Genomic DNA, 59,913 nt, shown 5'->3' with positions numbered 1-59,913 from the left:
GAGAGAGAGGGGGGGGGGGGTCAAAGCTTATTGTCAAATTCTTATTCTCGTTCTCGGCCCACGAAGATCCCGGTCTTGCATCGACGGAGAGTTGCGCTACGGGGTGGTGTTTCGTCAGCTCCACGCCACCGATTCCGTCCGGTTGGCGCGGAGGGAAACAGGTCGGCCTGCCCGTCACACGTGACCCCTCCCTCCCCCCCCCCCCCCTCCGGGCCTCGGGCAATGCGCCGCGGTGGGTAATAACCATTCGCCGGCACATTACAAGGGCGGCAGTTTGAGCGGCGACCTCGGTGGGGAGGAAGGGGCCAGCGACAAACGGAAGGTAAAGGCCGAATCGCGCGCCGTCTCTTCGCACTCTCTCCGCTAATGAAAACAACAATCACGGCGGCAAGCGCACCGGCTGCCTTCTCAGTTTCCAACTGCCCTCGATCGTGATGGCGTCCCTCGGTGTGCACATCGCGGATTATGTCCTCTTCGTCGGACTAACAGCAAGCAGCTTGGGTGAGTCAGGGAGTTCCACATGCTTTGACAGGTCTGTCAATCTTCATCATTACATGGCTCCGACATCCGTTCATCATCGCTCGGAGTGCCAAATTTTGCACTAAGAGAAATCTTAGAACTCATGTCTAATTAGGCGAGTTATGTATTTGTGTATTGCGAGGGTGTCTAAGGAAGGCAGTAGTTTTTTTTCTTTTCGTCCCTGGTCGACTTCTTGAAAATTTCTACCGTTTATTGTGTTCTAATAACCACCCTCACTGAAGGCCGTTTACGGAATGAAAACAACGGTATCTAAGGTTCGTTATTACCTCAAATTGTTCATCGCCACAGCAGGTCGATTACGTCAACAACAAATCATTACAGAAACTAGGTTATGTAATACGCATGTTTAGATGCGGTGTGAAGGTCTGAATGGTTGACGTACGATGCATTGATTCGACCTGTAATGTAGCATTCCCGAAGTATGGACCATCTACGAACAAAATAACATCCATAAAATGAAACATTTTTAAGGAAGTAGCCGTCCGATCAGTTTGAATAACAGTAAAATACCGCCTTCTTCAACCTTGTACGTAGAGTATTATTAATCATGCCTGTCGCTCTTCCCAGGGTTGTCTTACAACCTTCCACGGAATCATTCACTTATAGAAGGCACTCTCCTATACGGATCAGAGTGCAGGTCCTTTTCTGCGCTCTATAGGAGACAGGAAATTCTCTCCCCGAGTCTATCCTTTCTATTGGCTTCCTTCGGCTAGACTTCTATCTGCTCTGCACACTCCTTATTCTATTGTCTTTCTGCTACGTAGACTCATGTTACACTCCGCTGTATATAATTCGAGTTATTTTGTTTCATTTTTTTCCCATCGTGTATAAATGCACAAGGTAAATACGCGTGAAGGGCTCTTGCGCTCTTTATCCGGAAGTATATTTGGCATTTTTTACTATTTAGTGACTGTGCCTACACAATGGGAAAGCTCCATGGCAGAAAGCTCCGCAAATCGACAAGAGAGCCAGCCAAACAGAAGAGAAGCGCGCAGCCAGCGGTGATGCTATGAGCAGGCAATGACAAAGAAAACCATAAAAAAGAACCCGAAGATGCTCTAGCAGAAAATACGAATGTCCATCTTTAAACTGTTGATACATTTCCGAAGCCAAACGCGGCAACATAGGAGTGCCTAATCGTTCTCCAGAGCTTCTGACATCCCTTGGAGGTCTTGACAAAAGTTCCTGTGCTGTCGCGGTTCACAAGTGGGGCAGACACCACGTCGGGGTATGAATCCCAGTCGAAAAGCACAACAAAAATTTCTCTCCCGCAACAAAATTTTCTGTTGTACAACAGGGACATCTGTCGTAGAACAGAGATATCTGTTGGTATACTACAGGATAGTCTCTTGTACAACAGTGTCGTAGAACTACACAATGTCTGTACCACAACAGATATTTCTGTAGTACAAATGGCAGAATGTCCAATTCCCTTACAGGATCATGCTGTCGTATTTACTGTTGTGTTTTTCGGCGGCGATCTTCGTTGTGCACGCGGGAAACTTCCCACCAACAAGTCTGCAACTAATTTCAAGCGAACAGCTCTTCTTCCAGCGCACAAAAATGCATGACGTAGGAGCGTACCCGACGGCTTCCTTTGATCTATACTGGTCTCAAGAAATCAACTGCGCTCAAGAGAGGGGGAGAAGCATGTAGCGATCCTCGGGAAGTGAAGGGAGACACCTGCTCGACTGGTTTACACAGGAGCCGCGGAGCGATGACACACCGTCGTATTGGTTGGTTCGCCGACCGCCGCGCGTGTAGAATCCAAAATAGTTCAATGACTTGCACGACAATGTCGCGGACTCCTCCACAGGACGCGTTTGCGTCATTTGTGTGTCCCGGTGATACCAATGCTACTATCCCTTGCCAGGAGGGTTTGATCTGCAGAACCGTACTTCTTCAGCGTTCCGTGGTTTCTCTTCCTTGCCTTTGAAACAGCCCGTCGTTGTCTGAGCACTGGCTAATGGTTCTACAGTTCTACAGTGTGAGATAAACAGGTTCCTGCTTGCGGCGCAGTCTGCTTAGATTCAAGAGGGAGGTCTTTGCACAATGCGAAGCAAGAAAAGATTTTTTTTTGGCTCAACAGTTTCCATGGACAGCTCTCCAGTCTTATTCCATTCTTTCTCAGAAAGAGTGGCTTACCCACCGCGGTGGCTCAGTGACTAAGGCGTTCTGCTGCTGAGCACGAGGTCGCGGGTTCGATTCCCGGCCGCGGTGGCCGCTTTTCTGATGGAAGTGAAAAGCAAAAACGGCCGTGTGTACGAGATGTCGGCGCACCTTAAAGATCCCCAGGTGGTCAAAATCAATCCGGAGCCCTCCACTACGGCGCGCCTCATCGCCTGCGTTGCGTCGGCGCGTTAAACCCTACAATCAATCAGAAAGAGTGGGTTAAGATTGGAGAGCTGCGTGCTGAGAAGTGCACTTTCCGGCACTATGGAGGACCCACGCCGTTACTTGTAGAAGTTTAGTGGGACTGGTGAACCATTCCAGATAAATCAGTGACGGCACGGATGGTTTTCTACTGACGGCGTTTGTATAGATTTCGAGCTCCATTTCCGTTCCGTAGCGTTTTACATTTTCGGGGTGTGGCTTTCCGCTTACACCGGTACACTATCCCGGTACGTGCCACAACTGTGTGTGACGGTTTGTGCGCTGGCAGGCCCCCTTAGAGTAAGTCTTCGGGTTCTGTTTGCCAGGACAAAATCGCCATTTCAACTTCGGATTTCATGTGTACGGTTTCCCACAAACACCTTCAGGTATTTCAAACTGAATATCAATCAAGGAGTTATCTGGGAATCTCAACAAAGTGTTGTTTAAGCAATACCAAGAGGTCGCCATCCTTGACGACTTGGTCACTCACGCGGAACGCAGGCAAGGCCGGCATCGATTCCAGACACGCAAGGAAGACCATCGTTAACAGCCCAACTCTCATCTTCACTAGCAGTCAAATTGTGCCAACGTCGTCACGGGCATTAGGCTACAGCTCCGGAGGCCGACTCACTTGCGTTTAAAAATATCTATACTGCCGGCCTTCCCTTTCTTTTTTCTTCTTCTGTCTGTCTTAAAAATATGTAAAGGTCTGATTGCTGGTAACAGAATTGGAATCGGCTGCTACGAACGTACGAATATTGAAGTATGAAAGCATTGCTATCTCCTTGATCTACGAGAGGACATTCCTGTCGATGTTTCTTTTGCAAAGGTTTTGCAAGATTTTCCGCGCACGTCCATATGGACATCGATAGGTACTTCTTCCCCTATTTCTTACCTCGAGGTTCCCCCGAATCGTCAAAGCGTTTCAGGAGCCTGGGTCTTTGCCCAGATTCAAACTGTGCGGCCCCTGGATTGCAACTGCGTCAGCCAGGTCAACGCCCTTCTTCCATGGTAGCACCACTTCGTCCCGCCAGTTCATCTTCGTGTTGTTGTCCTCGAACTTTGCCGGCACTAAATCACTTTCAGTCACTCGCTTGTCTCCAGCCTTGATGCCAATACTTTTCAGATTCCGGAAAGAAGTGAAGAGTCTCTAGATCTCTTTATCTTCAACCAAACCCTAACGACGTCGACACTGACACGCAGTATGACGCCGAATCGTTTAGGCCATGGGTCGGCTACTTGTGTCCTGCGGGGCATTATTATGGGGCCCCCATCACGTCGTCAGAGCCCTCATCTCCTGTCACTTCCTATCTGAAGGCCGACAAGACAGTTGTGACCTCAAATGGGGACCTAGACCGGATATAAGAACAGAGAATTGATCCCTTCCACTTGGCATTGTCCCTCATCTTGACACTTAGCCGGATAATGTTCAGTTATTGTCAAATATTGTCAATTCGATGAAATTTATCTTGATTGACTGCAAAGCTCCCCCCCCCCCCCCCCCCCCCGATTTGCCGTCCGACCCTCCGCCGTGTCGGCTTCATGCAACTCGGCCCTCCACCTCGAACGGTTGCCGACCCCTGCTTTAGGAAATAGGTATTGTGCAGCCGCCGTAATGTCATCTCCACAGCTTTATCTTTTTGTACATTCTTCACAGTACTGGTGAACAGCTCCGAACAATAGTCAAATGAAATAAGAACCACAGCATGGTTGTACTCAGCTGTTTACACAAAGGGGGCCAGCTTGATCTTCTCAATCATCTTTATAAATAGTTCTTCTTGGGGAATGAATACGGCGCATACCGCGTCAGTTCCAGCGCTTCAATGGAAACCAAACGTTTTTTGTTTGCAACGAAAATGAAGACTCGAACATTCTTCATGGATTTTCGCCTGTGTTGATCTCAACACACCTACGGTCAATGGCTCCTCTTCCACTTATTCGTCCCCCAGTCTTTGACGAACTATAGTAATAGAGCTCCGCTGACTTCTGCCACCGAAAGGAGCTCGGGGGCGAGAGTATTTGGCACTTAGGGCCTGCGGAAGTATGACGGGCGCCTACTTATTTGGAGACTCGGATGGCGGGTGAGCAGGACAGATTTTCCTCGTGTCGTTATTAGTGCTGTCTGAGTGGAACGCGGGTGACTCACGCCTTACGCACTTGTGGCATTTTAATCGGCTTGTGAAATCTCTCGCCAAGTGACCCTGCCTGAGGCAGCGCAACAATTATCCGGCTTTGGCGAGAAAATCATTCTTTAGCGAGTTGCTGAGTTTTTCTGCGTCGCAGATTTCACCTAGCTACTTTCGTGAATCCAAACCAATCACAGACGTAGCGATTGACTCACGCAGGAGATTTTGTTAGGCGCTGGAAAATTATAGGGTAAAAGTACGCCTCCGGTCACATTACCGTGATCGATGACCATAACGCTTCGTTAACGTTGACAACTCTCACCGTAACTCAGACAGAACGCTGAAAGTTTGAAGGTCGCGTTCGATTAGCTATTAGATTGCTCATTCTCTTTAATGAAAGGTGTGACTCAGCGGAATGCTATGTCGCGAAAAAAACAGCTGGTACGGTTTAGTTCATCGTGATATAAGAAAAGGTGAATGCAGGCGCAGGATACACGTTGTTCGAATGTTTCACTGACAAGGTTTATAAACAGGATGATGAGGGAAGTCAAGCAGTTTCTTTTTTTTTTTTCTTGAAGAGACAACAATAGAACACTGAACACGTATTAAAAATATACTTGACGTTTCAGAACCCTGGGTTCCAGTGAACAAGAAACCCGTACACGGTTCCGAAGCCTCGAAAGTATTTTTCTTTTCGTATCTTCATTCCTATGCCTGACCAGACGACATTTCGTCGAGCCCAAAATTCCTTTTTGCTTATGTTTATTAACTTTGCGTGTGATTCCCAACTGCACCCGTGTCAATGGTGTAATGATAAGGCGTTGTACCGCCGTATAACTCCATTACAGCCCATGGAGGCTGAGTTTTTGATGAAGTTGAAATGCAAGAACACCTGCGCCTGCAGGACCCAGATATAGGTAACGAACACCAGGCACTACTAATTTCTTCTTAGCCGTATGCGGCTCTCCTGGTACATGAAGTCTAATTTCGACGCGTAAAGCTATTATTTTGATCCCTGACCGCGAACGAATGTCATTTATTAAATCCAGAATGTGAAGAGGCCCACAACTTTATAGTCGCTGCCAGCGGCTGTCGAAGGGGTTGAAATCTGTTTAATCCACCCACGTACACGCCGTATCCGATCTTCTGCTGCTCGCGGGCATACCTATTCTTTACGGGGTCGTAGATGTACTTTGCACGTGATTCAAACGCGAAAAGTTTGTTCGAAAAGTTTGAGTTCAAAATGTTTGTTCGAAATGTTTGAATTCGAAAGAGTTCAAAAATATGAGAAATTTTTGTCAAATAGCCCTGATTTTGCTGCACTGGAGCAAGAATGGGTGACACCTTTGCGTTGTGCTCTGCAGGGGCTGGCCTGTACCTGTCGCTGCGCAGACGAAGCCACAGCCAGGATGAGGCGTTCCTGGGAAGTCGCAGCATCCCATCGTTTCCGCTTGCGGTGTCTGCCGTGGCGTCCAGCGTCACGGCGATGAGCATTATCGCCTTCGTGGCTCACTACTACGTCTACGGCTTCCACACCCTCTGGGCCATACCGGCCTTCGTCCCCGCGGGGCTCGTCGTCACCTACCTCTTCCTCCCTGTCTTGTACGAGCTGAAAGTGACGTCCATCTTTGAGGTAAGCTCTCTCGGAATTTTTCTTTTTTATCTTTAATCGTAGAGGTAGTTCTCATCAAAAGTACTAGCGTAGTCACAGACGATAAAAAGGCTAGGAGCCGCATTAATAATACTAACCGTTAGCGAGTTAGCGAGTTTGTGTCAAGCTTTTTAAGGCTGACTCTTGTTTTATTGTTTTACTCTTGTTTACTGTTGCCTTGTTTTGTCTTGTCTTGCTTACGCTTGTTTACTCTATTCTTGTTGTACGTGTTTACTCGTGTTTAGCTTGTGTTTTTAACTTACTCCAGTTTTCACCACCAACAAAAGGGGCTGTTCTTACGGAGAATGGCCTTGTCCTTTGTTAAATCTTTGCTTTGTCGTAACCACTAATTAGAACGTAGAATATTTTCCGCATAAAAATGAGCTGCCAAAAGCAGAAATAGACCGCATTATTTACTATTGAGGGAATAGCCAGTGTTTTTAAACGCGCACCTTTTGGAGGCTCTGAAAGTTAATGGCCTCGTGATTTTGTGATGTCACAGTATTGCGAAACATTTACAGGGACACTGACATTCCTCTGAGTCATTTTTAAGTTTTTGACACAGCGGCTGTTGCTGGGTGCCATAAAATTGTGAACGGATCGGTTCCCATTACGGTGTCGGTGCACAGTCCTGTGTTGCCGCTTCAGAAAAAATCATTGACGTATTGAAGGCAAGCCTAGGTCAGAACACAAGGCATTAAACGACTGACATTTTTGCCACATAACTTTCCAAGCACGGTAACTTCCTAATGGTGTGGATGAACTCATTTGGGTAGCGAAAATTCTCCCTTTCAATAATGTGACCATATACAACTATATATGTTTGTAGTTACTTTCTGTAAACTCTTGAAACTTTAGATGCACTTTGTTGTCTCTTCACTCACTAAAGCAAGTGGTATTGGGAGAAATACATATAATAATTCGAATTTAATTTGGAATTACTTACAAGTAATTTGAATCGTCGATTGTTGATTTGTTTTTATGTTGCAAGTACCTTCGGATGCGCTACGGAAACAGCGTTGGAATTACAGCATCCCTGATATACTTCGTTTTAAGCGTAAGTACGAGGCCGAAGCTTCTTTCAATTTCATGTGTTTCTGTTTATCAATGGCGGAGGCTGCGATGAAAAAAAAAACGTTTCAAGCTTAGACGCTACTCGTTCAAACTCACTTTTATAATTTGAAGAGTACTAACATTTAAAGTTCTGGTTGTATGTTCATTTTTGTGGTTCTCCGCAATGCGAGGTGACCTTCACCGAGCTGCGCTGCAGGATTCCAAGGGTTAATATCTATCTGTTCAGATCAGGATTTTCACCTACCGAACTATGTGTGCGGTGGCAGTTCCCTGAAACAATCGAACATTTTTTTCTCGACTGCTGCCCTTTCTCAACAGCTAGACAACTGCTTTTGAAGGGCCCAATTGAGCGTTTGGGGTTGACTTTTTCGGTTCCACCTATATTATCTATTGGCGTATCAAATTTGGGGTTTGCAAACAGGGATATATATATAATGGCATTAAAAATTTTCATTCTGCTTCAGGTCAATTGAAATGCTGAAGGGTGCTAATTAATGAGTAGCTCGGGTTTTATTCATAACTAAGTTTCTCTTTACAGCCTATTTCCGGAAATAATTTAGCATTTTGAAGTCCCCACGTATTTAACAACCGATTTAGCCCTCGCCAATCCCCCCTTGTGGGTACGTCACCCACAAGGGGGATTGGCGACATCATCATCATCATCACAATCATCACCATTTTTGGGGACATCATCATCATCATCACCATCGTACCCCCACACGTGGCATGCAGCAAAACCGCACAGCCTTTAAGGGGAAGCTGCGATGATTGCTTTACTTCTTTGTGTTGTGCCGACAAATTGGAGTTTGCAATTTTCCGATGGCTGCACAATAATAGAAGTGTTCTGTACCACGACAACAAAAACACAGGTCTTTGTGGAAGAAATTAGCTCTCCCTTTTAAAGTCCAGCTGGTAACGTTGCTTCATTCGGTATTTTTCGTGAAAATGATCGCCTCTGCCACTTTTGCACTACCGTACACTCGACATAATTTAAACTCGGGTAATTCAAACTTTCGGTTAATTCCTACCAATTTCAAAGTTTCGGTTGGCCAGCTATATTTTCAATGTATTTTAAAGCCGCTTCATTGAAACTGCTCCACTGGGTAAGTTCGATTAATTCGCACTTTGGCGTGTCCTTGCCGGTAATATCGGCGGCATTTGCCGCTTATAGATGCCCGTTTGTATTTTTATATCCCTAGGAAGAAAGAAAGAACACTAGAAAATAGAAAGACAATATCACTAGGAAGAAAGAACGACAACTCTCTTTTGCACTTTTTTTTTAATTTGGGAAGTTCGCCCTGTGGAATGTTAGATGAATGCATTTGTTTTGAACTCTCATGCAAAGGCAAAACAGTCATTCATTCCTGATTTTTTTTTCAAAGAGTGAATAGCCCTTCAGTATTGTAAGGCTGTATTATTACCTCGTGTTACGGTTTCTTTACAACTTCAAGTTGGTATGTTACCCCTAGTCAACTTTATACGAACTTGTCATAAATCAAACTTCTGATAATTAATACCAAACTCCCACGGTCCCGCTGAAGTTGCGAGTTCGTACAAAATTCGAAACTACGCGGCTCTTTGAATTTCGCTATGCGAATTGACGACTGCTCTTCTGAACAATAAGCTGACATTTCGTCGCAATTTCACTTTGCATTGCGTTAATATAGTGTCTTGATTTCGCTTGCTCAACCGTTTAAATTACGTTGTTATTGTATTTTTAGCAATCTCGAGAGAACGTCTGTCATGCGATTTTGGCTTTTTACTTTTTTCGGGCCACCTAATGCCGGTTCACCTGTTTCTGTTACCTTTGTCTCGCCATCCTTTACTTTTGTATACAAAAACCGTCTGCGGCGCTTACTGCAGATCTGACGATACAGTCGACCATAAAAGTAGGCCGGTAATATCGGTTTTTTTATTTATTTATTTATTTATTTATTTATTTATTTAATTTATTTATTTATTTATTTATTTATTTATTTATTTATTTATTTATTTATTTATTTATTTATTTAAACATAGAGTGAGCGCTGACGATGTCGATTCCCATCCCTATCCGCCATCGCCTGTCATTTTTATTTTGCGGTATTTCATGCCTAGCAGAAATGCATCCTTGTTGCATTGTCTTCGTTTGTACGCTTTGCCGCATTACACGGTTGTGCAGGGTGGAGACCACTTGTAAGTTGACCGCCACGTCACCGTGAAATTGGGAAAACCCACCTGACAAAGCTGAAGTCGTAAAAACACAGAAGTCCCTTTCTCACATAAAGCTGCAGAATAATAAATAATTTCACCGAAAGAACGACCCTTGTTGCACGCGGCTTTTACATGTTTGTATACACGCAATGATCCAAGAATACTGTGCAACCAAACGCAAAACCGATCCTAGAAGCCTAAGAACTTTTCAATTTTTCCCACCAAACACCCGCATTTTGGACTCGCTCTATGCAGGACATTCTGCGTAACTTTGACGAAATAATAAATTACAATATCAAAATTTCTGACAGCAAGGTGATTAATTAACATTAGGCGGGCGTGGCCTATATCCCAGACTAATTATTTCACTGATTATTTAAAATGAAGAAATAACATTACAGTCAGAAAATTTAATCAGAAATTATATATTGCATGACAGAAAAATGTCGAAAGTAGAGCCAACTGCAGCAGTAGTATTTGGCAGAAATGTTGGGAATGTAGAAAATTTGTGAACTCTGAACAAAACTCAGCAGAGTCAAAATAAAGGATTGAGAAGCGCTTTATACGAGCCTAGTGAGGCTCACCACGCGCAAGCTAGACGTCACAATTGGGTACTTTGTTTTCGCAAAATTAAATGTTAAAATTTCAATTATTGGTCCTACACGAAACGTCGGGCCTACATATCAAAGTTGACGTTGTAGCACCATAAAAAAATGAAAACTGCTTTCTTCAAGAAAGAAGGCTAAAACGCGAAGCTTTCTCCATGGCAACCTGAATAAATGCCAAAGTCCAAAATCAACTCTCCTATATTCCAGAACCTGAACTCTCAAAAGCCAAAGCCGGAGTCCACTTCAGCTCAGCCAAAGTTTAAAGCCAACGTCCAACCCCACACCACCAAAGTCTAAAGCCAAAGTCCAACCGTGCTTAGAGACTGTATTTTCTCCTCACCATCATCGGTCACCGCGTTTACTGTCAAACTAGAGAGAGAGAGAGAGAGAAATAATCATTTTTTGGAGAGTTTAGCTCCAACCCAAACACGAGCTGGATAGCTCCATGCATTGTAGTACACAAAAGGTACATTACTTGCCCTAAGGTGGCGCAAGGTTAGATTAAGTACATTGAGACAGAAGTGGCTGAAAGATCGCATGCGCCCTCAGTAACTACTTGCTCTATATTCTGCGTATTACGAGACGTCCGTTAGGTGCGCAAAGACGTCCCACTGTTGCATAGTGTATGATTGATGTATCCTTTGTTAGACTCTTTGTGGAAAGCTGGCTTTACATCCTGCAATGTGTTTTAGTCGACGTCGACGCCATCAGGGATGTATAGAAGGCCTCGCTTTAAAAACATAAAATTGGGGATGCTTCGTCTTTGGAATAAATTTCGGAAGAACATACGATGTACTGGAAGGAGAATACACGCACGGTTATTCCTGTTTCTCCCCTTTTTAAGCGAAGAACAAACGACAAGCCATTTTCTGATCCCTCGAAGACACGGATATCGTCATACAGCTCCACTAAAATAGGAAAAAAATGACGGCGTGCTATTACCCCCACTCATCCGCCAAAGTTTCACACAAGCGTCGTGATAGCGCTCGGTGCGGATCGTCTTTTCACACCTAGTCGTTACGACATGGGAGACGCCGTTACGCTCGTAACTATTTTAACTTGGCACCAGATGGTGCCAAGTTAAATCGACTCCGCATCCTTGGCACCAGATGGTGCCAAGGATGCGGGGACGATTCCGGCCGCCGTGGCCGTTTTTCCGGTAGATGGGAAAAACAAAAAAAAAGGACCGTTTGTCGAGATTTTGGCACACGTAAAGATCGCCAGGTGGTCGAAATCATTCTGCCTGCAGTCACCCACTATACGCGTTACATCCAAGGATTAGCTTGTGAGTGTTAAGCCCCTACCCCAGAAAAAAAAGGATGCTTCGTGCCAGGTGCAGATTTCACTCTGGAATAAAAAAAAATGATGGTTCGTGCTTTGTAGACAAGCCTGGGAGATGACCAAAGGCGGCACTTCGTAATACAGAGGTTGCTGAATATTTATGAACATCGGAAGCGCAGCCAAGTGATTCGAAAAAAAAAATGCTCTCACGAGTTTCCTCGAGCCGTAATATATTCTGGGCACGCGTCTCACATTAAGTAACTTGTCGACAGGGTAAATTGCTCGGATAGAGGCACAGCGGGTGGTGCGACTAGCCTATGTCAACATATTCCGCGATCCCGGGCTAACCCTGCAGTCTTTCGCACCTATACTAGCATGCCAGCTGTAACGAACTTAAGCTCGAACGTCCGTCGCATTTTTGCCCAAGGTACAAAACGCGTCGACAAGTTGGAAGTGATTCAAAAGGGCGGAGGCTCGCATTTTGACGCATGCCAATGGTCGAATTTAAACGAATGCTAATTGGGACGAGGATAGTGCAGAGATTTGTATCTCACGCAAGATTAGTGTGCGTACGCCGCTATGCACGAGGCAGATCATTGCATGCCAAGTTTATTGTTATTAGGAGGCTGCATTTTGCTTCGCTCTTATATCTTCACAATTTCATGCCAAGTTTATTGTTATTAGGAGGCTGCATTTTGCTTCGCTCTTATATCTTCACAATTTATATCCTGAGGTTAAAGGGACCCTGCAGCACTTATAATCGACTACTAGGAATGTATTATGGGCTAAAGTATATTGTCCCAGCCATCTCCTCCCGCAAGAATTACGAAAATCCGTTCACTATCACCGAAACTACGGGTGGTGAGAAACCACGCATAATTGTTCCCTCTCAACTCGACCGCGTACAACTGGGACAACGCGACGAAAGCTGCGTGCTCTCTCCCGGAGAGGGGGGCAGCTCGCGGCGTTCTCTTCGGCGGCCTTCTATATATCACAGGCCGGAGAGTTTTCTCCTTTTTCTCCACAACGTGGAGGGTCTGTTTCCCGCCTGGTGCAACAAAAAAGCAGGCATAGCTGCCGGGTACCAAACGAGCGCTCAGGCTGGTAGGGTGTTTTTGAAGCAATAAACGTTTGTTGTTGAGTGGACTTCCTTAAAGGGGAGTATTGAGTCCGTCACTCAAATTCCACGCGCACTCAAAACACAAAATGAACGCCGAAACTGTACGTACGTGTTCAGGCATAGACGAGGTTGGTGCACAGCGCCAACGACGGCGGATCGTCTCAAGAAATGCGAGAAATAAGCCGCGAAGTTGACTAGCGACGTCCAATAAGACGGCTATGGTCTCAACGACATCGTTTAGGGCATGCCAGGGGTGCATAATGAGGAAAATTGAAGAGAGCGGTTGGTGGTTCCGCGTCTTTAACAGCGATTTTCGCACTCACCGCTTCACGTGAACGGCTAATATTTGGCTCAGGTATTCCTGGCAGTGTAATCTAAACGTCGCGCAGGTTTACTTGAACTGCTCGAAAAGTGTTGCAGGGTCCCTTTAAGAAAGTCATCGCCATGAAGTCATCCCGCCTGCACGTCGAGTTTTACTATAGTGGGGCGCAAAAGCATTAATTAGTCAAAAAATTAGGGGGTTTATAAAAAAAACAGCGAATATTTATGATGGCCGAGTTGAGTAATAACATGGCTGCGCGAAGTATGGGTTCGTTTTGTGGAACGACCGTGTAGTGCTTCGGGTGTGTGTCATGATTATGGTTTAGATCCATCGCATTATTTTATACGCGTGGAGAAGCATACGCCAACAAAACGAACCTTGGCGCCGGAAACAGACCAGACAGCTCTAAGATTGGCTAAACTGCGCGATACGAGCGCACAGTTTGTACAATTCGCTACAAATAATTATATAATTATTCTTTGTAGGTCAACTACATGGTATGCACAAATATTCTCTTCCTGTTGTGACAGTTCTTGAGTTAGATGGTTGACTAATCATTAATTGCATTTTTTTTGCAGCAAGCGCTTGGTGCCGTGGCTATCTACAGCGCAGCCCTTGCAGTCTCGACAAGTAAGACGCAATGCCTTTGATATGGCTTCTCGACAAACTTCAGAAGGAGTTGATGGGGGGCGTTGTTTCATTCAACTCAAAGTGGCCACTGATCTAATATAACAAAATAGATATTTAAAGTACATTGCCCTCTGCGACTCCTCCAGGTAGCGCTACGCCCGATGATGTGTGTCGCACGATAATGTGTAGTTCTCACTTGCGACCAGCGCTATGACGAATGCCTTTCGCCGGGTTATTTTACGTTGACGCCTCGGCTTTCTCCAGCCTTCCAACAAACGTGCGCGTGCAATGAGGAAAGTAAGCAAGGTGACCGTTTCAAAAGCAGGTCGAAAGATCTGTAAGCCATGTGTTCCCGACTAGACACATTGCGTAAGCAGTGCGGGTTTCCGGAGGAAGACCCGGATATAACATCAAGAGTGCTCTCCTCAACATATTTGTGTGCAGTCATATTGACGCGTTTACATTCCCATCCCAACAATCCTGCCACGAACGGCACGGCTGCAATTTTTCTCATCGTATCTCATCGACTTTCCGCCGATCGATTGAAGGAAAAACTAGGAAGACCGTTTGAAGTCAAGCCATTCACTTTGCTCTGTATAAAGGTTCCTTGCGTGCACATTGTTGCGCTTTTCTGCGCACTGATGTTAATACGCTGTTCAGTGGTGCGATCGCGTACGGACTACGCAACCACCAAATTGCGTGCACTGCAGGCCGTCTGGCCGGCTAGGCTCTTGTGGACCAGCGGCCAGTGCAGTGCCGGAATTAAACAAACCTAAAGTTTTTGGTTAAAGGGTCCATGAAGGAAAAATACAACTTTGTTTAACTTCAAAGAGTTAGGCCTTAGTAGCTCACTCAGCTTCATTCCGTCCACGAAAGACGTTTTTTAACCGATGAAAACGCAAGAAATAATTAAGGACTTTCAAATTTCGCGCCACAGGGACGTGTTATCGGCGTGAATGACGTCATATGGGCCAGCACTAAAAGCATAATTTTCAGTGGGTTAGGTGCACGTTAGCATTCAAGTCGTTCGATCAAACGGAACTAGCGGTCCCACTACAATCGTCCAGTTCCTGGCGATTGATTAGTTCGACCGCCGTCAATCACCCAAATAATATTCTGTGACGTCATAGAAACGTTGCCGAAAACAGGATAGCGAATCACCACAGCTCCACACGTTTTTTTAATATCTCCGTTATTTTTTGGAAGTCTGAGATGAAATTGGTATCATTTTTATCAGGACAAAGCAGCCTTTCTAATGAACCAAACTTGTATTTTGTCTTCATGACTCCTTTAATGCGCTACGTCAGTAGATCCTGCAGCCATGATTGGCTGACCGGTTTACAATGGCCATCGCATGTCGAGGAAATGGGTCAGCGAGCGACGAGCTGCAATGCCGAAAAGCGACAACAAACTACGCTGTGCTCGTGGCTTTGCTACATTCGCGATTCGGAAGTAAAAACGTGCCTTTAAACTTGTCAGGTGCAGAACTGTTACCGCATGTTTATTACAACTCATTATATTTGTCCGTAATTCCTCTCTTATCTATATAATAATACAGTTGCCACTATACCCGTCACTATAACAGTGTCATTGTTGCGCCTACTTCCAAAATGAATAATGTTTGAGCGTAAGGGCAATTCAGGTGATTTAGTTATATCAACATCAAAATATAAGAAAAAACTAAACCCAAACTAAGGCGAAAATAGATATTCTGCGGCCGTTGAAAGTGTCCAGGTTTATATTGCTCGAGCGATTTTGAGGGCGTATCGTGTTGTGTGTGAAACTAGCTGCTTCAGTCCATGTAGAGTTGTTTAAGGCAAACTGATTGGGTTTTTAATTTGTCTTCTGTACTTGTAAAAATCGAAAATGTGAATGCTTGTCAAAACCGGCCGCTTGCCAATTTCATCGGCAAAGGCGAAACTTGGATTTTTGAATAGACAGTAAACATGCAAACCCACATTCAAGAAGGTCTTTATTTTTACAGCATCAATTGTTCCCTAAGAACTTTCTTGTCAATTAAAAAAAGAAATTAGCACGCAGCCCATTTCGATTTCTAATGGAATGCTATGCTCGGCTGTAATATGCCGTCCGGCGGACATCGGCGGGTTTTAAAGAAACGACCTATGTTATTGTTATGAACTACATAAGAAGGTTGAAATGGAACGCTGGACGATTTGGTTGCTCATCTCGGGGTTAAACGGCGCAGAAAGGCGTTAAATGACTACAGTCGGCATTTATATTCGAATACTATGCATTGATAACTAAAGCGAATTAAAGCGAAATTGATGAGAGAAGTTTTCAGCTGGGAAATTGTAACTAATTTGGTAGGAAAGTGTGAAGTATAATCATTTAGGGGCTACGGGAAATACCCAAAAGCTGTCACAATATATGTAATTTTATTTTAAATCTATTTGCCTTTGTTCCAGTGTTTGGTCTGTCTTCGGTGATAGCAGCCATCCTCCTCGGCATAGCCGGGACAATATATACGGCACTGGTGAGCTCTCACTCTATGAATATTTTTTTTTGTTTTATATCTACGCAGCGTGCGCCCGTACCAGTGTGAAGAGAACGTTTATGTTGTGTAGGCATCATTATCTGAATCATGTCATCCTATTCCAGTGACCACGTAATGACCTGTTTTTCATTTTGTAGTATGGCGTGCGAAAAGAAACTGCGGGACAATGGAATTGTACTCTTGTGCTCTTCATCATATTATTAGATAGTTAAATCTGAAATCATTGCGAAAGAGCACGTATGTTGAGTTGTTCGTCCTGAATTCGACAGCGGGCAGAATGCCAGTGTTTGTTGAGATATCAACGTACACCCGGATGCAAACAAAATAAGCTGGGGCACGCGAGTGCGCGGCAAAATTCATCGCCGGGCTATCTGCCACTGCACTTCTGGTGTCGAGACATCGATGTACGCGTGCGCGTCCAACCACGCTCGATATCCTGTCTTTTTGTTCACTTCAAGAGGCAAAGGTGATCACAGCCACCATTTGGCGGTAGAGGTCACTTTCCTTGATAGCATGCCTCGCTCGCACATGCTTCGGTGGCAAAACGTGAGGGTGAAGTGTGCGTTGTTCACTGTCCTCCAATACGACAGATCTTGCCCGTCTGGGTGTCGAACTTGTGCCCCAGATATTCCATCGCGTCGGGGCTGCGGTAGAGGATCTGGACGCCCCGACCTCTAAATCTGAAAGATGGGAGGTCCTCCTCGAGCTCAACGGACGCTCTGCCCCGGGACCATACGGTATCTACAAAAAGCGTTTACGTAATCTGGATGACAAGTCGATCGGTAAGCTCACTGAGGAGATCAACAAAATCTGGGAAACGGGACTCGTTCCCGAATCCTGGAAGACCGCCTCGGTGGTGCTCATCCCAAAACCGGGCAAGGCCCTTGCGCCCGAGAATTTGAGGCCGATCTCGCTCACGTCCGGCGTGGGCGAGGCGGCCGAGCACGCTATTCACGATCGGGTGTCGTGGTACATTGAAGAAAAAGAACTGTTTCCCCACAACATGGTGGGCTTTAGGCCTCCATTGTCCACGCAGGATGCAATGCTCCTAATCAAACGTCAAATCATACATGACTATACCAGGGAGATTTTGGGTATCCTAGCCCTGGATCTCGCCAAAGCGTTTGACAACATTTCGCACAAGTTCATACTCGAGGCCGTTTCGGACATGGGACTGGGCCATCGTTTCCACGCATATGTGAGCTCCTTCCTTAAGGATCGCAGAGCTACAATTAAAATTGGTCAGATTAAATCCGGAAACTACAACTTGGGCGCGAGGGGCACCCCACAAGGGGCTGTTATCTCTCCTCTCCTGTTTAATGTCGCCATGAAGGGCCTCTCGGAGCGCCTTGCCACCTTGCGCGGCACCACCCATGCGCTATGCGCGGACGACATTACCGTGTGGTGTATGGGTGTATCTGACACCGGGGTGGAGCAGGGAACCTTGGACATCACAGAAGACTTTTTAGCTCAATCGGGCCTCACCCTTTCACCAGCCACATCTTAGCTTTTTCTTTACAGGCCAATTCGGAGGGGAGTTAGGGGCCTTACTCCTTTGGAGCGGGTCCTTATCACCTTGCACACACGGGACGGCCGAAAGATACCTCGGGTCGATTCCATCAGGGTGCTCGGATTTCTGTTAGAACCCAAGGGTCGTAATACACAGACTATAGCCCGCATCACCTCCAAGACGGAGAGCATGATCAGGCTTATCCTCAGGGTCTCCAACCGCAAATGAGGGTTGAGCGAGAGGAATCTCCTTCGGCTCTATCATGCGTTTCTCATGAGCCACATCAATTATGACGCATCGGCGCTCGAGTGGTCCGAATCTGAGGAGGCCAAAATTAACACACTCATACGTAAGAGCATTAAGCGTGTGCTAGGTTTGCCTGTCAGCACCAGCACAGAAAAGCTCATGCAACAGGGCATTCACAACACCCTCTCGGAGGTAATAGAGGCTCAACAGACGGCCCAGGTGGTGCGCCTGTCGTCGTCACGGGGCGGCAAGCGCATCCTGGAATCAATTGGATGTGACCCAATGGCGGTAAATAAACGTAGAGTGTCGATTTCACCGTCCGTAAGGGATACATTTAGGGTAGACCCCTTTTCTTGGCTTCTTGGCGTGCCTTGTTGTAGATAGGGTGCATATTTCTAGGAATGGGTGCGACTTTGATGTACTGCCGGACGTCTAGAGGGATGCGTTGCCTCTGTTCGCATTTTGGGGGAGGCCTGTAGCCGAGCCGGGTAAGTGTAGCCATGCCAGTTAGGGGAGATATAGTTTATTTGAATAAAGTGTAATGAGAAATCACGTTGCACTAGTACTAAAGCAGGTACAGACGAAAAAAAAACACAACGAGAAATTGGCGTGGTCGTGGGTTCGACAAAAATAAAAAAAGATACATGTTTTCAGACGCGTTGACTCAGACACAGAGCAAGATTTCCCTTTTAGATGGTCAAATAAACGATATCCGAATTAAAACTAATATATCAAAATCTCGTTGCAATGCGATTTTTTGTCAGAGCCAGGCAGACAGAGCAAAGCCCGCTTCACCCTCGCCGCCGCTGCCGAAGGGTGTGCCAGCGAAATGCGTTGGGCACAAAAAGTTGCCCCTAGTGCAAAGCGCTCAATGCTAGAAGCTTTGTCGCTTCAAGCCAAGGAAAAGATAGGGTAGTATACGGGGTTGGACGCGCACGCGCACATCGGTGTCTCGACTCGAGAAGTGCAGCTTCAGATGGCGCGGCGATGCATTTACGCGCTCACGTGCCCGGGCTTATTTCGCCGCCGGGTGTACGTAGAAAACCTTACTGTAAACAATCATGCCTCTTGGCTACAACGGTTTTCCACGTTTTTCACAATAGGTTTGCTTTCAGTTATTGTTAAATTGATTGTTAATACCGGTCAGGTCGAGAGTATTGCATGGAACACCTAACGAGACCCCTCCCCTTTCTTTAGGTTTAAAAAAAAATAAGGAGTTTAAAGGGCATGGACAAAAAAACGAAAAAAAAAATGATGAAATTTTTGAAGCCGTGAACCAACTGCGCCAACAAAACAAGAAACACGAGAAAAAATTTTCAAGCCATGAACCAACTGGGCCAACAGAGCATTTTATTAAGGTCTTTTTTCTCTTGCTCTCAGGGTGGCCTAAGGAGCGTCGTCTGGGCCGACTGCATCCAGGGCCTTATTATGACCGCCTCACCGCTTATAATCATCGGAAAAATAATCTACGACGCCGTTCACAGTGAGGTGCCGCCCGACCCCTGACTGAATTCAACTCGACATTCTACTTCGTTCAGTGAGTTACATGGATTGCACGCCTTGTCTTTTGGTTGCTCTACATGCTCGGGAAGAGGTCGATGAGTGCGACGAAGTCTGTGAAGCTTGCGTCCCTTTTTACTTTGTCTTTAGATTGCGGATACAACAACCTTCCATACTATTATCTAGGATTCGAGCATGCGTTCACCTGAAACTACTCTTCTTTTCTTGCCTCAAGCGACTGAAATAATTGTGCTATATCTGCACAACGCCTATGAGATGAATAAATGATGCAAAAGCTTAAGAATTAAAAGCTGGAATTTCAGCGCAAAGACACCGTCTTGCTTTTCTCTGTGGTATCTTATCAAAATTGTGCAGGCAGTGTGTACAACTAATAGTTTTAGCAATGCGAGGACAAAGCAAACAAACAAAAAAAATGAACGCGACAGTGGAGGGTGCTTCAATTCACGCGCGTCTCCCGTACACGAAGGCGCTGGCATCGAGGCGCCAACTGTCGGTGCTTATTATCGTCATGATGCGCTACGTTCCTTGGCCTCTTCTAGATGGCAGCACCGTTTGAATGAGTCATAGGGAAGGACATAAGGCGCGTTCGTACAGCTGCTCACGTCTCTGTTCAACGCGCAGTGGGCAGAGCGCCACGTACATCCCATTGTGGTGAGAAGCGAGAGTGTTCGTGAGCTCGAATCCAAGCGTCACCGCGTAAATAGAACTTTTTCTAGTGACGTCACTTCCGTGACGGATATGATGTCACTGAGATCTTGGTGTACCCGGGCACAAAACACTGTCGTGTTAAAAAGTGATTTTCGAGTAACAGGGTTTTACCTCGTGAGCATTGGTTTAAATACGATTGTTTTCCCAACAAGTTTATTAGGGATAGGAAAGCTCAGAGGGGCGATACATACTGCTGTATCATTGATGCGACTACAGGAACTTTAGCTGCGCAATAGTTGACTGTTGCTTATTCCAGGTTTCTATTCCTGCACGTGGATTCATTCGTACGAAAACACAAACCAAACGACAAAGAATATCTTAGTCTGTTTCGTAAAGCGAAGATGATTGCGAAGCTTTTTCCTCTCAGGCATAACCATGGCAAAACAACATTTTCCCCCTTAGTATCATAAAAGTGTGGCATTTAAAGCCATTGTGTGATTATAGACTGGAAACTTTCCCCGCTTCGTAGGAATTACTATACACCTTGCGAGACAACAATTAGGCTTCGTGTCGTACGAGCAATGTTTTGTAGCTGAAAATAAAACAGTGCTCATATTACATCTAGGAGTGGGAACCGCTTTGCTTTATTCTCTGCTCATCAAGGCAGAATACTTAAAGGCGCCTTACATCCGCTGCGATACCCGTGAAAAATATCTCAGGGTGCAGAATAATCCTCAAGGCTTTCCTAATCATCCAACTGCACATCAAAATCGCGGCACTGTTTGGATAAACAGTTATTTTAATTGGGCTTCACAGAGGAAATTTGTGTGGTTACTGTCACAGGTAACCTTGCTTGTTTCACTTTCTGTTCGTAGAACCAGCATGGACCTGACGACGGACGAGACGATATGGGCGGCAGCGATCGGAGCCTTCCCTTTCCACGTTGTGCGACTGGGCTTAGACCAGATGATTACGCAGAGATTTCTCGCGGCAAAATCTCTGAGAGATGCAAAAGTGTAAGTTCCTATATGTAAAGTCCTTCAAGCGAAACGCGCCCAATGAAACAAAACGCGAACCCCGAAGGCGAAAGAAAGCGCGAAAACAGAAATAACCGAAAGGCAAACTGCTGCATTAAAACCGACAAAAAAATTGCCCGATGAGAACGATCCTTCCTGGCGCAAAAATTTAACGAAGTTATTAAGATGTCTTGATTATGCGATGTGGCAAAGAAAATTAATTAAGAAACACGTGCAAGTGTGGAGAGTTACAGACCTATGCATCTGGCTCCGTCCTTTAGTCGCCGCAGACAGACCTCAGCTCACGAAACGCTGTTTCCAATCATTCTATCGATGGACACATTCACCACGTGCCTTGCCGATGAAATCATTGGGTGAATGGACTATGGGCTACAGCGCGATGCTCTGGCACCATGACTTACCGGATCACCGTTGGGGAGCACGTCTTCTGCTGCGATCTGCTTTAAGCGCGAGACACGTGCATGACTGCGCCGTCGTATGCGATGCACGATTGGTCGGAAATATGGCTGCCACGACTAGTCGCACGCGTGAATTTGAGACACACGCTCCAAAGTGCGCGTGCGACGCGACGTCGGCATCGCTCCGCCCAGTGTTTTCACTCCATGATTGCCTCGATGTTTAGGGGTACTCTGGCCTATTCAGATACGTGCAAGAGAAGTATGACCGGGGAAAGAAAACGATTGATTGATTGATTGATTGATTGATTGATTGATTGATTGATTGATTGATTGATTGGTTGGTTGATTGATTGATTGATTGATTGATTGATTGATTGATTGATTGATTGATTGATTGATTGATTGATTGATTGATTGATTGATTGATTGATTGATTGATTGATTGATTGATTGATTGATTGATTGATTGATTGATTGATTGATTGATTGATTGATTGATTGATTGATTGATTGATTGATTGATTGATTGATTGATTGATTGATTGATTGATTGATTGATTGATTGATTGATTGATTGATTGATTGATTGATTGATTGATTGATTGATTGATTGATTGATTGATTGATTGATTGATTGATTGATTGATTGATTGATTGATTGATTGATTGATTGATTGATTGATTGATTGATTGTGGGGTTTAACGCGCCACGCAACGCAGGCGATGAGGCGCGTAGGGAAAAGAAAACATTTATCGACTTCAAGTAAAAAAAATGAACCGTGCTATTACGTTATACATTGTCTTTTATATGTTCAGTAAATGGGTTTGGGGACGTTTAGCACCGACGATTCTGCTCGTCCATGCTGTTGGTACTGCTGGCGACAGATGTCTATAAGGCGTCTGTATTGTCGGCGGAGAGTACACGGGTCGGCGGAGACCGCACGAGCGCGAACCGCGCTGCCCCTTTCAAAATACACGGAACTGCCCCTAACGCATCCTCGCGGCTATGAAAGAAACATTCACTGTGACGTCATTATGACGACATCTTGGGGCTCTCATCGGCTGCGGCTGCATGATGGTCCCAACGACCGTACGACTGCATCTGGGTCGCCATTCGCACGTGGTGAGCCTCCTCCGACGTGCGTACGACGCCAAAAATGGTCCTAACAATCAGCAGTAAAGATCAATCGCGTGCTTTAGGCGTGCATGTGTCCCGCGCTTTACCCCTCACTCTTTCACCATGCTCCCCTCCCTCGCTTTCCTCTCTGTGGTTTCGCTCTATTAAGATCGAAGCTCTTTAGCTAATCGTAATTTTTCGTGTCCGCAGTTTGAAATAGCAGAAAATAGCAGAGCGTGCGCTCGTGAGCGCGGGTCTCGCGGCGACCGCCGGGCAGTTATTAAACGCAGTGTCTAGAGTGCCGTCCGACGGCACTTTAGCTGACCGCTGCGGGCATGGCTAGAGTGCCGTCCGACGACATTCGAATAGTTAACACTAGGCTAGCACCAGCTAAAGAGTCTGTCGTTGTAGTGTAGAGGATCCGTCTTCGCTTCTTGAACCCAAAGTCGGTGTTTCGACACCGGCTGTTGCCTCGATTGCTTTTTTTTTTCATTATTTATTTGAGGTGTAATTTCTACGGTTTAGGTTAGTTTTGGTGCTTTAAACGATTTCTTTGTGCGCGTTAGGTTATCTTATGTTGTGTTTAGGTTAGGTTGCCTAGCTTTACGTTATCTAGAGCGATGGACTAGAGCGATCGTCACACGCCGCAGTTTCCTGGTTACCTTCATGCATTGGGGTGAACCTGAACACTAGATTGCGTTGATCTGTATTGTTCAGCTAGGTTACTTCACTTTTTACGATCAGAAAACCACGTATAGAAATGAGAGTGGCGCATCTGAAACCATTACAAGTGCAAATCTTCTTTTCAGCATCGCAAACATGTATGCTCTGGCATCATGCGACACCTTATTCTGTCGCCCTGCCAGCCCTACATCACAGGACATATCCCCAATATTACCTAAAATCGCCCTGTACTGACGGCGGGGCACGCCATAACACGAAGGTATAAAAAATACATAGCCGTCCTAACAAAATGCAACGCTCTCACCAGAAGTGAAAACCGGTCAGTGAATTAGGCAAAGTTCCTGTGGCTCTTATTGAGTGTTTTTTTTCTTCTCTCTTTGTAGGGTTGCATTCACCTGCATCGGTATCTTGTCCTTCTTCTACGCCCTCAACGGGGTCACGGCGCTTGCTATAATCTACTGGTTCAGAGACTGTGATCCTCTTTTGACTGGCGCCATTAGTCGCTACGACCAGGTAAACGAGGCCGCTGCCTGGCCACGTTTGTATTTTTACATGACTTAGACTCCAAAGTTTATGACAGGCAAGCTTCTTTCACACAAAAGAAAGTGGTAAAGCAAGAGGTAATAGCATTAAACGAAATATCACCTTATAGCTCCGACGCGAAGCTTCCAAGTCATTCTCAAAACTTCGCGTTTGAAAAACATCTGTGAGGAACACCAATCTCACTTACCCAAACTTCCCAGAAAAGGGCTCCGCTAACTGGAGATAAGGTGAAATGTTAGTGGTTTGAAAGTGAATGAGCTCACAACTATAAAGTAATAATCAAACCTCAATAAAAGCTGAAACCCTTTTGCTTGAAGAACTATGGTTTGTCGGCAAACATTTGGTAATCGCCAATGAAAAGGGTAGTTCTGACCATGCTTATGGAGTCCAGTAAACACATAATAGGTTCAGAATAAACTGGACGCATGGTGTGTGTGACTGTGTATGCACTACTTGACCAAATGCGCTTGGCGCTTAATCAACGCCACAGATCTAGAGCAAATCTAAATAAGATATAAGTGAACTATTGCTTGCACATTATGCACTTATACTTTTTTGTGGTACCAATATTTTGTGATTACTCGCGTTTATCAGGACAATCATTAGGACAAGTTTTAATGATAACTACTGGCTATTGTTCAATATACGTGCGTTCGAGATTTCAGCCTTTGCTAAAGATCCCCAAGGTAGTCGAACATTTATCGCGAGCCCTCCATTACGGCGAGCCTCGTCGCCTATGTAGCGTCGGTGCGCTAATCATCATAATCAGTCAATCAATGTTTTTGGTACAGCCCAAACTTTTAATGGACACACAAAGGGAACATTTTTGTTTTGCATCCATTGGCGTCACGTTTGGTGGGGAAGTGTAATGGCAGTCTTGGTTGGTGACGTAAGAAGCTAATCTCAATATTTTCTTTCTTCTTTAAACTACAAACTTTCAATTTTTTCTCTTCCAGATCACTAACCAAGAACGCTCGTCACTGCCCAACCAACCGTGACGTCAACGTACGTTTGATAAAAACGACCAAGCTGAAGAAAATACTTGCCAACTATGAAACGCCCTCTGCTGACGATAACAAGCGTATAAAGATAAGCCGTCTCTTCAAAATGTTAGTTAGCTTTCTACTAACCCGCTCATTTGCTTCTCGTTTTATACTCACGTAAACACGTTTAATAGAACACATGTTGAATTTAAAACTTTCATTTTCATTTTCGTATGCGGAAATGCCTGTGGTTCGCATGTCTAGAAGGATTCAAGATAGTATATCGCTTGGAATGCCCTACAACTTTGGTTCGCTGTTGTCCTGAATGTTCGTGTTTTAAGTAAGCCACATTCACTGACTCCGTTGTCCGTACCCTATTTATGGTAGCAAAGGGTTTATTTAGCTTACATAGTAATGTTGTTCGCACGTGGCGACTCAAGTATGCGCATTGACGTAAACGTGGAGATTGTTAAAAAAAACGTTGCGCAGAAATGCACCGCTTGAAGTCAATCATTTCAACTTCAGTTTCATCGACTGGACATATACCTAATTCTTCCTTCCCCGTTAGTAGGTGTATCACCATTTCTCGTGTTTCATATTATTTCCCGCTTTTTATGTATGCTGTATATAATTAAGAGGACACTGTTTCTCGCGAAGCAGCCTCGTGACATTTGCTGTTTCCTTCGAATTTCAGATCGTCCCGTACTACATCAACAAATATGCCATTGCATTGGTAGGCCTAAGGGGGCTGTTCCTCTCTGGAGTCGTGTGTGCATCCATCAGGTAAATATTTTCTACTTGCACTTGATTTTGTATAGGTATTTTTTCTTTTCCTATCGTACCCTTTTGTTTAAATCTTACCCTAACTGCATTTTAGAACCGGTTTTTTCTCTTATGCTTCAGAGTGAAGCACGTGATTTTGTTGTCCCTCCACCCCATTTAACACCCGCAAGTTCCTTTAGAGAAATAAAAAAACTATACATATAAAGGGACAGGAAGGAAGGACACCGATTTTATCACAGCGCATGTTTGCAAAGCATTAGGTTTAAATTCCAATGAAAGCAACAACTTCCGCAATAGATACATCACTCATGGTGGTCATTATACTCGAATAAAGAAACATTCTTACTACAGTGAAATTTTAGCGCGTCACATCGAACACGAGGTGAATTAGTACAATGTAGATTTTAACGCTTTAATTCCACCTATTATAACTATGCAGAGGTCTGCATATAGGAAGCATCGAATATTCACCACTGCTAACTTTTCAACGACTTGTCGACCTAAAATATTTCGCTGTAAACTTAATACTTTGATAACCCTGCTTGCGTTGGCAGGTGTACTGAAAACCGCGGGTATTCTATGGATCTTGCTGTATGTTGTTAGCCGTTATAGGGGATAATAATGTTCATTCGGCATTTAAAGTGCTTTTCACGAACCTATAATTGACGTCATGGCGCACATTAAACTATGAAAGCGCGCATAAAACACTGCTATTTTTGAAGCTGCCGTTTCAATACTTGTGCCAAGGCATTCGGTCTGTTTATTCCAATCGCTGTTGCAGGTCCTTCCCAAATAAACCTCGTAAGAATGCTTCAAAACCGCCGAAGCGCAAGTATGCTCACGTTTGTATTTTTATTTCAGCACAATATCGTCAATAGTCAATTCTCACGCGGCCGTCTTGTACGTGGACATTGTGTCACCATACTTTAAGATCCCAGAAAGAAGAACGACGCTTGTCATGGCTGCTCTAGGTAGGTTGGTGTGAATGTATCATATAAAAATATTGCTCTTACTTCAATGTAAAAAATAAAACATGAATGTTTTCTCATACCAGTGAATGCTGTAAAACCCTGAGTTTAAGGTCCTCAGTTGCTTGAAAATAATTATCAGGGACTTGGGGCCATTTGGCAGCTACTAAAATTGAGCTTTCGCGTTGCAGCTGCGTGGTTGCACAGGGTCGCGAAAATGTCGCGAAATCATGTAACCGCAAAATCTGCGAAAATTATGCGTGCGCAAAGAAAAGGGTTTTAATATTCTCAGATGGCCTATTTGATGTTCTGAAGCTGTCTAGTCAATCATCTTGAAAGATGACTTTCCCGGTTTACGCAATATAACTGATTGGATTTTTCATTTTCTTCAGTGAATGAGAATTTTTCAAGTGCAGAGGACTTTAGAGGCTTGCCTTTTCGTCGTAGCTCCCTGTAGCGGTCGATGTCAAACGACTGCCGGAATCAGGCGGTGCCGCAAGATAACGGACCCAAGTAGATCACGGCGTTCCGTCGTAGGGCGTCCCGCAGAGGCTTCGAAAGCCAAGCAGTTTATATAGTCATAAGCGTTCAAAACTCGTGAACCACTGGCGCTGGTCATACATAGCCCCGTTGTTTAGCGCAAAGAAAACTGCAGGTACATTTGAGGCAAAATATACGTAATTAACCGGCAGCGCCCTCGTTCATTTAGTTAGGAACGCTCGTTTGGTTGGTTTTTCCGATAGTCAGCAATAAAAAGTGGCGGCGCCACGCCGGCACGTGCGGAAGAAAAAGGAAGCACAAAAAATTGGCCGCGTATCTGCTCCTTCCGTTGCAAATGTCGTCAAAATACGATAGTCTTTGTCAACATTTGCAAAGGATATGCCCCCCTTTGCTGTCCAGCTCACCTCTCATGCTGTTCTTGTACCGTCGCGCTCATCCCAAAATAAACACACCAAGGGTTTGCTCAAGGCGATTTGAATTTACCGCGTTCCACTGCTACAGGCCGGGTTCATCGATGCCAGTGCTGCAGTACGGCGGAAACGCGCGTGAATCGAGGCGGCCGACTTGAATGTTTATAGAACCGCGTGGCCATGCTTCACGTGCGTTCCAAGCAGAACTGAGATTTAATTATGCTCCAACCAATAGATAGACAAAACCCGACGTTTCGAAGCCCGCTCGGCTTCTCCTTCAGGGGTGACTGGGGTTCAGTTCAGTAACTTCCCAGAATCTCAGTTCTTCCCAGAACTTCCGAGAATCTTCAGAATCTCAGCTCAGTAACTTACCAACCTGACAGAAGTCTGTCAAAATGTCCACCTTCAAGTTCCAAGCAGAACGTGGAACCTACCTAGTGCAACCTTTCGTTGCTGTTGCTGCGTCATTTTTCATATGCCGCCTGTAGGTGGCGCGGGCAACAGCAGGCGGCGGTTGACATTCTGCAGCAGATGTAGAATATCATTTGCTATCAAAAAACCAAGCATCCATGAATATTAATAAAGGAACACTGTAAATATCCCTTGCGTATGAATTTTCGGTCTTATATTTGCGTAATGTCTTGTTCATGTTTAACAAAGTTGACAAGTATAAACATATAAACCGGGCTTAGACGCTCACATTTGGCTGTGAGTATATAAGACTATTGCGCAGTGTACATTTTACTTTGGCCGGGTGGCTGAATCGAATCACAGACAGACAGACATACGGACAGACCAAAATTTCTGGGTTTAAGTTGCCCAAGAAAGACTATCGTCTTTAAAGGAACAGACAGACAGACAGACATTGAATTTTATTAAGTCCGGAAGGTCGAACCTAGCTGTTTAGAGGACCGTCCCCCCCGCTGGCGCTGTTTCAGGCAGCGGGCGAGCGAGCACTACGGAGGCGGGAAATTTGAATTGCTTCGGGTGCTAGCAGTGAGCTGGTAACGGCGCTACAGCCCATTATGACGAATCACTTTCTCTGCACTTCTGTCAGCTTTCACGTAGAGTGCAATGGTTTTAATTTCTTTGTTATTCTCCTTACCTGTTGATAATTATAGCGCATTGCCACTATCTTGCAGCGGCGGCAAGCGGCACAATCATGACCCTTTTTGGCCTGTTGGTCCCATACATCGGCTCAGCTGCAAGGGTAAGTGACAGCAAGCGTTAGCGCAGCTTTTAAACTTCATTACAGCTGGTTTCGGTGTTCCCGAAAGTAGGGCAGCCTGGCCGTAAAACGATGGCTTTCGCTCAAACACGCCAGACATAAAATCGCAATCTGTGTTTTTTTTTTGTTTTTCAGTGTTCCCACTGAATCGTTTGCACGTAGAATGTAAGCCTTTGCCTCCTTTGGAATCTATACACTCTACGAAAATGAACTCTATCGATTGAACTGCCTAGTAAAATATTTTTGCAGCTCTCAAAGCAGGGCATGATATGTATTCCCTAATAGTAGCCAAATCAAAACATGAAAGGGGCCATGAAGACAAAATGCAAGTTTGCTTCAAGCTGACACCACTTTTAACGTAAACTTCGCTCAAATAATCTGTATATTTAGCAAAAAAGAGAATGGCCATGCGGCCCACTGGCTCATTTCACGCAACAGAACTTATGATGTCATACCAGCCAGCTCTGCGATTGGCGGAGGCCGGAAAAAAAGCAAACGCAAATTAGGCTGAACTTATAAACTTGCCGAATAAGCTATTCATGTTTAAATTTAAGGCCCATTCTTTTCACATCAGTAAGAATGATGAGACAAACAGTAGAAGTTACGAAAGCCCACGTAAACATAGACCCTTCCGATGCGTACTGCTGTTGGTACTGTGCGCCCTATGCTTGGTTTAGCTGCACAGGACTGCGGGGCTTTGGGGTTGTCTCAGATGATACTGGCCGATTGACGCAAGCAACGGTGTCTATGGGGCCATATATTTGTCGAGCGAGCACCACGTTTCACGAAACGATTATTTTCTTGATGAACAAAAAGAAGCCAGGTCTAAATACGGTCACAAACACACCAAAGGCAGAAAACGGCTTGCGGCGGTGTGGTGGCGCCAAATAGGTTGACTAACGGTAAGCAAGTCTCCGCTTCACACGAAGTTTAGCTGACAGACCTGTTCTTATGATGTCATTGCAAACGTCGTTCAAACACCCGTTTTGGCACGAGAATCAAAACTGTAGCTTAAATTGATTAATCTCACAGTGAACAAAGCATCGTTAGCTTCCGGACAAGCGCTGGGGGCACTACAAAATACGAAATCTTTCGAATAAAACAAACTTGTATTTTGTCTTCATGGCTCCTTTAAAATGTCAACACCAACTATTAAATATGGACGCTTGCTCATTCAAGTTGGTGCCAAGTCACATTATCTGATTTCACTGCATTAAATATTTACAAATACATGTTCAAATATGATAACTGAATGACTGTCACACACAAGAAATGACCGTTTCGTATAGCAATGTTTCATAGTACGGAAAAAAAGTCCAGCGGTGCCGCGAGGACTTTTTGTAGACCATTGAGACAGGCCATTTGGCCTGAAGTGGACATAAATAGGCTGATGATGATTTAGGGACGACACAAAGTTGTAAAAAAGCACAAGAATTTAGAATATGAAATATTTTATTTAGACTAAGGTATAAAGTGAAACTGTAGTATTTCGTAATCTTAATTCTGTATAGTGTACCACGCGCTAACACTGACATTCCTTACTAGAATGTTACGCGGGGTTATACAGGGGGATGTATTTGATCCCCCAAGCACTTTAAAAAGAAAACTAGGCACCAGCCGAATTTATGTTTTTGCAGGTTCGCCACAGCGCATGATTTACATCATTTTCAAGCACAAAAATGTAGTTTGTACGTGATTAGTTACTTAAATTTCACTGGCAATTTTTACGTAGCGGTTTGATATCTATGTATGTAATAAAAAAAGCAGCATGTAATAAGAAAAAGGGCCTAACTAGAAAATTTTCCGCATCTGGATTGTGGTTAGCGGTTATAAGTGTTCCCAAATTGGGCTCCCAAATTGGGCTCTCAAATAATTAAGAGTACTACGTCATATCACCATGAACACTGATGTGTTGGAGAGGCAGAACTTTGGGGGCAGACGACTGTAAACACAATCCAGATTCGGGATTTTTTTATGCTAAGGCTAGGGTTTCTTGGAAGTCGCCCCATTTTACAATAGAACTGTATGTTCTACAACCAGTAATTGAAATGCTAATTATGAATGATTTGTAGCTAACTATCTTGAAATTAAATACACGCTCGCAAATAAGGTCCGCCATTTCGTTAGCAATTAGCTGCAAGAAACGCTATATGTCTTATGACCGAAGGTATCTTTTGAGCCTATGTGTCGGGTTACGATAAATCAATCTGCCTGTTAGCTCCAATAATGCCGGGTGTATGATATGTAAGCTGGACAGTTCTCGACAATTTAAGGCATGAATGTCTCAAAAGATTTGATTGATTGATTGATTGATTGATTGATTGATTGATTGATTGATTGATTGATTGATTGATTGATTGATTGATTGATTGATTGATTGATTGATTGATTGATTGATTGATTGATTGATTGATTGATTGATTGATTGATTGATTGATTGATTGATTGATTGATTGATTGATTGATTGATTGATTGATTGATTGAGGGTTTAACGGGCCGACGCAACGCCGGCGATGAGGCATGCCGTGGTGGAGGGGGGCTCCGGATTAGTTTTGATGACCTGGGGATCTTTAACGTGCGCCGAAATCTCTTACACACGGGTGTTTTTTGCTTTTCGCCTCCATCAGAAAAGCGGCCGCCGTGGCCGGGATACGAACCCGCGACCTCGTGCTCAGCAGCGGAACGGAATATCTCTCCAAAGAGGTGCTTGAAAACAGCAGCCACCTACGAAATATATGTTGCCTTAGATCCTGGGATTTTAGATTCCGCATGAAGCATCTTTCGAAGATATTGCCAGTCATATGCCCACTACTGATTTTTAAATGGCGTTATTTGCACATTTTGTACTCCTGCGATAATTATCAGTACCGAACGAGCTACCGTGCTCGTTTAATTTTCTGTTCAATTTTTTAGCATTCACGCACACGTACCGCCGGTTGAACGTGGTACTACAGTAAAACCAAACAACAAACAAAATTCGTTCGCACACCTAGATATCCGCCTGAAAAATCTGAAAATCTGGGCTTTAGTTTGCATGCAATGAAACGTTACAAGCCGAACAAAAAAAATTCCCGCGCCTTCCCGCGAGGGGAACACGAGTAAATGCAGAGCATTGGGGCCTCAGTACTGATTGAAGGCGGTGTTGCTTCCATCGCTTCTTCCGTGATGCTGGAGTAGCAGACACGAGTAAACGTGGGCACGAGCGTCAACCAAGGAAGGAAGGAGCAACGCAGTGACTGAAACACGAGCGACCGCTAGCCGCTATATTTGCAGCGCGCGCAGTAGAGGGAGAGCAGTACGGGGGGGAGAGCGCGCATGCGCAAGCAGCGCGCGCCCTTCCACGCCCCACCGCGCTGCTATCACGCACCTGTTACGCCGAGACCGCGACGGAGCGAACGGGCTGACTACGACGCATGCGCGCGCCAGCTGCTGTTGAGAGAGAGGAGGTAAGGAGGAGAGGCGCACCTGCTGCGGACGCGGAACTGTTGACACCGTCCGACGCAGGAACAGGCGAGGCTAAGAAATGCTCTGCATTTAAAAGCGGTTATGTGGTTGAGTTTACTTATTTCGCCTTTTGTCCGCTGCTTCTGATGTTTCTCCTCCCATGTGCTGAGCTTCTGTGGGCATCGTTTGCCTCGTTAGCTTTTGGAGACCGCGAATGAGCGCGCTTAGAAATCACTTGTTTCTGTAATTAGTGACGTGGCAAATTTCAGGCATATCATACCCTAATACCCTTCCGTACAAAAAGAAATGACCGCTTTTAGCATTCACTCTGGCGGCTAATCCAACTTAACCTAACCCAACGCAACCCAACCATACAAAACAAAACAAAACCTAACCTTCCCTAACCTAAGCAGCGTGCTTTAGGCTCTCGTACAAAGTCAGCAGTCAATAAGCCACGTGCTCCCAACCACTGCAAGAGGGAAGTATTTGAGCCAGAAATTCGCGGGAACGTAGACCTTTCTTGACACACCTGCATATATGGCTGCACCAAGGCACAGATGCAGCCTGTGGCCGTAAATTTGGGTACGCGAAGCGAGGGTAAGCAGGTGTGAACGACTTTCATAAACTATGCTGGGACTCCTTATGCTGACTATTCAACCTTACCGAGCCTGACACATGGCGTTCGGACACCCGAAATACAAGGGCGAAGTTCAGGCGAACATATCACAGTCAGTATTTTTCCAGGCACAAATCCTCCAGGCACAGATGATTATGTCGCACACATGGTGCAATCTTAGGAAAGGAATCCGTTAGGGCTGCATTCACTGGCATGGGATGCATGCGGGCAACCATGTGCGTGTGACCCCAAGCATCTGTGTTGCTAAAGCGACGCCGCCAAATTGCGCTGGGCTCCGCGAGATGGCGGTACTTGTCCGTGCTGGCGCCCGATAAAGCACAGCATATAGCAACAGCAAGTGCCAAGCTGTGCTTCACCGAATTCAAAGTAATACCTCGACGCCAAAACCTGTTCCGCGCAGCACCCTGGGATATACCTGTCGGCAGACAGTATCGCAATTGTCGCATGACTAGATAGAGCGGTAAAAACTTCGGAGCCTATCGTACGCGCGCAACTGCGTCGTCATAGGCCAAGTCGGGCTTATGCTAGTGAGAGCCGATCGCCCCGTCAAGGTCTGTCGCCTACTTAAGGGCATAGAAATATTGTTGACGAAAATTTTGCCGTGCGGACGCCAAATGATCTGGGGCGGTATTCTCGAGTTTTGTTCCTTTTGCGTCCCTTTCAAAAGTGTCCCTTTTGGCGAGCCCTGATTGGCTAAAAGCAAACAACCGGAAGTGACGTAACGCAAGCGCAACAAACCTACTGCCAACGCTTACTGCTTAACCGGAAGTACGTCACGATGAAAGGGACTCAAAAGGGACGTTTTCAAAACTGACAGTTAAGAGTATACAGCGCCTGTTCCAATGGCGCTTGCGATCTCGCGTGCGCTTGTGTCGACTTTATGAGTGCAAGCATGGCACGGCTCGTTAGACGGCCTACGCATGCAGTCGCTGCTACGCAACCATCGTATCTAAGACGGCGTACGCGTGAAACATTTCTACAAACCCATTATTTGGTTTTTGTACTCAACCACTTATGAGATGGCACTTGTGTCGACATCCGTAGTCGCGAGCGCCTGCAGCACCGGCGTCTTGCGCGCCGTGTCGCTTTCGTTCGCAGCCATGGTTTCATTCTAAGGTGATTGAAAATTCCCGAGGGCGAGGAGAGTGCACCGCATAATGGCTGGGAATTATAATTCATCTGTTGACACACGGGCCGAGAATCAAGTTCGGACAAGGCATACTACGCATGCTGGTGTTTTGTTTCTTTTGGAGGTGCCAGCGGAATGCGTGTGCGTAGGCACAGCGGCACACAAATGCCGGTTTCCCGCGTTGCCAAGTGAAAAAGCTTTTTAGTGAATAGCATCTGTCAAAAATATATGGTCGCTCTAATTGTGTTCGATTGCGGAGAAAGCGAGATTGAGAGAAAACGTTCACTGAGCTGTAAAAGTTAGAGTAGAGCCTTTTTACATGAAAGCATTTGTCGACCGCGCCGTCGTAGCCCTGGTAACGAGGGGTGCTTTGTACCCCAGGCGACCACTGGTCAAAAGTATCTCCCACGGCTCAGGAGAAGGGGCGTTCAGAAGGGGTGGAAGGTCGGAGTGCTCCTTGCAGTCTACAATGTCGTGTTGAAGCGTGCCTAACTAGTTACAGAACTTTCATTTGGCTTTTAGTATGGTGTCGAGAACAATACACGCATTCTTAGTGGGTGCACGAAAGTGCCTGTGTAAATTTAATTTGGCTTAGGGTAATTTCTTCACTTTTGTTAAGTCATGTCGGAGGGCTTGCGGGTGTCCATGTTGTAGTCCGGTAATACTGTAGAATTCTTGATAGGTTAGGAGAGGTTGGGGTACCGGGGGGAAGGAGGGGGCAGGAAGTCAGTAGCCCGGTAAGACAAATCTCGAGCCTGCTGATGGGTGAAATTGTAATCCATCAATAAAGAGTGGGCAGGTGTCCATACGATGCTGACGTGGGGTTTTGGATGATGCCTGTGGAGCTCTCGGAGCGTCTTGAGAGCAAACCCGTTCCTACAGGAAACTCGAGCTGCTATCGAGTCTGTGATTATAGTGCTTGCAGAGCATTGGCTGGCAAAGGCGTCCTGCAGTCTCGTGTTGCAGTCTTTTATTCACGTTTGTAATATATCTGCTTTGCGCCGCTTTTTTTTTTCACAGTTCTTCATTGCCCTGTACGCGGCAGCATCCGGACCTTTTGCTGGAATAATTGTCTTGGCCTTCTTGTTTCCCTGGGCAAATGCGAAGGTAAGGTTGCTGACGGGGTTTCTGCTTATGATGCATATGTCCTTGAAGTACAGTCGGCAAAAGGCTTGTCTATAACGCGCGAGCGGCTTGCTCCAAACTGCGCGGGAGACACCTAGTGATAACGCCTGGTTTGAGATATCCAGAATGTGAGGACGCGCGACCCGCATCAGCGCGATGGCTATTTTCCTTGTCACTGTGCCCGTCGCCTTGGCTTCCGTACCTTCTTTTGCCGTGAGAAGCGCTGCCTGCACTGCCGGGCCGGGAAACAATAGTGGTGATTAGCGATTGTTAGTGCAGCGTTGGCCGCGTTTAACAACGCGCAACGCTTACTTTTTGCGGTGCCCTACGGAATTTAAACAGGAGTTTTTTCGCTATGCGAGAAAACGAACAACAATCTCCGAAAAAGCATCGCTGCCGGTGTTCTAGAGTGACTAGATATCGGTGCGTGATCGCTTGCACAGTGCATTACTAAGTATTGTGGCGTTAGCCCGTCGGCAGTGACGTTCCAAACCGAGCGCAGAAACTGGATAGTAGTGCACGCGGTACTCATACAGGGTATTGGCAGAATGATGACGCAATGAACAGCGGTGCTCCAGAGCTAATCTAGACGGAAATCGCGCACAGCGCGCGCTAAGTCGGGTAATTCTTCGGTTTTGTTTCTCGGCAAGGCAGCGCAAGCGTGCAGCGCTTAGTACGGTCAAAGAAGGCGCGCAAACCAAGGCGACAGGCACAGCAAGGAGGAACACAGCTATCGGGATGATACGGGCTGCGCATGGTCGCATTCTACCGGTCTCAAAGCAGGCGTTATCACTAGGGGTCTCCCGCGTAGTTTGGAGAACGCCGCTCACACGTTATAGACAACCCTTTTGCCGACTGTACATCCTAAAATAAAAGTGGTACCTATCGCATGAACAAATGGAGAAAAGAGGACACTCGATCTTGTAAAAAATGGGGAAAACAAACGGGAAAACAATGCATTGCGCGCGAGTGACTGATAACGTATGACATGTTCATTCTGCTGGTACGATTTGGTTGCTGGCTTACAAATGCCCCGACAGCTGCTGCAATAGTCTGTACTAGAGCCATTAGATATATGTAGTGGCTCTAGGCACAGCACGTGAGCTCTTGTATTCTAGTTATATCGCCGGGTAAGGGTCAGGCAGGAGGAATATATTTAGGGTTGTTCGTTTTCGAATAAAAGCCAAATTTTACTCGATTTTTTGGCACCCATAAAAAGCATCAGGGGAATCGGGTTGAAGCTGATTTTACCCGATTTTTTGCACCCAGAAAAAGCATCAGGGGAATCGGGTTGAAGCCGACTTTTTCCCTGAATGAAGATTTTGAAATTTTCGATCTCGACGTTCGTGCGCTGTAGATCCGCCGTTCTCAACCAGTGCTTCCTGGAAGCAAGCCCCACAAACACAGATGCCGAACTCGTTGAGTATTGACATGACCCTACCTCTAGCTACCTAAGATTGGCAAATGCTGCTCTCACATTGTTGTACCTAGCGAATGGAAGCTGTGTTGTCGAGAGAACTTTCTCCCGGTAGAGGTACGTTCAACGATCAGGCAGGTCTCGAATGCATACGACATGTTTCTCAAGCAGACGATAATGTATGTAAACGAGGATGAGTGAAAAATTGATGGCCAACTTTTCGTGAATAACATATATAATTTTTTTAGAAATTATCAATGCCCTTTACTTTCATCGTTACTGATCATTTCCAAACAAATACTAAATTTAGGAGAGCGTTTGCTGGAAAACCCTGACGTCCCCCCGATTGCCAGCTTGGAAAAAAAAACACCAACTTCGACGCGTTATAGTAAAGAAGCTCGTTATACCTCCTAAAATGAACTAATTGCATTACTCCGTATATCTGTAAATTTACCGCTAAGAAACTCGAATTTCGGAATGGTTTTGCAAAAAAAAAGAAGATTTCTCCCTCATTATCAGTTGGGAAAATACCACTCCATTTTTAGCCCCCCATTTTTAAAAAATATAAAACCCGCGCATAAGCAACCCGAAATGTATTCTAAGCAAATATTACCCCAATTCTTCCAATTATTTTTTCATGTCCCCCCTCCCCCCCAAAAAAGAATAACCTGGGGAACAGCACCCCTTCCAGGAACGCTACGGCAGGTTTTCAGCCAATGAAAAATCAATAAACAGGGGTTATCTTCATCACCAGCCTATGTACGCCCACTGCAGGGCAAAGGCCTCTCCCATTATTCTCCAATTACTCCGGTCCTGTGCCAACTGCGACCAATTTATCACCGCAAACTTGATCGCATCTGCCCATCTAACTTTCTGCCGCCCCCCGCAACGTTTGCCTTCTCTCGGGATCCACTCTGTTACCCTTAATGACCAACGGCTATCTTTCCTGCGCATTACATGCCCTGGACACGTCCATTTCTTCTTCCTAATTTCTGCTAATATTTCCTTAACACGCGTTTGTTCCCTCACCCACTACGCTCTCTTCTTGTCCGTTAATGTTACACCTATCATCTTCCGCTCCATTGCCCGCTGAGTCGTTCTCAATTGAAGTTGAACCCTCTTAGTGAGCCTCCAAGTCTTTGCCCCGTAGGTGAGTACCGGTAAGATGCAGTTGTCATACACTTTCTTCTTCAGGGACAATGGCAGGCTGCTATTCATTATCTGAGAATATCTGCCGTATGCACTCCACCCCATTCTGATCCTTCTAATTATCTCTCACTCATGGTTGAGATCCGCGGTCACAACAGGGGTTATAACCCAAACTTACTTCTTGCGGAAAAGGCAAATTTGTAGAATGCAAAAATAAATACTCCCACATATTTATTTTTGCATTCTACAAATAGAAATACACTGTAAGCAAATAATGACCTGCTACTTTAGTTCGTAATGGCCCAAGTCTTCGCACCTTCGGCCGAAGTCCTAATCCCGCTGAATAAATGTGCTTAATTTGCAGGGCACAGCAATAGCGGCCCTGGGCATCTTCTCCCTTCAAATCTGGCAAATGGCCGGACGCTTCGAGTCAAAGATTGAGCCCCTCCCGATGACCTACAGCGTAGACCGGTGTCCCGCAAATTCTACACTCAACGAAACGTTTGAGTTGGATTTCTTCGAAGGGTGAGGCGTGACACGCGGTTGGCTCAGGGCTATGGACGTGTTTTTTTTTGTTCTGTTAAGCAAGAATCGCGCTACCACGTTATAGGCAAGTTTTCCGCAGAATTCGAATGAATAATTAAACTAAAAAGCCCCCCGTGCACGTGCAATCTGATAGACATGTGGCTGGGAAAGGGGGATGGTGAAACTGTTTCTGTATTCAGCAAACGGGCTTTTCGCAAACAAGAGCCTTTATCCGAATTTGAATGATTGGTGTTTGAATGATTGGTTTCAACTAGCCTAACAATAAACACTCACACCGCCTTTTCTGGTCTTCATTCGAGAGCCAAAGTCGGCGGTGAAGATAGCTTAAACACCCTGCGCTTGAGCGCGGTCAAATGCTGGGAAACCAAACAATATCTCAACTGCAGCTGTCGCTTATCCCTTTACGGCCCAGCCCACACAAACGTGTGGGTCAACAAATTCGTTTACTAAGTGGAACCTGTTTCGGTTTCGGTTTCAGAGCCCTGGGTAGTCACTGCGAACGCTTCAGAGACTTTATTGGCTTCGGTGGTTCACTCATTTCGCCACCAGGGGGCGAGAAATCACATATTAAAAACGGCGCCCAAGCCGTCGCAATCACGCTAGCCGCCTTCACGATGAAAGCTGGTATTTCTTCTTGCTATTCTCGTATTTTCTGAATAACAAGCGTAAGAAGCGATTATCAGTACTTGGGAAAACACGATCGGCTAAAAAACACACCCGTTCCCTTCGTGTGCGTACTGTCATCACGCTTGAAAAATGCACCCAAACATATGTGTGGGCTGGGCTTTCGTCGTCACGAAAATTTTGCTGGGCGGCATACGGTGGCGGGCTCGTGCACAGCAGCGCTAGCGATAAATAATTTGTTCTTGCTTTATTGGTGTCTCATTTATTCGCGGTTTTGTTCTGGTTCATTGGTAATGCTTTCTTGTGCCTTAACCTTCAACTCGTTGCGTAATTACTTGTCATATTAGTATTAATTGTAATTAATAATTATGTTAATTAAAACTTCATTATTATTTATTTTCACAAAATCCTATTTATAATATAAATACTCGTGAAAACGATATAAAACTTCTAAATAATACGTAAAAGGTAGTTTTTCTGTGCCTGATGCCGTTTTTAAGGTATTATTACTACCCGAAGATCATGCAAACAGAAGCCCAGCCCACACATATGTGTGGGTTTGTTTTCTGTGGGAAATACTCTGGGCTTTCAATTTTAACTTGTCGAAGCATCAATGGAAAGGAGTAAATACACAAAATTTATTTACTTGTGGCCATTTTTTCTAAAATCTTTATGTTGGGCAGGAAAGGGTTATAAGCGGTCTGGTTGTCACGCGAAAGGGTAAACCGAATCTCAAATAACGAACGTGTTCTTGATTGAAAGAGAGCGCCCATGATTAACATGATTTCTTAGAGCTTTGTTACAGGATCACTTATGTTCATAATAATTGTCTTAAAATTCTGAATATTGATCGTCACGATGTGTTCAGTTTAGCCTGTCTGCTATCGAAATATTTTTATCTATTTTATTGTAGTGATTGCGACACCTAACAGCTGTATTTGCTTCACATGTGTCTGTATACATGTTTTGGAATAAGCTGTTGCGGATTATAAATTTCTACTGGTCAATTGAAGTAACTGATACACTAACTATACATTACTAGGAGTAAACTCTCCAGCATCCTGACGAGGCTGCATTAAGTTACGTCTGCTTGCTACGATTCTGCATTACAGCAGCACCTACGTACACTCGGAATCAGGATTTGGTGGACGGTTGTACGCAAGTGCTCCATTGTTTATTCAGTGAGCATCTTTGAGCAGGTTGATGCGACAGGATTTTGTTTTCTTTGTGCAGGCCTATGTTGTACACAAACGCTTCTGCGAACTACAGCGTCAAGGAGGATGGCCTTGAAGTGTATGTATGCAGCTTCTTGCAATGCGCCGCAGCAGTTATAATGATAATGATCATTTGGTGTACACCTAAGAATTTTAAAGCGAAGCTTCCTTGGTTTCACTGACGGCAGTGTTGTGATTAAAACAAACTACAGGAAAGCCAAATTTGCATAGTGAGAGGGCACATGATGCTGGGGATCGTGATGATGATGATGATGATGATGATGAAACAAAAAAATTGGAGCAGCATCGCCCTAGTGGCACGAAGACTGAGCAAACAGCGAAGCTGACGGCCCCACCTAGTTTACTATCGGTTCTGCTAAGTTTTTGTGTGGTTATGCTAGGTGACTCGGCCAAGTTTTCGGCGTGCTTATGCTTCGACACTGGGTCAAGTCTTCGGCAGGGTGACATCGTTACCCCCCAAAGAGCAGTGAACACTTCGTTATTCAAGTGCGTAGAACGTCCGCGTGCGCATCGGCTTTGCGGTGAAGCTTCAAGAGTAGCTGAGGAGGTTCAGCGCCACGAGCACTTTCTCAAAATTTTTAAACTCATTCGGTGGCCACCGTTCGGCTTATGTGGTGTGGAGCGTGGAACGCTAATTAGGAAGTTGAATAACGTCATCGCTTCTAGGCCTTTTGGCTTCTTTCATTTTGTCGTTAATTCTTGTCTTCGCACCGTCAAAACTGCACCACTCGTCGCAACAAGAGATAGAACGAGTCACCCCACGACGAGTGTCCAAAGTAGTGTCCAAAGTTGTATCGCGCCTCGCCGTGACGCGTTTCCAAGGCCGTGCTGGACCAGTTGTATCGCACCTCCAACAGGTGGTGACCCGAGTAGCGCCCGAGCGCGGCGAGGCAAAGCTACGGTGAAGAAATCCCGGCGCGCGCGCTATGACGTCATCGCTCGACGAGGTTTTTCTGCGCACGATCGCAGGCCCAATCACCGGATTAAACAGCATCGCTCCTAAAAACGCATCCCGCTGTTGAAATCGAGTCCCTCGCATTATAAAGCCGTTGTTGTTCCGATTGGGCCATTCGGTCGAACGATAAAGGGGGGAGGGGGGCGAGGGCGCACAGTTTTTTTCATGAGGGATTTGTTTGCCGTCGTCTTAATCGAGACTCGCAGGCAGTTTGCACTTTGATCGTTGACGTTTTGGCGTGCAAGGAAGCTTCGCGTTTCAACCATCGCCGTCGCTGACGGATGAGATTTGATTTTTCCGATGAGTTAGGAATTATGAATGCCGAAGCAATGACGTACAGTTGAGTGACACTGAGTGTCCAAGCCAGCACCGCACGGCCCTCGGTGCCATGCACAGCACCTTGTCTGGATGGTGACTACTGCGCCGCTAAGCGAGGGGAGAGAAGCTTTTTCACGTGGGTCTGCGTTTGCCTAGGCGTCGCCTCAACCCAGGAGCGCGGTTCTTTTTATTGTGTTTTCTATGGCGAATCACGTGCTATGGACCCACATGATGTCTCAGTGCGGATGGAAATTTAGGAGCTCTTCCGCCGCAACAAAAGTCGGCGATGCCGCCGATGCAGGGCATTTTCGCTCAACAAGACATTCGATGCTTTCGCATTAAGGGAGACTCACTTGATGACATCCCTATGTGAGTTAGTCCTTGATGACCCAAGGGTGTAAAAGCCATCGCGATTCAATACGACAGGCTTTACAGTTGTATAGAGATGTTTCTATGTTTCTAACGGACTAGTTTGCTTATGTTATAAACATCGCACTCCGGCCATCTAGCACCATCTAGTGTAAACTAGCTAAACTAAAATGTGTCTTATTTCTTATCTATTTAGTTAAAGGAGTAATATATTTCCAAAATCGCCGAACTAGGCCGTTGGGGACAGCTATGAATCTGTAAAACCCGTCGTATTGGACAGCGATTATTTCTTAAGCCCGTCGGTAATGAATTAGTAAGTCACATAGGAGTGGGATCAGGTGGGTGGGTAAGGCCTAATCGAGGGAATCCCGAAAAGTGTGAGTTATAAACTCTCGCCTTCACCGCAATCGTAAAGTTTGTTTTTTATTTGTACTTACTATCTTAGATCACATGCCACACTTAAATATTTTTTTAGATGCGAAGCATCTCATGCTCGGGGCTGTGTCCCTCCCTCCCTCGTAGTCGTTGCCCGCCGTTCGCACTCTACTGCGCATGCACGTCTCTGCAGCCCCGTCAGCGCTTGGGCTGACGTCAGCGCAGTCCACTGTAAAAAGAAATAGTCAGGCGGCGCCCGGTTTCGATACCACGACTCTCTGGCCGCAACGGGAGGTACGTGGCGCTCTTCCACAAACCGAGACGGGAGCATATTCTACGAACGCGCCTTATGTCCTTCACTCATTCAAAATACGCCAAGAAGCTACTGATACAATGAAGGCACGCGAAGCTAAACGTCAACGGAAACGACGAACTGAAAACTATTGGGCACTTCAGTCGACCACATGGCTGCTTCGCATAGTACTGAGGGTTCTCCTACGGGAAGATGGTGTAGTTGTTTTGCAAAAGAGCTATATATAACTTTAAGACACTTCTGAGGGTGTGTATTGCTGTCGTGAGGCAATGACAGCGTATTCACTTTGATCGATGATGGACCTTTGCTTTCGGCGTACCGGTTGATGAGCCTGTGCACTCACGACAAAAGCTTGCTTACGGTGCACTTTACATTGACTTTTAGCCATTCCTGGTCATTGCTATAGTTCTCTAATATATCTTTAAATATATCGTGTGGTTGCTTCGCGTCTGTTTTCCGACCAGTGGCAGTCACCAAAAAAAGCACTGTTTAGAAGCACAAAAATTAGTATTACAATAGGAAAAAACAAGTATTTTGTACATTCACTCATGGATGCTTTTTTTCTCTCTGCCAATCTACCCGCAGGTCGGACGTGTTCCCTCTGTACCAGATATCGGCCTACTGGTGCTGCCTTTTCTCTACATTGCTCACAGTGGTGCTCGGCTTGGCTTTCAGCCTGGTGCTGTGTACGTTCGCCTCTCCCTGGTGTCATACCTAGTCCTGCTATCTTGTCGCATATTGAAGCACTTCTGTGCCGACAAAATGAAGGGGAGGTGCAGTTCTCCACAGGCTTAGCTGGAGCATCACATTGGACTTGAGCGTAGAATATCTCAAACGTTCTTGACTTGAGCGTAGAATATCTCAAACGTTCTTAACTCAAACTGTTGAAACGAACGTGGAGGAGTCCCCTTAAACTTGACAGAAATGTAGCAGTTGTGGCTAACTTAGCTTACACCAAATGAGAAGGAGACGATAAGTGGGTGAAGCGTTGTTCCAGCTAAGCTTGTGGACAACTGTACAGTGCCGCTACAATGCTAGTGAAGTGTCGGCCCGCAACCTACACCCACCTTCGACAGGATGCAACGAAGAGTTGTTGTAATCGAGCAAAAGCAAAACGCCGCAAAATCGTCACTGAAGCGTTCCGTGCGGCTACTGGATTACACGAAAATGAAGCGCGGGGTCTAGAGTGCCGTCCAGACGTCGCTCTACCTCAGCGCTTCAGCCATTAGCCATGGCTACTGTGGCGTGTCACACAACTCGAGTTGTTAAGACTAGGCTGGCACGGGACGGATTCAGATCTGCCGTTGTGGTGCAGGGAATCCGTCTGAGCATCTGACCCAAAGAACGCTGCTTCGGGCCCTCTCTTGCCTCCTTTGTTCTTTTTTTAAAATTTGCACAGCCGAGGTTATTTCTTGGCGTTTTAAATTTCTGTTTTGTGTTAATTAGGTTAGGTTAGGTTACGTAATGTTAGGTTAGAGAAAGCTAAGTAGTGCCAGAGCGGGCTTTATTGGCGAAAAGCCGGTGGACGTCGCTTAGTGGAGTGCTTATAGTACTGTCAGATGGAACTCTACACAAAAGCAAAGAGAAATCCTTAAGCCATTCACCTTCCCTTTAATAAATTAGCTATGTGGTAACACTGGACGTTCTTAGCACCCGCAAGCTTCACTGATTGGCATCGTTCTGCCTTAATGCGGGAGGCACTCGCTGGATGGAGCAAGTTGAAAAATAGAGGGCCGTTCAATTGTTGCCACAGTAAAACTTTGCCAACACTCCTTTCAGAATATTTTCCAGCATTTAAGAGTAATTCTTGGTGAGTGCGTTGTCTGATACTGATAGAGCAGGGGGAGAAATGATAAAAAAAAGCTGCAGCCTTCTGTCGTTTCTGTCTATTTGCACTGCAAAAACTACTTCTTACCTTTATAATAGGGTAAAGATCCTCGTACAGGCGGTATTCGTTTAGGTTGTATTGCAAATTGTTTGTTTCTCTGGCTTGTTATCGCTTGGATTTTCTGCCCTCAGTTACTTCGGATGCCGTGTGCAAGCCTTAATGAAGAGTGGGAGTGACAAAAGTAGCCGTGCATGTAATGTACCCAGCAAAAACAGAAGTGCAGAAATTCAGAGAATTGTCTATTAGCCTACATTGTCTACATTCTTATGCTGCTTGTCATGAGTGTTAGGTCTTTACAGTCAAATGTTTCGGTTTTTCAAAGTTCTGTCCGACCAATTACCTCTATTTACACCCTTATAGCAATAACAGGTGTTACTTGCGTAAAATCTGCACTTTTGTGTAACTGAAGGGATCGCCATTATCGGTATTTTTTTCTATTTTTCTGATTTTTTGGTTTCTCTAAATTCTCTTCGACCAATCATATCAATTGACGCTATTATAACGAATATCGGTGTTAATTCCGCGAAATCTGCATCTTGGTGATAATGCAGGGCGTTACACGATTCGCCATTTTCACTATTTTTTATTTTTCTTTATATTTGGTTTTTGAAAATTCTGTTCGACCAATTATCTCCATGTACGCTACTACAACGATTACAGGTGTGACTTCCACCAATCTGCATTTTTGTGGAAATGCAGGGCGTTACGAGTTTCGCCATTCTCGCTGTTTTTTCCAGTTTCCTTAATATCTCGTTCTTGGAAATTCTGTTGAGACCTATTACGCTATTAGAACAATTGTCGGTGTTACTTCCACTGAATATGCATTTTTCTGGAAATTCAGGGCGCTACACGGTTCGCCATTTTCACTGTTTTTGTATTTTTCTTAATTTCTGGTTTCAAAAAATATTGTTGGACCTATCATTTCTATTTACGCTATATAACAAATACCGGTGTTACTTCCGCCAAATCTGAACTTTTGCGGAAATGCGGGGCGTTACATGGTCCTGCCTGTGGTGGCAAAGGGGGGAGTGGGAAAGAATGATACTGATTAAAACAAAATGGGGAGGGGGATGACCTTTTGCCCAATTATGACGCTCACAATTGGGGCAAACTAATATTTGTTTCCTACTCTATCAAGCCAGTCCCGTCAGCTGGCTATGGCGTGGTGCTGCTGAGCACAAAGACGCGGGTTTGATTCCCCGTCGCGGTGGCCGCTTTTCTGATGGAGGCGAAAAGCGATTACGGCCGTGTGTTCGAGATTTCGGCGCCTGTTAAAAAATCCCCAAGTGATGAAAATTAATCCGGAGATGTCATCGCCTGCGTTGAGTCGGCGCGTTAAACCCTACAATCAATCAATCAATCAATCAATCAATCAATCAATCAATCAATCAATCAATCAATCAATCAATCAATCAATCAATCAATCAATCAATCAATCAATCAATCAATTATTTGTTTCCTTAACACTGGGTTTCTTGTCCTGCGCTTTTCTAAGGGTACGGGAGTGGATAAAGCTGGCTTGAGCTTCTATACGCAACACGGGTCGTCATCGTGTGTTACAGGATGCGTGAACCGGCTCGCAGGAGCCGTCACTAAGCTAGGATCCCGTTAAAAACACCACTCTGTACTTCAGAGTATGAGACGACGATTTTTTTTTTTAATTAAAAACCATGCACTTTGTTTTCACGGACTCGGAGCCTTCATGAAAACGATACCAATCACGGTACCATGAGTCAGCATCATGACGTGGTATTTGCTCACTAAAGTTTATTGTTGCTACGTGGGTTACAGATACGAAAGTGAAGTTGACATCAAACTTGGGTGATATCATTTTTTTTTTCGCAGCGAGAACACACATTTCTGCTTGGAGTTACAAAGATGACACCTTTTTATCTTTTCCGGGTAAAGTGTCCTCGACGAGGCATGCAGGCATGTGCGCGGGAAATTGCTTCGCGCGGCAAAAAGTATCATGCGACTCTGACGGGTGAAGTCTATTGCTTAGACACGATGTTCGCAGCAAGTCGCTTATCGCCGTTCACGTTCCACCGTCGCCCCCAACACGTAGTTGCCGGAGAATGCGTCTATCACGCACGAGCGCTGTAAGTTTTATTTGTTGCATGGACGCGGCAGGAGGTAATCTCAACGGAAAGCGCGATTTCGCTTTGCGCTTTTGTGCGATTGTATGGGGGAACGGGGATGAATACTCCCGCAGTTGCACGGTTTTTTAACATTGTGGGTAGAAGTTTTGTGCCGTGCTGTAGCAGGTTGCCGAAAGTGAATGTTTGCGCTTGTGATAATCATGCATTTTGTAATTATTCAATAACATCAAGAATTATTCTACAGGGCATTACAATACGTTACTTTGGACCAACGATTCGCAATATATAAGCAGTCTTGAAATTAATGCGCTAGAAGGTACCCCTACAAGACAGAGCTTTTATTAACCAAGTGCATCAAAGGTCAGAATTCATCACTTTGTACAGCTGAAGATGACATTAAGCGTTGAATCTGACCGAACCTTGTCGTTCAGAAAAATAAATCGATCGAGACTTTCCAGAAAGAGGTGAGTGATAAAAAGTGCCGGAAATCCACAGAGAGAGAGAGAGAGAGAGAGAGAACTCTTTAATGTTGACTGGAGAGGTCAGTTCTGCTAACGGCAGTGCTTGCTCAGCCAGATGGGGATGCAGGATTACAATGCAGCGAGGTGGAATGGGAGATTGGGAAGACAACAATGAGGTAGAAAACAAACATGTAATATAAAGGAAGACAGGCAACAAAATGCTAGACATGAAACTCTAAATAAAAAGTTGAATAAAAAATTGGAGCAAATGGTGCCGAGGTAGCACAGAACGCCAAACCAGAAAAAAAAAAGAAAAAAGGAACTTGTAAATGACGACGCAAACGCTTACAGATGTAGTCACGTGCACAATCCAAGTATTACAAAAATTTCCTCTATTCCACAGTCCCGCAAAAAAAAAAGAGAAAACGCAGCAAAAGTTTCGCCCCTAAAGATAAATCAATAATGTTTGCCCAGAGTCCAAGATTAGGACACAACTGAAGCCTTGCCACACTTAGCACATGGGAGAGACAGCAGTTGATGCCTGTTGCTGCTGCAGCTGGTGTTGCTCGGACAGCGGCAAATAGCGGGCAGATACACAAGTGCTCGGTAGAGTCGCGCGTTGCGCACGTGGGGCACAGAGGTGAATCCTCCCATCCTATACTGAACTTGAAGCTTTGGCTGTATACCACGCTGAAGCGCCGACGATGCAGTACACCTTCATGCACTTTGTTTAGGCCTCGTGGAAAACGGAATTTGCACCGGGTGGAACGTAATTGTCGGCTCCGAATTCCTCAGATACACCTAAAATAAAGTTACTCTGTAATAAAAGAAGTGATAGCATCATCATTGCTCGCCTCTATCTAAGCCCAGCAAGTGTCAAATACAGAAAGACGGAGTAGTCGAATGCGCGCACACGGTTTTCTCCACAGGAGCACACTTCGTACAAAGACTTCCAATTTTATGACTGTCCTCTGTATATAATAATGGTAGCATTTTTATATGTACTACCGAATCGGAGTGACTAAATCATAGTATTGTTTGTGTTAGAGCAATCACGATCCCAGAAGGAACGAGTCTAAGAAATTTTCTACGTGATCAAGTCACATCACCAAGCAGTGCATGTTGTTCTCGTTTACAGCTCGATCCAACGCCGACGTTGAAGCCACCTTCCGCCACTCGAGTCCAGTGGCACTTCGATTCTGGAGGTGGACCACATTGCTTGGACATGTGAGCCCCCTTACTTGCTCCTATTCGTTCCCTTGTATACGTCTTACACGATAGATGGCTTTACGTTTGTAATATTACCTTAGAAAATTGAATAACGCCAGGCCTCAGCGAGATGCGAAACCGTGGGTTTAAAACCGTTATAGTTGTAACACTTAGCGTTGCATAGGTGAATATCGTGGCATTTTTAAGACAGCTAAGAGTTTTATTTTTTTTGCAAGTATCGCGTTGTAAAAAGCTCGAAAGGGCCTCATGCTTGCGTAGATAGGATTGGCGAGGGCTCGGCACCTCTTTAGACCAGTTGCTGCAGTCTGAGAGGTCCTACATTCCTGACACTGTAGTTTAGAAGAAGAGGTCCGCATTAACCACCTTAGTGAACTCCGGTGGAAATTTATTCTAGATAGAGCAGAAGTAACATCGTGTCTACGCTGCGTTACTGTGTTTATTTTATTCATTTCTCGGGTGTTCTATAGTGGTGATTAATGAATGAAGGGCGGGAATAAACGTAACAAAAAGAAAAAAAATGGAGTAAAAGCGCTCGATTAGGGAACTAAGGATAATTTGTCGATGCAATTGGCAGCTTGGAGAAAATACACCGCTCAAGTAGAGTGCAGAACGACACAAACGGTTTTCAATCCGAACATATGTTCGTTTCTACCGTGCACACTCCCTGAGCAGTATTTTTCCGGAGTTGCTAAAAGCGCGTGATAGTACACTTTCCACATGACTGTCTAATATCCCGAAAGAATGTAGGAAATTGTTCCTGCACCTGCAAGGATAGAAAAAAATGATACACTTACCAGTTGAGAGGTAACCTTGTCGAATTCTCCACGCGTCTTTGCTCACACTGGAAGCGAAACAAATACGGACGTTGAAAGAATAAAAAAAACAAAAGTGACGTCACTGTTAAAAGCACAGCTCGCTCACTTCCGCTTTCTGTCGTTATACAAACAATAATTTTATTTGTGACAAAACAAGGCGATAATAACCACTCATCGAATGGGAAATTTTGCGTGCAGTGTTGTTCCCTAGGGTGAAAGACTAGTGAGTGCTAACAATGGAATATATGCAACTATAATCTTACTTTTCCCAGTTCTGCCCTTCTCCGCATTCCCGTTTCGCGCGGAATGATCAGGCGGTCACTAAAGATCAAGGCTATCCATCAGTTGCCTTTGCTCGCGCAACCCGCTGCCGCGCATCTTTGTCGCATAGCCTTCAAATTCTTTCGTCGATGCCTTTTCTTTACACGATCGCTCGTTCCCCTAGTAGAAGTCGCGGCATCTATCATTGTTTCTAACCTCACAGCACACAGAATATAAACACAGCGGCGAACGCCATATAGGAGTTCGCCGTCGTCGTAGTAATAGTAGTAAAACTATTTTTCCAAACGCTTTTGGTGATTACACCACTGAGTTATTCACTCAGTCATATATATATATAGAAAGCGGTGCTCCCTATGTTTCGAGGGCTCGGTGTCTTCAGCCAGTTGGGAGAGGGCCTCTTGCACGAGGGGGCTTAAGCTAGAGATGGCAGCCTCCCACACCCCAGTCGAAAAATGCCACAAAAAATCTTTTCGCCCAACAGATTCTCGACATCGTTCAGAATGGCTTCCACAAAGTCATCCTGACCACATCTCGCGAGGATGGATGGCACCGCTGATGTAAAACGCATGTCCAAAATCTCTGTTGTACAACACGAACACCTGTCGTAGAACAGGGATCCCTGTTGGGACTACAGGAAGGTCTGTTGGGAAACAGGAATCTCTATTGTTGAACTACAGACTGTCTGTCGCACGACAGACATTTCTGTTGTTCAAACGACAGATTGTCCTACTCCGTTACAGGATCATCCTGTCGTATTTTCTGTTGTGTTTTTCCACTGGGACTGGGACTTTGCGCGGTGCCGCACCCCAGCTAGGCACCTCCTCTCCTTTTTCACTGGCTTCGCACGTGATCGTAGTACGCAAACCGACAGATGAGTTTTCGTTCACGTGAACAATTGCATTCGGATAGCAGGACCGCTATAGGCCTAACTGTTCCATTCATCGACGCTTCCAATCTCAAAGCTTGAGTCAGTTAGAGGTCAGTACAGAGAACGTGGGCACCGTCACAGTATGCCTGCGAGCCATGGGCGAACGCCGACACAACTAACCTGAGCTGGCTGGAAAGATTCGAGATGACTCACACCAGAATACAGCTAGGCAGCATAAAATACTTGCAAAAAAAAAACAGTGCAACATTGCTTCGTTCAAACACCCTTCGGTCGGAGCTTGTTCAAATTGGATCTTTCGTGATTGCAACACACAGTGAAATACCGGGCGGGAAGCAATTTTAGGTACAACAGGGTTAAGCAGTCTAAAACCTAAAGTAGATTAGATAAGATTTCCATGGTAATTCAGCATAATCTGTACCTACAAAGCATGATGAGAGCTACATTTAAGAGCAGTGTCGGCCTTGTAGAACGTATTTCTTTGTTGTAAACCCGTAGAAGTTAGACTGCAATGGTCCTCGTTTTTTTAATGTTTGGCGGTGTGAACGCTTTGTGATGAACTTTTTTTTACTTCAGGACCGAGGACGCATCGCACTCAATGGCACGGAATTCAAGGCATCTCCAGTTGAACTTGAGCCGCTGCAAGGAATTGATGCGGACTACTACCTCAACGCCAAGCCAAGTCGCGAGAACGGCGTGCTTGTAAAGCCCCCTTCTCGACTTCGAAGCATGCTGCCCACCTAAGCTAGTTTCATCAGTGGACACTCTAACGTTCACCCTGCTCATGAGGCCCACAGAAGACAAGTCTAACACCCTGGTCACTCGGGCACTTTCAATCGCCGTTGAGTCCATCCGGATCGGGCGCTGCTACACTGCAGTTTCAGTCGCGATCGAGCCCGAACCCGCTCGAATTCAGTCCTGGTTTCTTAAGGGTGATCGAGGTTTCCAAGCGCGATCGGATGAAAGCGGTGATACTCTCGTCCCCGCTGACTAATGGCATAGAAATTGAGAACTTCAAGTAACGCCAGAAATTGTATCAAATAGCTTGACCCGAATAGGCATGCCAGAACTTTTAAACACTTACGTATACCTACGACCTCGCCGGCCGCGAAGTTACCGGACGCCGGCCGCGAAGTATATTTTTGGCGCCGTCTACCATACGTGAGTGCAACCGATGCAACTTTTGAAACGTGCCGTGTAGGAGCGGCGGAGCGTCGAGCATGCTCGAAAAGTCAACCGAGCTTTGCTTCAATTAGGATCAAAAGTGCCCGTGTGAAAGGGGTATAATCAAATTGAACGCGAAATTTATGCGTAGTTAGCATTCCTTGAGTTTATGAGCTAAGCAATTTTGGGCAAGCAATAGCGCAATTTAAATCAGTAATATTCACATCATTCTGCTGGTTCGTGTTCTTTACTTGCGTCATTGTTCATCTGTGTTACGTTCGCGATTGCAAAGCAGAAAATTCGCCGCGTGTCTGCTCACTTCGGTGCAAATGTCGTTGAAAGACGACAGTCTTCTGCCGCCTCTGTCACGTAAATGCGTGTCTTCTCTCCCCCGGCCAACTCATGCTCTTCGGCTCCCTTTCGATTCTCCCACGAAAAGAAGTCTTTTCAATTTTGGCCGGGAAGCTGAATCAATGGACCGACAGGCAGAGAGACAGACATACGTAGAGACAATACAAACATTTTCTTTTAGGCATCCCAAAAAACACCGACATCTTTAAAACAATTTCTACGATGTCATACCAGGCGGCCTTCACCAGCAGCTCGCTACCTACCTTACAGCAGTGCATAAATGCGTGTGCAAAGAAGGCTTCCACCAATACTCCACGAATACCCCGCAGGCTAAAAGCGACCTCTACAAAGGCTATTGGAATGCAATAAAAAGTTGATGGTTGCGAACTTTTCTGCACTTTCGCTGCCCGCTAAGTGCACTCTGTCCTGCGTGTGTATAGCGTTGAAATACCGCGCAATTTCGGTTAACTTAAAACATCATCACCATCATCATCATCGTCGTCAGTCGCAAACGTAATTCTTATTAAAGGGGGCCACGAAGATAAAATACAACGGGGCGATTCCACGAGAGAACGAACATGCGTGTACACGACCATTTTTTGTTCATTCTGGTTTTTTTATTATATATGCGCGCAATATGGAAACCCCCGAAAATCAAGTTTGTTTTCTCCTGAGGTGCGTAGTTCGGGAGAAAAAAATGTTTGAATGTGCCCGGAGCACAGCGGTGGTTTCGGCAACTGCAGATTTTTCCAAGTTTGCGTCTCTGTGTACGTCAAGGAGTACAAGGGGTGTGTATAAAATGTTTTGGGCCATAAACAAGACCAGAATGCTAATCTGTATAACGCAAAATCAGCGTCCTGCAGCGAACAAAAAATTTTAAAAAAAATCGTGAAATCGGCCCAGACGATAATTTGTTAGTGTTTTTGACGCCCCCTATCTACATTTCTTCTTTTCTGAAAAACGTGTAAGTCGGCCATTTTATTGGCCATACGTATCTGAACGCTTAAACAAAAGATGGTGTTTGTAGAAAATTTAGAAGTACTAAAAAAAATTGAATAACTTCGGCTCTTTTTCAGAAATTGCGCAAATTCAAAACTGAATATAAAAAAAACCCCATACTCGATTTTCTTCAAAATTGCGAAAATAAGACTCCTTTACTTGGACAACAAAACTGTGTAAAAACATGTTGCATCATTTTGTTGAGAACAAAGTTATAAGGGGCCAAACTTGGGGCTCGCGCGACGCGTCTTGGCGCGCCGCGGTAAGTTCTGGCCGCTGTTGCCGGACGTTGCGCGGGTGTACACGGGCGGTAATTCATATTCCACTGCCACATGCCGGCACGGTCAATCTCTCTCCAGTATTCCCAAACGAAAAAACTATTCTGGAGATTCTTCTGTTTTTTTTTTTGCCCGCCTCTGTTTCCCTAATTTGTTCTTTAACGAGCTAACTTTCTCGCCGATACCAGCTCGAAAGCGCTCCTTTGCGAACGCCACTCTTCTTATAGGGAAAGGAAAGAAGGATTCGAAACAACAGGAAAAGTTTTTCCGGTGGTTATATCGGGTAGATGTGGTAGGAGTGGTCGAAATTTTCTATTATTATGGCGCTTCGGTCACAGCACGAGTAAATTACTGAAGGTATTTCAGTTTTTTCTCAAGAATATTTATTCAAGCAAAAAGACACAAGTTTGGAAATTGGCTGTCAGACTATCGTGATTAATTATTTACAGTCAGGAACACAGCAAAAGGCATACGTGTGGGAATACAACTCAAGTAAAATATTTATAATATCTGCACCACAGCTTCCTCGGGCGCTCATACAGTCAAGCACAGCCACTTCGCAGACGTGTAGTTTGCTCTGGAACGTTCGTACAGCTGTTATTTCTTCTTGAAATGGCTGGCTGCACCGTCACTGAGGTAAACAACGTAGCTGTACACAGGGGCACTTTCTTCCAGGCATTCGTGCACCTTGTGGAGCGAGCGCATAGCATGCATGTGCGGTATCGTGTTGCACGTGATCGCTAACTACTGCGAAGCTCTGAACTGATTTTCTTGTAGTTACAACGCACGTAAACAGTGAAACCTGTGTTTTGTGCCAGTGGTACGACTGGACTTCATTTGGCAGAATAACTGTCCAATTTTCAGTGAAGTCGAAGTGCAGTACAATGCTTGATCGCCGTTCGCATCTTTTCGCTTCGTTTATGGCAATGGCCTGGGTCCGCCTAATAGAGTCATGGGAAATCCACTTGGTGACCCATTTGCCTAGCTCCTTCACGAATGCAGCTGGCGGTAGACTCTCTTTTATCAGAGAACCAATTTCCCATACAGCGTATGTGACGTCTTCTTCGTCCGAAACGCCCAAAGCGGACATGGTAAGGTTGTCGGCCATTGGGAATTGCCGGCACGCGCCCAAGAAACACTGCGTCGATGGTGAGGTGCAAAGACAAAGCTCCTTTAAGTTGCTCATTCTTCGGTCAACCCCTGTAGCATTTTGCAGGGCCAAAGCAGACAGGTCGGCATTCGCACAATAAACGCAGACGCACACTTCATGCTGGGGTGAGTGCAAGACTTGGGCGGGAATGAACTGTGGGTGGGTGAACGGGTCACACTTTTTTTTTTCAGAACAACATCCGCTAGGCTTCCCCTGCCACATCTATCAGGATAAGAGTGTGCGGGTAGTCGAGCAAGCAAACACGCGCACAAATCCACGTGCAAACACTTAGGCACAAACGAAAGCATCCACCCATGAAAAAAAAAAACTTTTAAGGGGAGGAGTCACAAGCAAACAAAAATATGGCAAGAGTAAAGCAAAGGGAAGCATCCGTTGAGAGCCCATCAACCAGTGAGTTGAAGGACAGAAAAGGACGGGGCAGTAGCCTCCCCTTACTGCAATTTTCGTACGCAAGCGTATCAAAATCGCTAGTAATACTGTAACGTACGCTTCGCCTTTGTGATATGTGACTAAACAATAAATATACGGCAATAATATGACAACAGACCGGAATTTAAAAATACGTCAAGAAGCCAGGTACCCGACCGCACCTGATTCTCATTCCAGTAAAATAGATTCGCGTGCACGTGGCGTCTCCGAAAAGCCTCCTACGGCCTCGTAAGCCGTGGTGCAGGTGTTTGTTTCCTGGTTAGTTATTTTTGAGGTCGTTCTCTCATGTTTGCCTCAAAGAATGCGGTGGGATACCCTGTACTGACGCCAGCGCACCATGCACCACCAGCGGAAATGCGCCCGTCGTGGTGGGGAACTGATTAGGGTCTGAAGGTCAATCCATTCCCTCCCTTGTAACTGCCCGAGCGCCATCTGTTTCTGTTGCCTGCGCATCGGAGGAACCTTTGTTTTTTTATTTTGCATCCCGCAAAATACTGGCGCCGCAAAGGAGTGCTTTCGAGCTGATATCGGCCAGAAAGTTAGCTCGTTAAAGAACACATTAGGGAAACAGGCGGGAAAAAAAAACCAAAAAAAACAGAAGAATCTCCAGAATAGTTTTTTTCGTTTGGGAATACTGGAGAGAGATTTACCGTGCCGGCATGTGGCAGTGGAATATGAATTACCGCCCGTGTACACCCGCGCAACGTCCGGCAACAGCGGCCAGAACTTACCGCGGCGCGCCAAGACGCGTCGCGCGAGCCCCAAGTTTGGCCCCTTATAACTTTGTTCTCAACAAAATGATGCAACATGTTTTTCCACAGTTTTGTTGTCCAAGTAAAGGAGTCTTATTTTCGCAATTTTGAAGAAAATCGAGTATGGGGTTTTTTTTATATTCAGTTTTGAATTTGCGCAATTTCTGAAAAAGAGCCGAAGTTATTCAATTTTTTTTAGTACTTCTAAATTTTCTACAAACACCATCTTTTGTTTATGCGTTCAGATACGTATGGCCAATAAAATGGCCGACTTACACGTTTTTCAGAAAAGAAAAAATGTAGATAGGGGGCGTCAAAAACACTAACAAATTATCGTCTGGGCCGATTTCACGATTTTTTAAAAAATTTTTTGTTCGCTGCAGGACGCTGATTTTGCGTTATACAGATTAGCATTCTGGTCTAGTTTATGGCCCAAAACATTTTATACACACCCTTTGTACTCCTTGACGTACACAGAGACGCAAACTTGGAAAAATCTGCAGTTGCCGAAACCACCGCTGCGCTCCGGGCACATTCAAACATTTTTTTCTCCCGAACTACGCACCTCAGGAGAAAACAAACTTGATTTTCGGGGGTTTCCATATTGCGCGCATATATAATAAAAAAACCAAAATGAACAAAAACTGGTCGTGTACACGCATGTTCGTTCTCTCGTGGAATCGCCCAACGTCGCTTAATTTATTAATAAACGTTCGATGAATTGCAGAGCGTCATTTAAGCCACAAAGGACGTTTTCTAACTTAAAGGAGCCATGAAGAGAAAATACAACTTCGTTTAATTTGAAAGAACTAGGATTCAGTATCTCACTCAGCTCCTTTACAGCCACAAAAGATGTTTTTTTAACGAAAAAAAAGCAAGTAGTATTTAAAAACTTTCAAATTTTGCGCCACAGTGACGTGTTATGAGCAAGAATGACGTCATACGGGCCAACAATAAAACGTAATTTTCAGTGCGTTAAGTGCACGTTAGCATTCAAGTGATGTGGTCAAATGGAACTAGAGGCCCCATTACAGACGTCCAGTCATGTGTCGTCGCGACAGATCAGTTAAGCGGCCGCCAATCGCACAAACAAGGTTCCATGACGTCATAGAAAAGTTGCGGGAAATTGGCTAGGGGGTCGCGACTGCTTCACACGTTTTCTTTAATATTTCCGTTATTTCTTCGAGGATTGCAATGATATTGGTATCATTGTTATCGGGACTAAGCAGTCTTTCTAATAAACCCAACTTGTATTTTGTCTTCATGGCTCCTTTAAAAAACGCAAGAAATATTGAAAAATTTAAATTTCGCGCTACAATGATGTATGGACAGGAGGGACGTTATATGTATGGGCCAGCCATAAAAACAGTTATCAGTGTGTTAACTCCTCGTTATCATTCGAGTGACGCCATCAAAGGGAACTGGGGGGTCCCTCTAAAATCACGTAATCATGTTTATTGGTGGTGGCCTTTGTCTCCGGCCGCCAATTGCACAAACATTAGGTGGCGCCATAGAGATGTCACAGTGAAGTGGCTGTGGAATGGGCTGCTTCATCTGTTTCCCTTAATATCTCTATTACTATGTGAAAACTAAAATAAAAGTGTTGTGATTGTTTCGGGACAAACACTTTGTAGTGAATGAAACCCTCTCTTCGTTTTAAAGGAACCATAAGGACAAAATACAAGTTCGGTTTATTACAAAGACTGCTTACTCCCGATAACAATGATACCAATATCATCGCAATCTTCGAACAAATAGCGGAGATATTAAAGAAAACGTGTGAAGCAGTCGCGACCCCCTAGCCAATTTCCCGCAACTTTTCTATGACGTCACGGAACCTTGTTTGTGCGATTGGCGGCCGCCTAACTGACCTGTCGCGACGACACACGACTGGACGTCTGTAATGGGGCCTCTAGTTCCATTTGACCGCATCACTTGAATGTTAACGTGCAGTTAACGCACTGAAAATTGTTTTATTGTTGGCCCGTATGATGTCATTCTTGCTCTTAACACGTCACTGTGGCGCAAAATTTGAAAGTTTTTAAATACTTCTTGCTTTTTTTTCGTTAAAAAACATGTTTTGTGGCTGTAATGGAGCTGCGTGAGATGCCGAATCCTAGTTCTTTCAAATTAAACGAAGTTGTATTTCCTCTTCATGGCTCCTTTAAGGGGGACTCACCCGTCTAGATTCCTACGGGACTTGCAGCTTCATGGCCCCCGGACTTGAAACCCATCGTGCACCATTACGAAATGATTTAAAAATACGAATCAATGCTCACAATGACCTAGTTTGCTTATTTTAGGAATAGATCACTTCTGTACTGAAATAGAAAAAAAATAAAACTCTGGCTTGCTTGACAGCTAGCGCCATCTAGTGACAACTGGTGATGCGAGTGATGCGGGGTTATGAAGTGGTGTTATTTACACAGTCAGGGCGATAAGAGAAAACAGCGAGTCCGAGTCAGTCAGGAGGCAGCTAGACATCAAGTTCTTCTACCATCTCCTCTTCCCCCTGGATGCACCACCGCATGGCAATTGACCCGCCAGCGAAACCTTGGTCAGCGAACTTGCCGCTTACCGTGACACTGGATAAACCAAAGTGTATTTTTTGTTAATTTGTTTTCAGTAAAGAAGGTAATGTGTTTTAAAAGGAGCAATGTAGGCTGTTAGGAACATTCCTGTGAATTCGCAAAACCTTTCGTGGCGGTACGTGATGCTTTTTAGGCCCGCGGATCATGAATTGGTAGGTAACATAGGAATGTGATCAGGCGAGTCCCTCTTTAGTAAACCACTTTAATGTTGCCCCTTTGAGGAAGACAGAATTGGTGATGAAAACCGCTGAGGACTGCATTTATAGCTGTCTTCCGTTCTCCGCATCGGTCACTGTGTGCTACAAAGAATCACATTACTGTATGTGCGTCATATTGTTCGGACGGTCCAAAAGTACACCTTTGTCTTATATCTGTTCCTTTCCCGTTTCCTACCCCTCCTTCGTCCAGGGACCCCCCTCTCTCCATGTGCGTCTGCTTCAGAGCAGCATGTAGGGGATCAGGCGATACACCAACTGCATTTTTTAATAAAAAAAAGAACGTCTCTTTCTCTCTCTCCCGCCTGGTATTTGTGTGCAATTGTTTACTGTGTAACGAAAAGAAAACCCCGTGTCGTACAGTCAATAGTGAATTGAAGCCTTGCATAAAACAGAATTAGCGTTAGTTTTAGCCACTTAAGGTATTTATTAGGTGGAGTGTACATTTTAAGGGCGAAGTGTGATTTTAACAATTTTAGGTGTAACCCAACCAGCTGTTTACTTACCTTTTTATCAAACTTCGAAAATGAAAAACGTCCGTGCGTACGAGATTTCGGCGCAAGTTAAAGATCCACGGGTGGTCAAAATTAATCCATAGCCCTCCACTACGGCGCGCCTCATTGCCTGCGTTGCGTCGCGCGTTAAACCCAACAATCAATCAATCAATCAATCAATCAATCAATCAATCAATCAATCAATCAATCAATCAATCAATCAATCAATCAATCAATCAATCAATCAATCAATCAATCAATCAATCAAACTTTTTGTGAAACTTGGAACAGCTTATCCCAATTATTTTACCACTATTAAGACACACGCCGTTTTCTACACTCTGTACAAAACGCCGCTTCTTGTAATAGCCATTAGCTGATGCTTTGTTGCTTGCAAACCTTCAATATGTTTTTGAGCTTGTATTGTGCGCCCACCCGTAACTTTTCAAACACGAGGTAAATTTCCCGTCGCTTTGCCTAGATTAGTCCGGATATTTCCGTGCAATGACAATGGCAGGGTGTTGTCAGACTACAGTGAACATTGAATAACTACGCGTCACAAATTATTACTTCGAAGAAGGGTTTTTAACGGATGCAGCCAAGTGGTGAACATCTGCTTGTTTTTCTAACGTTTACCGCATTACCTATACTCCCGATATCAGAGGGAAAAAAGCACGAATGCCATACGTTTACGAAATGCATAAAATAACTTTGAAAAATTGTACAACGAGCTCTTCAGGAACATGTTCATCATTAACGACAAAGAAAATGAAGTACATGGGAAGTAAAAATGTTTTAACAAGTTTTGCAACCAAGGATTCTGTTAGGAGTTGAGCATTGGAAAATGTAAGGAAGCATTACTGTTCAGGGTCGTTTTTTTCTACCTAGTCACTACAAATAGCCGTCAAAATAATCGGTTAGAGGTAAACAACCACCGCTCATGAAGATTTCACACTTTGTGATGTCTTATAGTATCCTTGACGAACTGACCAAGACTAATCCAGAAAACCGCATGACTATGTCTCTGCCCCAAGTATAAGGCTGAATTAAGATGTGTATCTTAGGTAAACAACCAGTATAATACTAGGATGTTTACATTTCGTGTTAAGTTTCACCACCCATTATTGGGAGATGGTGACAACAGCAAAAACAATCTTCGTA

General features: G+C 45.0%; 1 pseudogene across 1 annotated transcript; it reads left to right on the top strand.

Annotated features, from left to right (window-relative positions):
- Positions 1–264: 264 nt before the first annotated feature.
- LOC144163108 (putative sodium-dependent multivitamin transporter) lies at positions 265–58,580 on the top strand (annotated as a pseudogene). The gene is made up of 18 exons (XR_013320831.1): positions 265–501; positions 6,404–6,672; positions 7,682–7,747; positions 13,867–13,918; positions 16,345–16,412; positions 19,570–19,726; positions 21,234–21,374; positions 23,978–24,107; positions 25,815–25,903; positions 26,765–26,874; positions 28,925–28,992; positions 35,242–35,328; positions 38,277–38,437; positions 40,316–40,375; positions 43,233–43,333; positions 48,234–48,322; positions 50,885–51,010; positions 58,452–58,580. The product of XR_013320831.1 is annotated as a putative sodium-dependent multivitamin transporter (transcript).
- The last annotated feature ends 1,333 nt before the right edge of the window (positions 58,581–59,913 follow it).

The sequence above is a fragment of the Haemaphysalis longicornis genome, unplaced genomic scaffold (genome assembly GCF_048455015.1).
Source record: "Haemaphysalis longicornis isolate Haplotype H1 unplaced genomic scaffold, Haemaphysalis longicornis Haplotype H1 scaffold_12, whole genome shotgun sequence".
Taxonomy (NCBI): domain Eukaryota; kingdom Metazoa; phylum Arthropoda; class Arachnida; order Ixodida; family Ixodidae; genus Haemaphysalis; species Haemaphysalis longicornis.
The sequence above is the reverse complement of the archived record's forward strand: the minus strand, read 5'-3'. Positions and strand labels throughout refer to the sequence as shown.